The sequence below is a fragment of the Diadema antillarum genome, unplaced genomic scaffold (genome assembly GCF_040938485.1).
Source record: "Diadema antillarum isolate AM-2024a unplaced genomic scaffold, OU_Dant_1.0 scf00000170, whole genome shotgun sequence".
In the NCBI taxonomy this organism is placed as follows: Eukaryota; Metazoa; Echinodermata; class Echinoidea; order Diadematoida; family Diadematidae; genus Diadema; species Diadema antillarum.
In genome coordinates this window covers 1933585-2005673 of record NW_027271059.1, presented here as the reverse complement: position 1 = coordinate 2005673, position 72089 = coordinate 1933585, and the positions used below count along the sequence as shown (strand labels likewise).

Genomic DNA, 72089 nt, shown 5'->3' with positions numbered 1-72089 from the left:
AACATCTTTATGGTGACATCATCTTAATTTTTTAAAATGAGCCCCATCCCCCCCCCCCCCACAACGCCGAAGGGGGGGGGGGGATTGAAGCCTCAGAGTCCCTAATCTCTAGATTTTTTTTCAATCTTCTTCTGTCAAAGTGAAAAAGATAGGACGAAGTTAGTGCTATGAAGACAATAATTACTGAAATTCCATGTTTGATTATGGCGGATCCAGGGGTGCCCTGATCGCGCGGGGGGGGGGGGGGGGGGGGTGTTTAGGGGAGCATGTGAGGGGCGTTTTCCACATACTCAGCATTTTCTTGAAAAATCGTTTTCCCCAAACTTGGCAAATATGATCTTTATGGTGATGTGATCTTAATTTGTTAAAATGAGCCCTATTCAACTCCCTCTCCACCCCCCAGTTGAAGCCTCAGAGTCCATAAACTCATGAATTGTTTTAATCTTTAAATGAGCCCCATGACCCCCCCCCCCCCCCGCGGGTATCCCCTACCCCTTACCGCCGAAGGGGGGGGGGGAGGGAGTTACAGCCTCAGAGTCCCTAAACTCTAGATTTTCTTCTTCTTCTTCTGTCAAACCGAAAAAAAGAGTTGAGCTAAATTAATGCTATGAAGAAATTAATTACTGAAGATTGCGTTTCCTTTTATCGGATCCAGGGATGCCCCAATCGTGGGGCGGGGGGGGGGGGGGGGCGGGGAGGGAGGGCAAGATTTTTCCACGGATTTTCCATGGGTTTTCACCAAACGTTTGAGGAATCATCCCTAGATATAGAATCCCATTTGTTCGAAGGGACAACAAGTCCAATTTGTTCCCCTTTCCCAAAGTGGGGGCTAAAAGGAGGGCACCCCCCCCCCCCGTTTTAAGCTGACCTGAAATCTCTACCTTCTAAAATAGATAAAATTAATGTGTTTTATCACTGCTGGTTGCACAGAAAATTTCTTTAACTTTCCCTCTGTCATGTATTCATGTATAACAACGAATTTTTAATGCAGAAACTGATGATTTGACCCGAATTCCGTTTATATTATGTCGTTTTGATTAGATAGAAATTTCCATTTTTAATGTAGCTTATTGCACATTATTAATAAGTAGCATTTTTACAGATATTCGTTTTAAAGGTTGCTGGAGATTTAATTTCAATGCAGACTCTGATGTTATTTTACCAAAATTCCGTTTTGATTGAGCAGGGGTGGTATTCTGAGACCGTTTTATCTCTGTTGTAAGTCTGTTGTAACAAATCGGTATTCTGAACACCGTTTTATCTCTGTTGTAACTTCTGTTGTAACTTCTGTTGTAACTTGTGTTTTATCTTGCGCACTCTTTGCCTGCGCATACCATTGTCTTAGGGTATGCGCACGCGCGTAACAGTGGGCGCAAACCTGAAAACCCATTAGATTACACGGTATTCTGAAAACTGTTTTATCTTCTGTTGTAAGTCACGCCCCGTGCAAATTTATGCTTCTGAGATAAAACAGGGTGGAAGGTGTTTTAACTCCGTTGTAACTGTCGTTTTAACTTAGGTTAGATAATGAGATAATTCATCAAGTCAATATTGTGGTATGCGAGTTCAAAATAAAAAGATATACAAAAAATAAAAGCAATGTATGTACAGAAAGGCAAAAGATATAGCAGTTTGACAAAATATAAACTCATTCCACAATACAAAATTTGGTAACAGTAACACTGCAAGTATACATACGCGTTGTATAAATGAACACAAAGGTTACCGGCACCGTCGGCAATTTATTTTAAGCACTATTCATTTCAAAAATGTGTTTCCAAATATTAAACATTTTTTGATATGATTTCACTATCTTCACCAATTCGAATTCATTATCAGTACCTTTGGGTGTTTCAAAAATATTTATTGCTGGGAATGGCGCGAATCCTGAGAAAAGTATTAGAAGTCCAAGGTTCCATGATGGAACTTGACGTGATATTGATCTCCAAGAGATATCTTGTGAAGATAGTGACAACAACAACAACAACAACAATGATGATGATAATGATGATAATAACATGGCATTGCAAGGGCTTAACTTAATTTAGAAGCGTCTAGTTCCCCATAAACCATGAAATTTGGGTTCCTCTTATGAACGCCAGATATCTTTTTATTTTTTTAGACAAAATTTCAAATAAAAAGACTCAATCTGAGATAGCTTTGCGAATCCCCTTCCGCACCAACTATACGTCAAAACCGGTAAGAAGGCATAAATGATCAAGCTTCTGTTGTAACTTTATTCTATCTCTGGCTCTCTTTACCTGCGCATGCCATTGTCCTATTTGTGCGCACGCCAGAGAATGAGCGCTTGTTAAAACGCGCAGAGTTAAGCAAGGCGCAGAGTTAAGCAAGGCGCATTTGCCCAAGGGAGCAATCTTATTGGTTGAAATGTCTTAGATGCTACTTCTAACAATATTTCCTATTAGATATGATTATTGCGATGGGCGGGGTTATCATGACTTACAACACCGTTAAAACAGTTTTCAGAATACCGATTTACAACTGTTTTAGCGGTGTTGTAACTCACAGACTTACAACACAAGTTACAACACAAGTTACAACAGAGATAAAACGGTGTTCAGAATACCACCCCAGGCCTATAATTGTTTTCTTGCCGACACGGCGCATTTCAGTCTGAGCACATCAAATATGTCAACGTACGTAATCACACTGTTAAAAAATAAACTGTATTATTACAGGAACAGAAAGAAATGTGTGTAAGTGTTAATGTGTGCTTGTGTATTTGTGTGTGTGAGGGGATGTAGGTGTGCGTTTGTGTGTATGTGTGTGCTTGTGTGTGTAAGCATTATTATTTAGAAATTGAATTTAGAAGAACTGGGAAATATGAATTTGAAAGTTATTTATACAGGTATATCCGGAACTCATTAAAAATCAAGGGATGGAATATAATCATATTGATGATTAAATATATCTTATATTTCGCGAGATAAGAAGGGGATGTCTCAAAGTTTAATGATGTTATGAAGTATTTTAGGTTGGGCAAAAAGAAGAAAAAAAAAAGATAGCGATAACAGTTGGAATGCATTCGTTAATGTAGAAATATTATGATGCATGCCGAAGATGAATGTGATTTTCTTTTTCTGTCTTGATTTTGCCGTATCTCCTGGTTACTATCACATCGTTGTCGGATTGTTTTTCCCTCTCTTTTGCTCCTACCACTTCGACATGATTTCCATATTATAAGTAAGATGTGTTTTATTGTATGAGAAAAAATGGCAATTTACACGTCAGTCAGAGTTATTCAAGTGTGAATAAAACCTGAGGGCTGCATGTTGGTCATGCTTGCGTGTGTGGTGGGTGGATGTGCATGTGCGTGTGTGTTTCTCGCTATAGCCTCAATTTACTCGATTTTTTTCCTTTTGAGAAGCAATGGAATATGCCCCGTTTACTTTGATCGAACTATAGATCTATCATGTCCCCGTTTTGCGGGCATGTTGCGAGAATATATATGTGTGTGTGTGTGTGTGTTTTTAAGCGTATTTCGTTTCTTTGGTAAAAGAGTTACAATTCAAGTTTGACATTATTTTGCACAATGTTTGTGTCACTGCATTTTGTCTTTATAGAGTGTAAGATTGACATTATTTCGTACTGTTTTGTGTATTAGTACGGGCTACTATGTCGAAATATTGGATCCCGTGAGATTTTCGTGTCAAAATTGATTTTTTTAGCTAACTTGGTCAATTTGGGGGTGCTGAATCCAAAAACTTTGGTTCCATTTTTTTCGACCACATCTTCAGCCGCCATTTGAATTTCAAAATGGCCGCCACAGCAGTCTGTATTTTGACCCAGTTCTCATAATGTGAGCATCATAGAAGGTTCAAATTTAATGCAAAAAGCATGTTTATGATGTCAGACATTCTGATACCCCATTTTTTGATATTGCAGATTGTTTTAATACAAATTGAGGGCTGCCATCTTGAAATTCAAAATGGCCGCCATAGCTTAATGTATTTTTACCTGTATCTCAGGTTGTAAGCATTATGGAAAGTATAAATTTGGGGCAAACAGCATGCTTATGATATGAGACATGCTAATATATACATTTTTGCTTTAAATGATGGATCATTTTGGTTGGCGGCCATCTTGAAATTCAAAATGGCCACCATAGCAAATATAATTGGGCCCATATTTTATATCGCATGCAGTGTGTAAGGTTCTAACTTGGGGCAAAGAGCATGCGTATGCTATCAGACTTTCTGAACCATCTTTTTCTGAAATGGTCCATTTTGATATTATAGGTAGCCATCTTGAAATTCAAAATGGCCACCATACCAGAATGTATATTTTGACCCATATTTCACGTTGTAAACAATGCAGAAAGTTCACATTTCAGGCATAAACTGGGCTCATGATGTTGAACATTCAGATGCACTTTGAACTCCTCCCTAAAATTGCAGATCATTTTTGAGGCTGCCATTTTATCATTCGAAATGGCTGCATTTCAGCTAATATCTGTGGTTACAAGCAACTTTCAGGTATATAAATGTTTATGGTGGTGTACATTGTACATTCTTTTACAAACACATACACTTAATTATATACATTCTGTAATAATGGATTATTCGCATAGGCTGCCACTCTTGAAATTCAAGATGGACTTCGACCCATATTTGGTGCTGTAGAATCTTTACCCTGCAAACTCGAGCATGCTGGAGAACTTTCATGTAGGACCTATATATACATTTATATGTAAGTCAATTACTTAAATAAATAGTGTTTTTATTGTATAGGCGAGACTGCTTCCTGTAGGTACACTGCCAAGTTGAAATGTAAAATGGGTACCATGGGAAACATTCCTTTAAGAGCATTGCATTTGGGTAAAACTTGTGAATGGGAAATCATGTGATTCTGGTGTCAAAGCAAATGACTTTCAAAAGTGCCTCAATAACTGTGTCTGAGTGAACTAGATGCCCCCATTTAGACGACTTGGTTGTAGAGTTTGAATAATAAAACAATATTAGCCGTGTACTAGAAAATTTATCGGAAATTTACTTAGTTAATTCTTCTAGGCTCATTCCCTCCGAGAACAAAGCGGGGGATTGTCCAGGTTGAAGTCATCCACGCCCAACTTCTAGAAGGCATGGACTGTGTCATTGCACATTCTGCATGATTCAAGGCTTAGATAATTCTTCATCCATCTGCTCTTTGAGACATCCTCAAATTGTCAACTTCAGCCTGCGCCATAAAAGGCATGACCAAGCAGACCTTTGTTTTTCGCAACAACTTGCAGAACATGATCTCTCAACAATATCGATTGTACTTTATCATCTCTGTTTCCAGTGATGGAGCAGACAACAAGCGATGCAGTATCAAAAGTAAAGCAAAGATCCATTAGGAGAATGAAAATGTCAGTGTCTACACGTAATAATCATCCATATCTCTGAAATTCCCTGTTGCTCTTGAAGTAGCATCCAATACATGCAATGGAATGAGGATATCTGCTTCCTCGTTGTGGCGGGTGACAGCTCCCATGGCATCTTTGATGAACCCTTTGTTTCGTTTTTTTCCCCCGTTTTTGTGTCAGATGGAATTGACTAATTAGTATTTCAACTTTCAGGCTGATTATTTGGCTCAGTTTTGTAGGTTTCTAAGGCATGGGCATGAAACATAAACCTGTTTGAGAGAATGAGGAGAAGACCATAAAAAATTGAGATGAAGAGTGATTGTGGAATTACTTAGAACAGTAGAACTTATAACTTCCTATCATTGTATCGTCCAGTAATGACAGGATAATGACAGGTCTATCAGACTGTTGTACCGGTAGAAGTGTTATAAGAAGGTAGTAGTCCTCTTAAGCTTAATGACTTTTGATCCAATCTTACACGGTGTATTTCAATTGAAAGAGCTGAATGTCTGGCCTTTCTCATGTTATCATAGACAGATTTTTTTTTTTAATATATATTTTGAAATTCTTTCTGATACAATGTCTTAGTACAGAACATGAAAACTTACATTTTCATCTCTTTCTAGAATATCCTCCTTGAATGTGTCCGATACCTGATTGCCAAACACCACATTCACCAGTGACAATTGCAGTGAAAATTTTTGAGATTACCCTCGTGTGATGGTGTTCTAAATTGTTGAGGAATTCTGATGCATCCAAAGTGCCACAGAACTGAGCTATTATTGTTCCTTTGTAGTTTTAGAATCATTGGCGGTACAACAGTAAGCATCTTGGAAGTCTCGATAATTGAGGATGACCCACACAAGGGCAATTAGAAGAAAACTTACTCATTGGCATTCCTTATTCATTCTGTGTTATTCCAGAAATACATCCAGCAATTATGAGCTCCCTGATGAGTTGTTTCATTTTGTGGTCAACAAACAAGCTTGAATGGGATGCCTGGTAGGGGGACCATGGCATTTCTTGCAATTGCGAGACTTTTCCTTGTTTGTTTTCATTCTCTCGAGGCAGCATCAAGTTTTTGAGATCACCTTTAATCGCATCAATGCTTGCTTTTGTACATGTACATAATATTCAAACACTGGGATTAAATAGAACTATTAACGAAGTTCCGCGACAGCAAATAATGTTTTTGCCTGAGAGGCAAAAACAAATCACATGTAGGCGAACCACATACCCGCTTGGCTATTATACGATGTGGGATGTAACACTTACACGCTTACCCACACTTATGGGAAGTGGTATGGGACCCCTCCCCCCACACAGTTTTTGCCCCCGGGATGGCTTGATGACGTCATTGGAACCTCGTCCTTACAGTCTGAATTTATGGCGGCCATTTTGAATTAAGAGATGGCTGTTCTGAATGACATGAACATGAATTCGGTCTAACTAGGACAATTTTGGCAAATTCATCTAAGGCGCTTACCAAAGTATTATATGTTTTTCTATGGCCACCATCTTGAATTTCAAGATGGTGGCCTGTCTAATGGTCCACAATTGGAAACAGCTGACTGGAACGTTGAAAACCACAAGCATGTGCATTACTGAAAATGTGATGCTCCTACAATAATTCCAACATGAGATATGGGTAAAAACGCTTTGGCGGCCATTTTGAATTTCAAGATGGCAGCCTATAAATTGTGTCAGAACAATCCACAATATCAGAAAAAGATAAACCAGTATGTCTCACATCACAACCATGCATTTTGCACCAAATTTGAAGCTTCTACAATGCTCACTTAATGAGATATGGATAGAAATACAGTTTGCTATGGTGGCCATTTTGAAATTCAAAATGGCGGCTGAAGACGTGGTCGGAAAAAATGGAACCAAAGTTTTTTGGATTCAGCACGCAAAAATTGACAAAGTTAGACAAAAAAAAATCAATTTTGGCACAAAAATCTCACGGGATTACATAGTAGCCTCTACTATATAGTGCAGTTTGTCTTTGAATAATGTTTTGTTTTTGTTTCTGTGAAAGTGAATTTTGTGATATGAAATTGAACAAAATTCGAATAAAGAATTAAACTAGAAATGTCGCTATGGCGACTGATGCCTCCGTCATAATGCATGATTCTCCCAATAGGTGTATGGTACAATGTCTTCACAATGTGTTATGACAATTTCACAAAACTGACAAAATATTCAAATGACAGGTTTGTCCGAAATATCTTGAATGTTCACTTTCCTTGAACTAGGTTTGCTATAATTGTCTATAGAGTGCAGGTACCTGTATTTGGGGAATTGAGAATTTTTACTTGACTTCTGACCGACCCTTTGATAAGTTTATGCATTGAGTAATTTTTAAGGTATGAAGAAAGAGTGTACATCTCTTTTTGCATTTGGACCTGACCTTCGACCTTTGACCTTCTGGCTGGAAATTTCCCAGAGAATCTTCATTGGGGAATACATGTGTATATCAAGTTTTAGTTTTAAAGATAATAATGCAAGCATTGCATATAATAGTATATGAGGGAATTAGTAAAATTTTGAAGAGTTACCCTTGATCTTTCACCCCTGACTATTGGCCCATGACCCCTACATTCCCTAGAAAATCCCTGCCAGTCAGTACATGCGTATGTACCAAGTTCCATGAAGATACATTGAACCATTTGCGAGAAAAGTGAAATTGTGACATATTCACGTAACCTTTGACCTTTTGACCTTTGACCTTGTGACATGCAACTCTCTCTGGAGAGTCTTTATGCAGTAGTACATGTCTACACTAAGTTTCAAGAAAATACCTTCGGGCATTGCATGGATATGGGGAAATAGCAACGTTTTTAGCATTTGACCTTGACCTTTTGACCTTTGACCTCTTGCTAATGTCACTAAAATCTACTCAACTAATTGCCCCATCATATATCATACCTTGGACCAAGTTTGGTGAAAGCTGCTTCATCCACTTTTGAGTTATCACGTAAACAGATAAATTTTAGGATTTGACCTTGAACTTTGACATTTGACCTCTGTCCAATTTCATTCAAAGTAATTGTCCCATCATACATCATCATTAGACAAAGTTCGGTGAAATTTGCTGAATCCAGTCTTGAGTTATCGCGTAAACAGATACAATTTAATGATTTGACCTTGACCTTTGACCTTTGACCTTCTGTCGATTTCACTCAAAATCTAATCAAGTAATTGCTCTATCATAATTTATACTTGGACCAAGTTTGGTAAAATTCCAGTCAATATTACTCAAGTTGTCGCGTTTAAAAACGAATGGACGTACGTGCAGACATACGGACATACGTACGGACGGACGGACGGACGGACGTACGGACGGACGGACGGACAACCCGAAAACATAGTGCCTCCGGCACCACTTCGTGGCGGAGGCATAAAAAAAAATGGTTTCTACTTAAGCCCACAGACCTATTATTAAACAAACATGAAAAATTGACACATGTTAATTCCTGTAGGGACTTAATACGCCCCACATAGGGCCAATAAGAGCATCATGATTATTTATGTATAATTATTGATATTCAGTTTTATTTATCGATATACGATGAGGAAATCTAAAATTTGACCAAAAAAATAGTAAAAGCAGATACAACACATGGAAGTCTAAAGTGTTTAGGCTTGGCTCAAACGTTTAAACGGTCTCTTTAAAAATGTACTTTGTTGTGCAGGTATTCACAGTAGTATTGTGTTATGAAGAGGTATTTTCATAAAGGCTTAATTAAGGTATGTGTGATCTAATTTTAGTAAGCATGTCTGCACGCATTACAACATTTTTGCCGGTATAGAAAAGAATGTGATACAAACACATCAGACAGGAGTAAGATGCAGTAGGTACAGGTGGTAAGGGCATTAGGAACAGGTTAGATAGGATCAGAATCGATTAGAATCAGGATGGGGATGAGGGCCTGTTAAATCCCACAGTGGGTGATTCCAAGTTCGGTGCTCGTGCTATTGCTAGTGCTAGCCCCCAAGTAACAGCCCCAAATCGCCCTCCAACACCGACGGGTCAGATTAACGAAAAGATACCGATTAAAATTATCAGATCCAACACTATGTGCTAGCATCACACCATCGCGAAGTCCGCGGGAATTGTGCGACGAAAAAAAAAGTGATAGCGCATAGTTAAAGTCAAATATTAAAAGATGTAGCCATGAATGCTTAGTTTTAGAGTTTAATGAGGAAGATGGACTAAATTGCCAACATTTCATTTGTTTTTCAAAACACAATTATCTTGATTTTGCCCCCAGACTCAGATTTATATAGCCATGTCTGGAGTATTCGTGTACGTTACGTAGGCGACCATTGCGTTAGCATAGACCAGGGAGGTGGAAGCCTCCCTGCATAGACTTTGCACGTGAAACGTGCTTCTATTATGGAAGTGAATGTGGGTCTCGCACGACAACGCTACCACCAGCACCGAACGTGAAGTGACGAAAATGATAATCCCTGACGGGGGATAGTGTTAGTCAATGGGGAAAACTCACATAAACCGCCAACACAAACGGCGGAGCTCGGTTCAGCAGACAACTTTCAACACCGAGCCTAGCACCAACAACTGGAAATACGTTACAATTTTGAGGTCAACCTCCCAACACCGACGTGATTTCAAGTTCGGTTTTATCGCCGGTGATAATGCTGAGACATCACTAGCACCAGCACTATCACCGAACTTGAAATCACCCATTGTGGCTGTACATACCTACATAACTATATTTAATGCGTCCGTTTCTTTTTTTTTTCTTTTTTTTTTTGCTGAAAACCATACAGTCTGTTTTTTCAAATCAAGTTTTCTGGCAACTCTGCTGCTGTCAGATTTGATGTAATTTTACATGATCTTTTTCCATGTATGAATTACTAATCATGTAATTATGACCAAAGCACTGGAAAGATCTCCCCGCATAAGTTATACGTAAATTAAGACAGCACTAATATTGCAAAGTTCGCTTAGATTTTTTTTTTTTTTTTTAGTTTATAAATGAAGTAGGCGTAATGTGCAGTAAGTGTTGTACTGTACTTCGCGATTGTAGCTTGGAGAACAAACATGAGCCTACAACAAGTCACCAGCCTACACGTCAAAAATACTCTCATTCCACATATTTATTTTCTCTTTTTTTCACATCGGTCACTTGTTGGAAGCAATGTTTGTTGCAACCGGCCACCACCGAAGTGTGTCTGATCGCAGTCCGATTAATCCATCTTGTGTTGCTCGACTATCAGGTCAGTGTCAGATACGCCGGCTGTGATCCCATGAGGCTCGATCGTCTAGTAAGGATGACATGTCCGTCACTGACCTGAAAGTCGACCAACGCACGTCGGATTCATCAAACTGCGATCCGATACACTTCGATGGGTGGCCGGAAGCATCAAACTTTGCCTCCGACGAGTGACCGATGAGAAGGAATTTCTATGGAATTGGGTATTAGGATCAAATTCTGTTGCAGCAGTATAATGATACATAATTCATGCAAAATAGACATTCTCACCCACCAAGCAGTTGCTTGGAATTCCAGCAGCCGTTGAAAACCAGGCACGACTACTGCTTTTGAGGGAAGATCGACCATAAAAAGTGCAGCCTATCAAAGTTCCCTGATAGTCATCTTGTGCGTGATCAAAGAAAACATTTAGATCTATGTGACACCACGTGTGAAAGAATTATCCAATTACTCCAATCCTGGTCAATTACATAGAAGACTCCATTTATTGTAATAAAGAATGAAAAGCTGCAACAGACTTATTTTTCACACAGATAGGCTTTCATGCACTTTCACAAACATTATGATAGGCAACCGAGAAAACAAACTTGAGGGAACGATAAATGAGTCTATACATGTATGTTATTCTGCTTACCATGCCTTCCTAATGAATCCATCAATTCGAAACTCTAACACTCTAAAAAATATTTAGATGGATACCATTGTACACTTTCAGGACTTACCGGAAAATCAACCCAGTAGAGTCTTTGTGAGATAGAGATAAGGGGTAATAGCTTCATTTGTGCATAGGTGTGTAGTTTACCTTTGCTTGTCACTTTTCGTTTTGACAGTTTTCATTATTTGTACTGCAATCCTGTTGTCTAATAGTTTTATAACTTTTTATAACACGTATGTTGACATGTGATTTTCCCTGCGAATAATTCCAAGTAAGCGTAATAAATGATCCCAATATTGTTGATACCAATAGATGAAGAAAAAATAATAATTGCCAAATAAAAAAGAGAGCCATTATGCATATGCCCTTGGCCATGAATAAAGGAATACGCCCTTTCAATACAGCAAAGAATGCCGTGAGCACAGGAACAACATTCAAATAATGTACACCAAATTAAAAACAACAGTGACCTGCAAACGGAAATTGTCTACGGATGAAAACGATGTATCTTTTTGTTTGCATATCACCAAAGAAGGTTTATAAATTTGCTGAGGATAATTCCAATACATTTACAAGCAAGAACAAACAACAAAAGTCAGCAAAACACTTACAGCATACATGTTTTTTCAAACATTTCTTCACCTCACCAGAATAAATACAATTGATACCTATCAAAAGCATGAGGTGGAGTACCCCTCTCCTATTTTTCCTCTCAATTTCTCCTTCTTCCCCTTTCCTTCTGTAATCTTACACATACTAAACATGTACGATACATGTGTGTGTGTGCGTGTGTGTGTAACTTGTGTAATGTTTATGGATGCAGGTGTCTATAGTTATATCTACTGAACGTCCCATTCAACTTTAGATCAACTGCTTATGACGATCCACTCATAAATGTATGTGACATATAGAAACAATTCCGCCGTGTACAAACCAGTTACATGCATAATATATATATATATATATATATATATATATATATATATATATAATGTACGTTATGCAGTTTTTGAACAATCAAATAAAATCAAATCAAAGAACAGAAAATCAATGTTTGAAAATAATAATGAACAGGTTAGCAAAACGACTTCCTCCCCATACACGAATACTAAAAAAAAAAAAAAAATCACCCAATCAAACTGCAAGCTGGTGATATCCTATTTAATGAAGGACGTGGACGGGCATGTTTTACCGGCTGATAATGACCTTAACTACGATATCACATGTGCAAGTGGATTCCTTTGTATTCAATCTCAAAGTACGTGCTGTTTGCAGTTCTACGCTGATTTATGTAAAGTAATGTTTTATGAGTATTCATGTTGATAATTAATGTTTTCACCCTGACGATTTCATGAATATAAATAATACGTGAGTAAAGTTTGAGGAAAATCTGATCATCCGTTCAAATGTTAACAAGTTTTACAATTGTGGTATCTATAACAGTTCATGACGGCACAGTAGCAGAAAGATGTGTACAAAAATAAGATAATTCCTTCCCCCCCCCCCCCGACACACACACAAAGAAGAAAATCTCATGAAAAATATGCATTCCTTCCCTTGTTACTGGCATAAATACGTTGAGTGTAATATTATACAACTTGCCTTCTGAAAGAGGTACGTCAAGTAAGATTTCTTTCATGATGCTAGAAATGTGAAAATATGTCGAACTCTTTTTTACATGCTTTTTTATATCGTTGCCCTATACTGCAGCACCAGTCTTTTTGTCTCCTTGCTGGTGGTTGGTTAGCGAAACTTTATAAATTCATAGTTTTTGTGCCGTTTGTAAATATTATTTATAGAACTGAACGGAATGTCACTGTAAATAGATGTGAATTAATAAATAAATACATTAAGTTAGTAATTGCTGAATGAATGAATGAATAAATAGATAAATATTTGTTTATTTTCAGGTCCCTGCTCAATGATCCCCACACAAGACCATATTCTAGGAATCATCGTTTAAGATGGTTTTAGAACCTCTTCTTATTTGCACATTTTACTGGGACGATGAAAGGCTTTCTACCATTCATTTAAAAGATGTGAAAGTTTCAATTTGTTTCTTACGGTTGGATGCGATTTTAGAGATATAACATCTACCGAGTTACTTGTCGGATCTTTATGATATCAATTGTTTTTATCATATCCAACAAGAACAGAAAACATCTAACAAAACAAAATAAGAATCTGTATACAGCATTACATTGACCAGGACCAGATTTTAACGATCAGGTGAATATTTAATTGATCACTTTGAGTCTTGGTGCACGTTTATTATCGAAGGGGAGACGCTTGTCGTTATTTAAAGGTAGCTCACACTGAACGCCTCTTCAAACTACAAAGCTCTCTCGATCAGGTTTTCTTCATACACGGCCTTCCGTTACAGCTCTCCCAGTGTCTTAGATTGTCTCGAACTTCCCTGAAGACACAGATGTAGAAACACCGAAACATAGAATCAATAAAACAATGACACTCACATCGCAAAATCACGACAGAGTAGACAGAAGACAAATTTTACATAAGAGTGAGTACCATTCATTTTAGAGAAAGTACTGTAATGTCTTGCCCAACAATTAGAATAAACAATGAAAAGCGACCCTGTTGGAAGGATACCTTTGAGAGAGGGCTTGATAGGTTCACTTGTTCACTTTAAAATTACATTTTAATGCACTCATCAATTACTGTAGGCCATGTAGAACAACAGCAACAACAACAAAGAGAAACTTCATGAAAACCATTGTGAAGGAATATCCAGACTACATAAACGTTAAAAAAAAATGATGTACTTATTATCGGTTATTTCCCTGCATTTACTTCAAGGGTGTAGATAAAATACCAACATCAACAAAAAAGTTGTAAAGATGACATATATGGAAAACAGTTTGTGCGAACAGGTATATTCGTTACCTTCACTGGGTTACAGCACTTCATCGTCTTGGGAGATTCGTTGCATTTGGCAGAGTCGCAGACGCAGTAACCCATTTCCGCGCTATCAGCCAGTGCCTCTAGACCACGTGGCAGATAGTTGAGCACATCCTTACGCATATCCCGGGACTCCCAATATTTGCAGTTGAGTTCGTCCGCTGTTTCCAGACTACAGTCGTGCAGCTTCATGTGCATAGTTACATCCCCATCTGTATAGCATACATATAAAACAGGTTACAAGAATGGGTCAACTCTTTTCTAGTCTAACCCTGCAAACTTATTGAAACCTTCTATTCTTTCAGTACTTTCTTCGGGTAATAAAACTAAAGTAAAAATCGAAGGTTTTAACTGCAACCTAATATGAATTAAAGATCTCGCGTGTCATACAGCCCATGAGTTCGACACTACCCAAATAAAGCCCATGAGCTCGACACCACGCAAAAGAAAAAGTGCTCACGGGACCGACAATTCGCAAACAAAGGCCCCGATCGATACCAATGTTACGAGAAAGAAACGGGGTCCAGGAGACCCACAGGCAGTGTAAGGATAAACAGCTTCACCTATATGTCAACAAGTATACACCTGTACAGGGTGTTGCATTGATGACATAAAAAGGGAAAACAACATACTGCCTGGTGCACCTTCATCGCACTATCGAGCTTGAGGTTGGAAGTAATTGAACAGGGTCATCTATAAATCGACAATTAAGTATTTTTAGAGGCTTGGTATAAAGGGCAGTTTTGTCACCCTATCAGGAGCGACGTTGTTGATGTTTTGTTTTCCATGATAACATTGTACTCTTCATGGACCCCCCCCCCCAGCAAAAACAAACAAACAAACAAACAAACAAACAAAAAACAAACAGAACGCTGGCTTCATCGTGGTAATACGCTTTCCCCGTTTCTAGCTAGAAAAGGATGTAAGATTTTTCCAGTTTCTCTTTAGCTCTACAAGTTAAGTATTTAGATATCCTATCCGACTGCTTAGACGTTGTGGAGAACCAATTTGTCTCTTTAACTGTTGTTACGACGAAATCCCACTGCGAATAATCACAAGGAGGAATCATTAAACCAATGTTCAAGAGGTTCATTGACAATGATATTCTGTGTATGGATCCGTCAATCAAGACGATTACTGGACAATTACATACATTTCAACAAGATCATAAAGTCATTTACACGGGTGTGTCAGTCCAAAGTAAAATCATCATGTCCGTGTAATCCCTTGAAATGTCCAAGGATATTGTTCGATGTACAGATGGGTGGTCCTTGAATGATCACTCTGACGTAAATCATTGGGCGCAAGTTACGGTAGTCCGAGATATAAATCAGAGGTATAAATCGAAAGCGACACGTGCAGAATCAAGCCGTTATGACGACCCCTTCCAGTCGATGCGTAAATGATAATCCAGCAAAATAAAAATGTCTAGCTAGGAATCCAGCCCGTCACAGCTTCCATGTAGCAATTATTGTCCATTGACATGAGAATGGAGTTAGTCACCAATGTAGAAGAATCAATTCTCCATCGGTAGTATGTGTCCAAGGCAATATGTCTCCAAGGCCTTATCTCCGCGACACAGGACTGACTGTAATAAGTCTCTTCAGAGCTAAAAGTGACGTAACTCTCCAGAGCAGAGGTGTTGGGTACTCTGTCTGCTTCAGACTTTCTGAGGCATATATAGATCGATTCACCCATCTTGAGTGTTCTGTAATTTGCTCCAACCTGGGGTTACATATTTGTACATACTTGTGACTTCAAGAGCCTTCCAGAACCCTACCCTGACTTCCTGTCTACCTGAAAAGCCAAATCACATTGGGCTACAAGGACAGAGTGTATATTGCATGACATCATACCAAATATTGCAACCAATCATGTTTGGCTACAAGTACAGTGTCTGTTTTGCATCACTCAGCAAAATATATCGGCAAGTCCTAGAACATTCAAGATTCGGTGGGCTACAATGTATTTCTTTTCATATGAGTGTACTGTAGCTATAAAAAAAAATAATAATTAAAACTTCTCCTCTAATCTGATCAACCTGTAAACATGCACACATTGAAACAACCATACAATGCATAATATATATACCCGAATGTACATTCATGATTAATTACGGATATCTAATTGATTGAAACGTTTTATCTTTCAGCGATGCATCCTCGATTCGTGGTTTGTGTTTTTGATAATGTTCTCCTTAAACAGGAACCAAAAATGAGGAACATAAAGCATTCATGGATGTATCTTCTTTTTCTACATCATTTTTCCTAAATACCTTGATGGACAATTACGTTGTTTGCTGAATTCATACTAAGTCAATACCTTCGCTGATGATCCCCCCCCCCCCAGATCATAAAAACTGGTGCGCGCTGCGATATTGACCATTCTGTGAAATATTTCGTTGTTACCTTCATTTCCATTTCAAGATTTTTACCTTTTATTAGACAAACCAAAGGACGCACAAAACCGAAGGAATCAACAAGCAGTGACAAGTATTTACAGGCTTTGCTGTAGTTGCTTCCGTCATTTTATATATGGTGCTGTTCTTCTTTCCGTAGTGTCGGTCTCGTGGGCCTTCTTTGCCTATACACTGTTGGTCAAGTGAACCTTTATTGCGTAGTGTCGTGTCTCGTGGACTTTAATTTGCGTAGAGTCGGTCTCGTGAGCTTTTTTTTTTTTTTTTTGCGTAGCGTCGAACTCATGGGCTCTATGACTCTTCAGCCGTATAACTCGTTGGCTGTATTACTCGTGTGTGTCGGTCTCGTGGGATGACCCCTACACCAAATACATATTATAAACTACATATTGCTCAATCAGTTAGCCAAATTAAACATCATTATACATTTATGTTGTTTTAGGAGGTGGATGAAACTGACTAAAGTCGAAATGAATTGTACAAATCAAGCATAGCCGAGACTGACAGACAAACAAGATACACCACGGGTACATTCTAATGAGCCACTATGGATTTTATATATCCACTTTTGTCTCACATTTACACTGTATATTCGCATTGACGCGAACACGGACATCCAACTTTGAAAAGCCTAAATAATGCCACATTCAATCAAATAGACTTGAAATAATATCAGTTCAGTTCAATTCAGTTCAGTTTTATTTTCTGCATTTCAAAATCAATACAAATCAACAAATCAACAAAACACTTACATAGTCATTTACACAACTAATATTCGTAACGTTTGGATCTTACATACATTTTCTTTTTTTCAAGAACGTATATCATGAAAATATGATGACAATATGATGAAAATACTCTCGATGAAATTCGAAATCGATTCACAAAAAAATAAATATATAAAAAATGTTTGCTTTATGGACCCTCAAATTTGCGACGATAAACTTAAAATACTCAAAAGGGTGTGGAATATTTCCAAAGTTATATCGTACTCAATGTGCGGAATTTAGTATTCTGGCGCAAGCTTTGGCATTAGGGAGCATTTTCATGTTGAAAGTATAGAACATTAAATGATATATTATTCAACAAATCTTCATTGCTAAATTTTACATTGTAGTATATTTGTCACTTTCTTCATAAAACCTTTCCCAAGCAGAGAAAGAAAACTATTAGCTTCGTCGACCTAACAGAGGTGACAAAGGACACAGTCTAACAAACATAAAACACTTAATTTTTACAGAGATTACTTGCTTGGCATTGTGTGATTTATCTGGGAAGCCTAAAAAATGTTTTACAAGTGGTAACTAAAAAGAAAAACCCGGCTCAAACTGACTAGATGCATTTGCCTCTTGACAAAGTAAACAAAACAAAAACCGACTTACCCATTGGATAAGATAGCGTCATGTTTATGTCATGCAAGGCACATGCTGGTTTCCATTCATCCGTGTCACATTCCTTTGTAACAAGACGTCTCCCGTTCTGAGGGAACATCATGTTAATAATATCTTTGAATTCCTCAGGAAAGCCTGGTTCATAGCTCATCGTAATGTCGGACCCACTCCAGCAGGTTATGGCTTCACCTGTGACAGTATAGAAAGCAGGACTGGTGTCAATATGAAAAAAAAAAAAAAAGAATAGCAAGACCTTTCTTCGTTTGGTTGTGATTCTTATTTCTGTATTTTCTTTTCATATTACATTTTTATCGTAAACGACAGCATACGAAGAGATGGGAAGCAATTAAGTGCACAACCATAAAAGGCAAAGCTTGACTTGATTGCATTGCTAACGGATTAATGACAAATTGTATATTCTTTCCAATGTTAACAGTGTGTGCATGTGTGGGTGTGTGTACATGTAAGTGTCTGTAATTGTGTGCCCATGCACGGGAACGTCGTGCAGGCACATGCTGGGATATGTGGACTTAATAGACAGAAACTTTAAGTTCTTTGAGTCTTTAACAGCTTGTAATTGAATTGAATTCCCCACTACGGTGTTACCACCGTCCAGTTGTGGCAAAACAGAAAAGGATTTGTTTTTTCTTTGTTTTTTTCTTTTATTAGGGGGGTGCTGTCTCAGTCCTCGAAATTGGTGTTTTGCATAATAGTTCCTCACACAAGACGGGAAATCCCGTTATAGTGGATGGCGCAAGAGACTTTTTGGTTCAAATTATTCAGCATGCACCAAAATCCAATATGGGCACCATATAGGATTAAAGGTCACTTTGTAAAAAATAAGAGAAATTACATTCATGAATAGTACAAAGTCAATTATAGAAGTTTTCTGGCTCAAGTAGTGTTTTCAATATCGTCTGAAGTCAACTTTTTCTTATAAGTGTGTAGTGGCTCGATTAGCCGCTCATTATTTTGTGTGTCGCAGCCCTGTGTTTTGGCTAGTTTAATTTGTCACTGTTTATTATAAATGTCAGTAAGATTTCCCCAGCCTAACATAGCTAGTGGAAATTTCCATGCATGTAGCTCCTTGACCTTCCAATCTGGTTCAGACCGGTTCACTGTCATGTCGTGTCGCAATAATGTAGCACACGTTACGTAGATTTAATATTCATGATATAGTGTTAATCCAATCACTGTAGATTTTAGTGCGTATTAAGTGCGTAATTAGTATTATTAACGCTACTTTTGACCAATCGCGACCTCTATTCGCGCGTCACCCATCGCACGTGCGAGATGTCACACGATCCTTCGCATCATCGAAACACTCCCGCTTCAACCGCCGTTGAGGAACGACCTCCGGACCTGTCCTGCGGTAGAGTCACCCTTCACCTTTTTCGTTTGATAGAACTGTGTTTTATAGGCCCGCTGGCTGTTTAAAGTTTCTACCCGGCCGCCGTCCTCTCTGCGCACCGTACCAGAGATTCGGGGATGGAGCTTCGCAGTTGTGTTGCCTCCGACACAGAACTTTCATTATTCGTCCTCCGACACGTTTCATTGATATTGTCGTCGTGTGACCGCACACCAGATATCGCTCCCGCCATGGACGACCCGCTGTCCGGCTGAGCACCACCATTTATGTCTACCATCGTTCCAGGCGACTCACCGTCCTGTCGAACTGTTTTTTTTTTAGCCTCCTGCCGACGCCCGACTCACCGCGCTGGTAGAGAGCTGCCATTCCATCTCAACCTCCGTTGGCTCTTCAGCCCCGTACGACGGAGTGTCGCATCAAGTCTCCGAACGATCTCCGCATCGAGCTCTTCATCGCATCGCGTCCGCTCAGCTCCGCAGGATCCCGTTCGTCGAGCCCCTTTTTCTGTCACCTTTTCAGTTCTTCATTTTGGTCTCCTGCTACAGCGATTCGCTCACCTTAACCAGTCGGCACGTTTAAATCGCTCAGTTAAATGGACCGTGGACTGTGGACTCTCACCGCCATACACTTGTTTTTATCTGGACTTCATGTACGCTGACTTTCATTTAGTTGGTATGTCCTCATTTTTATATTGATTGTGTATTGTACTCAGTAGCGCTACATTCTTGTTACATGTCGTACGTGTGAACTCCCACATTTCTTGATTTTGAGTGTCTTACGATGTCAAATTACACTCTCCTGACTTGTGCAATATTTTGCTTTGAACATACCTACCAGATTTATATTTTATAATAATAAAAACAGAAAAGGGAATACTTGACTTATTTCAATCATTTGTGTGAACTGCTCTCCAGGTGGATCATAAAGTTAAAAAAGGGAGATTGGTTGAGCACGCCTTTTGTTTGTGTGATTGAAGCTGTAATGTTATGTTAACCTTTTGATTTTTCACTAAGTTACAACACGAACTCCATTACATAAAACCCTTAATCTTATAATCAATTTTTCCCACAAGTGTTTAGCAAAAAAGCTGCTGAAAACTGTTTATCCAATATGTGGCAAGCCAATTGAGTAAAATGGATTCAATAGGGGCCTGAGCTTTCGATCCTAGCAGAATCTTCGTCAGAAGCAGAATGACCACATCTTGCCTCTGATGAAGATTCTGCTAGGATCGGAAGCTCAGACCCTTTTGACCGTATTTTTCTTAAAAGGTAACCCTATAGGTCATTTGGCGGTCAAAGCATTGTATTTGTAACAGGTAATTTATAAGTGGTTTGCCATGGCCAACATAGAAGGTATGAGAGCCTAATTCTTGTTTATAGAATTGCAGTTGCTGAGGGCTGAGAAAATGAAGATATATGGTCAAGGGCATCCTCTGGCAATTAAAAACATAGAATGGTCACAATCAGTAACAAATTCATTTTTAGTTGCTTTCTGGGTCAAAGAGTTCGATTTTGAAGTTGTTGTTATGGTCTGAAGTCAACTTCTCCTTAAAAGTATACTACCCTAAAAGTTATTTGGGGTTCAAACTCGCAAACAAAATCTAACTGGACTAGGCATTGCTTCTAGAGGACCAATGATGCTCAGGCAATGCAATCTTAATCAGTTCATGTCAATATGGCAAAGACTAAAGAATTTTATGAAGATCGCCGATTGTGCATTGTACTTGCTCACAATGATGGGATGGGTTGTAGAGCCATATCCAAGCATTTCACAGTGCCTATTGCAACGGCAAAAAGCAATGTAAAGAAACACTAGAAGTTCCAAACTCTAAAGACCGATGGGAAGAGCGATCGGAAGCCCAAGATCTTCCCTTGTCTTGCTCAAAAAGTACGACATGAAGTCCTGTACAACCCTCGGAGTATACACCATCTTAGGCTGTCCGGGACAACCTTGGCAAAATTATTGTCACGGTGTCAGGTCAGTCAATCCAACGTTTATTCCGCATTAAAATAGTAATAATAATGATAATCAATGGATAAGAGCCAGTAGGCCCTTATATATCTTTACCAAAAAAAGAAGAAGAAAGAAATCATAACCAAGGACATTTTTGGGGGGAATGCTATAGAATTTGTTTTTGTTTTTGTTTTTCAGAACAGGCATGATATTTTTTCTTATGCCACATTATCTTTATTGTATCTATTGTTTTATACCTTTGTCACATAAAAACAAAGGAAATAAAAAGAAAAACTTTCCAAGACCATAATTACTTCATATTTTGCTCCTTCAACAAATTTCAGCCAGGACACATCCATTTCATACAATGTAATGCTATTAAATGAAATGGGAACAGAAAAAAAGGTGCAAAATCTAACTGACATTGTTGTCAGTTTATGGTTGCCATGGCAACAAGCAACAAATAATATAGCTAAATTATATACAACAATGTTTGCAATAAGATTTTAGGAAAATTCATCAAATTTGGTTGAAATCGGATAAAGGGCGAAGGAGTGGCAAAGGAAAATCTGGTAGGGGCACAATGTACCCCCCCCCCCTTTGGGCTTTATAGGGTTAAAGGACCAACACCTACTATCACCTGTGCTACCTCTTGGTTCTTTTAGCAACCTCATTGTGTACAATATTGCCATATTGTAGCTCTTTTTTGATAAATAGTTTTACATTACATAATCATGTATCCATTATATAAAGTTATATTCGATATGTTTTTAGATCGTTAAGACAGTTATAGTCCAGGAGCCAGCGGGGGTCAGCCTGGCTGAAAAGGTTACCAATTTTTATGTGTATAGCAATTTAGTACATATGCCCCTGAGTATTTTTCCAGCTAGGCTAGCCTAGCTGAAAAAGTAACCTAATGAAACCCACTGGAACTTGTTCGTTACACTTACAGGATAAATGAATGACCATTGCCAGACGTTTTAAGTGGTGGGGAGTAGCCGCCAGACGCCCTTAAAGACCAAACTTTTTCCAGCTAGGCTTGCCTATAGCTGAACAAGTAACCTAGTGAAACCCACTGGAACTTGTTCTTTACACTTACAGGATATATGCATGACCGTTGCCAGACGTTTTAAGTGGTGGTGGTGGGGGGGGGGGGGGGGGGGGGTAGCCGCCAGACGCCCTCAAAGACCCAATTTTACCAGCTAGACTAGCCCAGTGCCGTATATTAAGAGAGTCTGGCCAACTCGGTTTTTGGCTTACGTGTTTTGAAGCCTGTGATTGGTCAAAAGCTGGTCCCGTGATCTACAGGCGCCATGTCGTTACTGAAGTGCGCTCATACGCAATGCCCATTGTTAACTGCCCCTTATTTGGCTTGGTTATTTTTGTTACGTCTGAGCGTACACGCTAATCCTGTGACGCGTAATACGCGCGGTAACGACATGGCGTCCAAATTAGCAGTTGGCCAGACTCTCTTAATATACGGCACTGGACTAGCCTATAGCTGGAAAAATAACATCCTTAAACCCACTGGAACTTGTTCTTTTGATACACTCAAAGGATAATTGAATGATTGTTGCCAGACAATAGCCGCCAGACGCCCCAAAGACCAAACTCTTACCAGCTAGGCTAGCCTAGCTGAAAATTAAAGTAACCCCATGAAACCCACTGGAACTTGTTCTTACACTTACAGAATAAATGCATGACCGTTGCCAGACGCTTTAAGTGGTGGGGCGTAGCCCCCAGACGCTCTCAAAGACCCAATTTTACCAGCTATAAGGTTCACATATTTCAGAAATGATAGCAGTGTAATTCCATAACAATACCGCTTGCTTGCGAGTTCACCTGTCTATAATCTATGCATGCCTTATTCTTTTGTTCTGCTTCCTTGAGCCCCAACTCATGCATTCTTATGGTGACTCTCCCATGTCACCATCCTTGTTCATTGCAATTTGTTCTATCTTTTGAAAATATTTTTATTCTTCATCCCAATTATCACAAATTCTGAAACTCTGTCTTCAGTATAACTAATTCATAGTTGTACAAATGTAAAACTCTGAGAATCACCCGGAGGTCTCCTTTAATGGGGGAGTTTCTTGAGCGCACAGGGAAACATGCTTTGAAATATCAATAGGGCAAGTGTTGAGACGAAATACTGCAGAAATATGAGAATATACAGTGCTGTGGTTTTGGTAGAAGAAATAGGGTATTTGTATTTGTCCTCAGTGATAACCAAAAAAAAAAAAAAAAACTTATTTGGAAAGAATAATAGACAGCAAAAAAGAATTGCCCAATCAAACATGTCGGGATTTTTCTCAAACATCAGTGTTCTCATTTTCTTTGCCGTGTAAAAAAAAAAAAAAAAAAAAAAAAAAAAAAAAAACAGAAAACAGGGCCGGGTACAGTATCCGGATGGAAATTGGTGGGATGGGCGTAAACCCGCGGGTATTATAACATACGTGAAAAAAACAAACAAAAACTACTTTAGATACACTTGGTTTGCGGTTCACCATGTATGTATAGTCCTTAGAAGGACTGTTGAAATGACAGGAGAAAGATAGAAAGAAAGGTTGGATGAGAGGTGAGAAATTGAGTAAGAGTATTCTTTCTGGAGTGAGTGTAGTCCTGAAAAGGACTGTGAACCAAGGAAGTATAGAAGAGTTAGAAGAGACTCAACGTTTCGGACAGTTGACTGTCCGTCCTCAGGAGTACTACTTTCTTTCTGTGCCCTGAGGAGAAATATTCATCATTTGTATTTTGGAAATGTTGAAAATCACAACTTTTGATGAAATTGTGTCCTACAGTATCTCTTCTTGAAGGCTTTTTTATAATTAAGTTTCTTTCCTCTAAAAAGGGGAAGTAAAGCTCAACACCTTTGGCCTATGACTTTTTAGGTACCGTATCACCTTACGGTTGAGGATATGGGTAAAGAAAAATTATTAACGTAATAAAACTTCTAGGAACATGCTTCACATGACCTCACCGTTTTCTTCTCTTAAGAAAGAAACGAAATCTGAAAATTGTTCAAGAGTTTTTTTGAACATATTACATTGCAAAAGCAGAAAAATTCAGTGTTTTTAGGAAACATAACTCATAACAACAAGGAATTCCTGTCGTGTCTAGTATTGCACGTTTTTGGTTTGGAGGGTTTTGGATGCTCATATTTCAAGATAAGTTTATGCTCCGGCACTTCAATGAACTTAAATGTAAAGTAATGATCAACCTCTCTGGCCAATAAACTCAACATTTGCTGTTCTTCAGTAAAGCATATGACAGAAACATATGAGAAACATGTCTAAAATTCATATGAATAAGCTCATAGCAACAACAAAAATATGTTATCTATAAACTAATACTGCATGTACTTAGTTTCGAGGGATTAAGATTCGACATGTTATGACAAAAGCCCCTACGTGGCTACCAGCAATTAAACATCCTTCAACTTCTTTAGCAAATGAGCTCATGTGTATCATCTTCTTGTTGAGAAGACGAAGATGAGTAATGATAAAATAACCAAACTATCAACTTTCCTTAACATATGTTTTACATGTAATAATTTTTGCCTTCTCGTAAGGAAATTGAAAAAAAAAACAGGACACCTGAAATTGTTCAAAATCGCTTCTTGCATGATAACGATGAAAGCAAAGGAAACTTAGTGTTTGTAACCACTATGACACGTGTCTACAGATCTGTCATGCTCGTAAGAAACGTAACTCACAGGAATATAATTTTATACAGTAAGTACTTGGTTTGGAGGACTTTTAGATGCCAACTTTTCAAGAATAATACTCCAGCACTGACATTAACTGATGAAAAAAAAAAGAATGCTCAGCTTCTTTATCCAATTAGCTCATAGGTAATTCCTTGTAATTGAAAAAACGAGTACACATAAAAATATAGACTTCCCGTAACATGTATCACAGGTCATGATCTCCACATTTGCTCCTCTTAACTTAAAAGAAATAAATATATATCAATTTTTTAATGACCTTTAAACAATATGAAGAAAAAAATTCTGTGTCTGCAAAGGCTCGACACGTGTCTGATACTGGGTCACGCTCATATTATTAAATGTAGCTCACAGGAACAAGGAATTCACGTGTGTATAAAATAATACTGCAGAGAGGGTACAAAGTTAAACCCTTTATTGAGGGTGCGAAAATGTTCCCTTGGGTACATCTTTCCACCCACACTAAGTGGTGCTAGATTGCACCTCTTCTTGAGGGTGCATCTTTCCACCCACACTAAGTGGTGCTAAGTTGCACCTTTCTTGAGGGTGCGATCTTGCACCCTTTACCTTTCGGCGCACCTTTGCACCCCGTGTAGCCTTTACATCTTGGTGCAACTTTACATTCTTTCGTAAGGGTGCAAAGAAACACCCAAAGTTCCAAGATTGTGCCTTGTTTTGAGGGTGCAATCTTGGAACTTTAGGTGCTGCTTTGTACCCGCAAGAAAGGATGAAAGTTACACACTCGGGAGCAACTTTGCCCCCTTGAAAAAGGCGCAACCTCGTACCTTAATAGGTGCAACTTTATACCCGAAGGATGCAAGAATGTACCCTCTCTTGAGGGTGCAATCTTGTGCCTTATTGGTATGATGTTGCACCTATGTGGTGCTTATTTGCTCCATGACTGCTGCAAAATTGCTCTTTTAAAGGAGCAAGTCAGTGTCACTGCCTGCTCCTTTATAGGGGCAATATTGCCCATCATCTCAAGGTGCAACTTAGCATCACATAATCGGGTACGAATTAGTTCCTTAACTAATACTCTAAACCTTGAAAGGTGCGAACTGATATAAGCCTATTTGCTCAGTATATAACTTACGTTGTTGGATTAGTGTAAAGGGCCGTTCACACTGGAGCGGTTTTGCGGCAGCGGCAGCGGCGTGCCGCAAAAATCCCTCGCGTGTTGTTCATGTACAACCGTTCACACTGGAGCGGTAGCGGTGACTTTTCAGAGCGGCAACCGCAAGCGGTTTTCTCGAATCGCTCCGCTGAGCGATTTTTCTAGTCTGCCGCTGCGGCGAGGTTGCTATTGACCAATCATAATTGAGTACAGTTCGTGACGTTATTATGTGGGTGGGGTCATAAACTTTAGCTTGAAAAAGAGTCTCGCGAAGGTGCAACACGTCGGTCGAAGAGCGGAACGAAGACGTCCAGAAAAGACAACTTTTGTACAATAAACTCAATTATGTTCACAAAAACACTCCTGAGGAAAATATTGAATTGGAGACCATTGGTGATGAAATCGGGCTAAATGATAAGTTGCTCCTTTGATTTTCTCAAGGTTTTGCCATTTGTTTCGACCCTTGACAGCGGTCACTCTCTTGCAGAGGCTACATTGCAGATTGTAATTTCCACGTATTTTGCCATAGACGCAGACTCGCCAGCGAAAGAAAGCAGTCTATCAATATCACAGTCCCATATACGCCTATCTATGTCTGATAGTATTCTGCCGTGGTACTGAAGCCTTGAAGTCTAGAGTAGATCTAGAACTACTAGCCGTCCAGTAGGAGCACTCCTACTATCCGACTAGTCCCACACCTACTAATGACCAGTAACGTATGAGTCCATGTCCCTCCCACCATGACCTATGAATCAAAGTTGAGTGTTGCTCTACCAGGGCTGATCAACGTACATACCATCAAGATCAAGATCAAGATGGGAAGGGCTTCTCATATGATAAATGGACCACAATATGGTCGATTGTATACCGGTAGGCAGGCGGTAGGGCCTGGCTGTAACATCCTCATAAAAAAAGAAAAAAAAGAAAAAAAAAAAGGTTACGTAGGCCGCAAGCGTATACAACATATTAAACGTTACAATATGCTTCTTAGTCTCTCCCTAAATAAATTAGTAGACTAGTCTAGACACTCTAACTTACTAGAGTCTAACGTGAGATATATTTGATATAGAGTATTTTTGAATTATTTCTAATAAAATTAAAATAATGTAGGCCCTGCCTAGGGTAATTTTTTTTTTTTAATTAGAAAGTAATTCATTTGTAAAAATTTGACGTTAATTAGAGCTAATACGGGGAAAAATGGTCAATAGATGGCAAATAAATTCAAATAAAAACAACAACAGAAACACCTAGCCTCTAGGCCTGATACTCTGATAGTACTGTTATTGTTAACGTTAGACATAGTTCTAGACTCTAGTCCAAAGACTTTAGACTAGAGTCTAGAACTATGTCTATAAACGTTAACAAAGTTTCTAGACCTAATGTGCATTTAGGCCCTAAAAAAGGTATGTTCTGGGTATTGACTCTGCCTCTATACAGGCCTAGATCTAGGTCACGTACCCATGTACTACGTAGGTGTTTTTGTACTGCCATACTGCCACTGCAGTGGTATAAATGCATACACATAACCACAACTTTGTCCATTGGCATTGGTATGACAAAGACAATCTAGATTCTACTTGAATTTACTTGCGTTCAGTCTCGCATCATCAGACAGGCAGTGAAGTAGGACTGATTTGTCTGCTTAGAAAGTGAATCAAATCCTCTCAGGCTGAGTCTGACCAAGTTAAGGGTAATGTTTTAAAATCATTTTAACTGTAACTGTACTGTAGCTGGTAAGCATGCGTGTGCATTATCTTGTCTTTCCTTTCCAAAGATGCCCACATTTCCCACAATCAATAGACTTGGACGGTTTCTTCAATGTGTGGTAAGGGTATACCAGCTATCGGCAGGGTACATCGACACCCTGCGTATCATGGCTGTTTGCGTATAGAACAAAAAGGTACGCGTGGGATTAAGTGCCATTTTATAGCTATGAAAACAGTAACAAAGAATCGAAAATCAAGCCAACAAAACAAACTAAACACGTTTCAATTACACATCCACACAGTAACAACGCATGACTATGAAATTCACATGTATTACCTATGGAGGGAAGGGGTGCAGATCGTGAGGTACCCTTTTTCAGCCACGCAAAGAAAATGCATCGCACGCACTAAAATTGCATAATTTTACAACAGAGATTCGGAATCAACAGAACGGTCACAAGATTTGAAACTGCAGTATTTACAGCTTATTTGAGGAAAAACTTTGGTGAATTTGTTTTATACTTTTGGAATAAACGAGCTGCAAATTCATAGGGTGCCGATAGGTGGTACCCTCATTCATACAGTTTAAATGCCAGTGATGCAGTGGTTGGTTAATTGCTGACCGTTGACATATTGTATCAAGGGTTGAAGCAGCCACTACTTCTTCTGGGAGGCTGTGCCAGTCCTTTGTGTTCCTCGGTAGGAAAGATGACCCTCTGTATTGTGTTCTGCACGTAATTCAGTGCGTTAATTCATGTTGGTAGCAATACCAAATGTATATTTTCATGAATAGTTTCATTGATATACAAACTTTTAGTAGCACTTACACTGTACTGCAAAATGAGCAATTTAAGAGCAAAAATCAGATATCAAAAGTTCAGGCAATCAATTCCTGCATGTGGTGTTGGTTATTTATGGGAGTGAAGGGCTAAGGTGCTTTTTAAAAGAGACCTGTTTATATTACATTTTCTTTGTGCTGAGTAAAAAGTTCCCCCTATTCATGTAAGGAAATAACGTTATAATGCATTGTACATGTATGTATAACACATCATTTGTATAACACCTCACTTGTATGAATATTATTTACCCTCAGGTAAACAGTGATTGAATCTGCTTCCCTCCTATTCAGCGAATGCGGAAAGACCATGCAGAGGAGGCTTCATCCCTGACCAGGCTTTGATGCAAGCTCACTCACTGACTGGAAAGCTGTGAGTTTCAGCTTTCAGGATTTACTTAAAGTGCATTATTCAAAAGATTGACATTCTAGGTACATTTTTACCATGGTAAACCATTGTTCAGAACTTGACCTTATTCCTGTGGGAGGAAAAAAACAACAACTTTATTTTGGAAGTGATGGTACATGTATTGTACCGTACCTGATAATTCTAATGACAACACAGGTACATTATTTTGTATGTCACCTAGAACTAAAGAACTAACTTAACTTTTCTGTGAAGGCACATCTTTTAATCTTTACCCTGCCCCTTCATTCAAGGAAATGTACATGTATGTAGATTCTTCTCTTTCTAAATATAATGTATATGGCAACATCCCATACATTTGACAGGTATGACAATATGCAACGTGGACCAATCAATCATTTTAATAGTGTACATTTAGTGTACCATAGGTGCCTAGGTCTAGTAATTGGCCCATACCAATTTAATCAGTTTTGGAGGACATGAAAATGCAAGTCAAATATAACTTTGAATGTAAAATTGTCTGTCACTTTTACTTTATTTTTTTTTTTTTTGGGGGGGGGTGGTCCGAAAAAAATTTTGACTTAAGACAAAGTTACACTTCTTTGCAAAGATAGTTCTGGTTAGTAATTAAGCTAGACATGGAAAAAAAACAAACAAACAAACAAATAGCACCATGAAGGCCAGAATTGTGTGAATTGTTCTGTTGTGATCTGTAGCTTTCTTACAGGCCTGTACTACCTCCCCATTCCCTTCTGAAATAATTTTGCCCCCCTGTTTCCAGATATCATGTTTGACTCACTCCTGCATGTGCATAGTAGATCTTCAGCTTTAAAGAATGACCTTCTGATCTTGGTCACTCTTGCTCCGAGTTTGCTGGAGTTGCTAGTAAATATATGATACAAACTTACTGGAAATACCATGTGTATAAAGGTATAAGAAAATAGTGCACATCATGTCTTCAAAATTTTTACACTGTTTCCATAATATGCCTGCCTTTTTCATTCTTCCAGGAAGGACTGTTTTAACTACTCATATGTGGTCGACACAGAACATCCGCAGTCACAGCCCTTCATTCTTCTTATTGGAGAAAGCAAATTATACCCTCTTCAGGTACATGTATCTGCAGTTGTGGAGCACAGGGCACAGTCCTCAAGGCATTGTGGGTGCAGCTGATCTTGTCTTCAAGTTGGTCTTTGTTCTAAATCGCAACTACTGGCCACATTGCATGGCGGTGAGACCATTTTAAAAGGGACTCCTGTACAAACAAGGAGGATTTGAAACTTTGGCATCCATCCCTTATTTTCTAAATTTGCCGAGTCAACCATAATGCTACCATTTATTTATCATCTCCACCCTTCCCGTATCAAGTCTGCATAATAAAACAGCATTTGCTTGAGAAGTACATACAATGTTATAGGGAAATAGGTACTGACCCATTAATTGTGATCTCCTCATAAACAGTGACCATGTTATTTCACAAGCCATTTGCCATTTGGATATTGTTGTATTTTGACTATACACCTGTACCATGTATGAATGATAAGGTACCTTTATATTGATATTATTAGTGGTCAATGCTTCTTTGAAACATGTATTCACTTTTCAAGGAGTTAGTTTTACTTATGATAATGTAGACAAGTATCGAATATGTGAAAATCTGCTAATTCCATTATTACACACCATGCCCACACATAGTGTGTACAAGTTGACAACGGATGTATAGAGCACCAAACTGTGACATTGCCATGGAGACTAGTTCTAAATGACCTCACCTGGCCTAAATATCTGTCAACAGTATTGTTGCTAACCATGCTTGCACCTGGTTCCAACCCAAGTTACAACAACTCTCTTGCTTTTTTAGGAGTTGACCTAGAACTTGGCATATGTGGCCACTATTACAGGTAAATGTGGTATGTAATTAATTGTTGCCATGGTAATGAAAAAAAAAATCTATAGAAAATTTAACCAAGATATTGTGGATCAAACTACTTTCAGTCTTTATAATGTGAATGGTAATTTGAAAACACAATATATAATTGTCTTCAACTGGCATCCTTCATGTATCACTTGAGTAGTGAAGATGTACCCCAAGCAATTTCATCTATGTTCGTAAGAAGTTATCAAGTTCTTCATGATTATCATACAAGGCAGGCTATTGTGTATCACTTCGCAGTTAGAACTCGACTCAGGAGAAATGTGATAGCATAATACATGTACAGGTCCACAACACAAGAATTCTTTGCATTGCTCCCAGGTAGGCCAGTAGCCAACATACTATTCAAAAATGTGATGAAATTCCACCTTTTCACTATGTACCTACATAGTACAATTGTACCTGTCACATGTGTGTATTTGACTTTGGAGTATGGATGCAATATTGTATTATGCTGCATGGCAATGAGTAAAATAATTAGCAGTAGACCAAGCACTTTATAGTGTACCTGAAGCATGTTACTACAGATTTTTGAAAGCTTCAAGTTCATCTTGAAACCCAAATCTATAAATGTTGACATGGCATTAAATATCATTTTCATTACATGTATAATCTTGAATACTCAGTTTGTATTTTCCTTGCATTAAATTAGTATTTGATGTCAGATAACTCATAACAGGTCATCGCATTATATGCGTAATATGTTGCTATTCTGTTTGCTACTTGATTTTGTTATCTGACTAGCTAAATTGAACCATGTAAGCACCTAGGTGCCCATTTTTGTTGTATTCCTTTGCTTATCCTGATTTTTGTGTGTGTTTGTGTTTGTAACTTCAATACATGTCCATATCATTGTAAATCTCAAGCCTCATCCACCCCTATGTATCCGCTCTTTCTTGCTCACTTCATTTCATGAACACTGTACTGCTCTTTTCTCTCAATCCTATTCTCTCCTATATTTTTCCTGTCCTACATGTATGTACATGCGTATCCGAGCAATTGCCCCAGAGGGCAATTACCCCCTGGCTAAATACTGGTTAGTGGTAAGTTTAGAGTAGAGATTAGGGTTAGGATTAGGTCAAGGGTTAGGAGTTTGGGTTAGGGTTAGGATTAGGATTAGGTTCAGGATTAGGATTAGAACCAGGGGAAGGGTCCAGGGTAATTGCCCAGGGGGTAATTGCCCTAGACCCATGTACATGTGATACAAGTACTTTTTGTCCCCGCCGAACGAGTTCGAGCAGGGGACTATGAAACGGGCTCCGTACGTGTGTGTGTCCGTCCGTCTGTCCGTCCGTCTGTCCGTCCGTCTGTGCGTCCGTGTGTGATCAAAATGTTCAATTTGCTACTTCTCTGTCATTTATGAGCCAATTTTGATTCTGTTTGCTTTATATGATAGCACTACATGGGAGCTTTGAAACTCCTACACAGAATTTCAGTTGTGACCTTTGACCTTGACCTTTGACCTATATTGTACATTTTGCTTCAAAGTGCTACTCCTTCGCCATTTCTAACCCGATTTCGATTCCGTTTGCTTTATGTGATGGCACTAGGTGAGGGCTTCAAAACTTCTGCACAGAATTTTGACCTTTGACTTCTTTGACCTTTGACCTTGATTTTTGACCTATATTGTACATTGGCTACAAAATGCTACTCCTTCGCCATTTCTAACCCGATTTCGATTCCGTTTGCTTTATATGATGGCACTAGGTGAGGGCTTCAAAACTTCTACACAGAATTTTGACCTTTGACTTCTTTGACCTTTGACCTTGATTTTTGACCTATATTGTACATTTTTAAAATTGCTACTCCTTTGCCATTTCTAACCCGATTTCAATTCTGTTTGCTTTATGTGATGGCACTAGGTGAGGGCTTCAAAACTTCTACACAGAATTTTGACCTTTGACTTCTTTGACCTTTGATCTTGATTTTTGACCTATATTGTACATTTTGCTACTAAATGCTACTTCCGGTGGGGACATATGTGACCATGCACCTCAAAACGAACATAAAGTCGCACACACTGATTTTGCGTGAGGACTGAAAATAAGTGAAATGGGTCAACCTAGCCGAACTTGACTTTTTCATATTTTCTAAAAGAACGGGTCTTCTTCTACATTATGCCAAAATTTGGTATCATAAAACGGGCAGGAAAGTGTTTTTTTAGCAGTTTATCACGAACATTTTTGGTAGAATAGTGTGATTAGGTGTGTCTTCAGAATCCCCTTTTCATTTCTAAGAAACCCTGTCCATACTCTTCACTTTCAACTCTAATAACTTTTGAAATGATGGTGCTACTGCTTTGAAAGTTGGCATTAATTATGGACAGAATGTGTTAATGAGGCATATTTAATTTCAGTTTAATCTGATAATACCTTCATTGTTGTTACTCTGGTGGTTTACTTCCTGTTTTTGTCCCATTCATCGCACAGCCAGCACGGTTTGGTAAAGATTAAGCGCTTGAATAGACACTGTACTTCAGAGCCTCTTTTCTCAGTTCGCACTTTTCCTGAGTTTGTGCTTTCTTTCCAATATTTAGATAGGTTAGGAGAGTCCATTTGATTTGAGTTATACATCATTTTAAAGCTTAAAGTCTGCTCTTTTAGAATATGGTCTTAACTAAAAATTCATGTCTGGCGACTTTTTGTTTATTTTGAGGTGCAGGGTCACATATATTACGCACCGCGTAATTTCTACTTTTTTTCAGATGTAGGAGATGAGAATAATATGCTTATAGAAAATTGGTCCAAGATACAAATTACATTGGTGTTAATTATCATACATGTACTTCAATCATTCATAAAATCCAGTACCATACTACCATTACTGTATTGTTTTGACAACTCATGTCTATCCATTCAGATTTACAAAGTTGCTTATACAGTGTCAGATCTTGTGAATTTTCATTTTACATGTGAATGTGCTACATTACTTCCCTTCGCAAATGTTAACAGTATATGTATACACTGTACTTTATTTCTGCAACAGACTGCCATATTAGATCACATCAAATGAGATTGTATGTTGCAACAATTGTCCTGAATTAGTGTCTCAAGTGCTAAATTTGACATGTGTGGTTTGTATTAATAGTGTATGTACATTGTTTGAAGTGTATTTCGAGTGATGTTTGTCATTTACCGACATAAGTTGGTTAAAATTCCTGTTAACTAATGTTTTCATTGGTTAAATTTCGAAGAAAAGATTTAGTGCAATTCCACAAAACTTGCTTAAGATAAAAACCGACCTCAGTTGGCTTTTGGTAATCACTTTACCCAACAGTTGTGTGGTTCACTTGGAAATCGACTGTCTGTTAAAATGCTATCCAGATTTCTGAAAGCGTAGATTTGATGGTGTAATACAGGTGTATGAATTTGAAATCCAAACTGAGATCGTTTGTGTGTGTGTAGTTTTTGTTTCTGTTCGTTTGTTTGTTTTTTCTAAGAGGATGCAAATCTGCCATTAATTTCTTCCCCATGCATAATATAAAACACATGTTGTGGAGAGTGAAAATGCTACTCTTGTTTTTCCATAGCTGGGAGTACAGTATGTGGGTGAGTTTATGATGGGCCGTTTGTGGATTACATTATACTCTACATTGTACATACGTAGATCTAGTAGGTTTGAGTAGGAGAGTGAATGGTAGGCATATTCCCTAAAACATCCCCTCACCTTTGTGACTACACTTCCAGAAAGAGCATGAACTGTGACAGAAATCATATCAAACATTAACATTTCATCCATATAGAGTTCATCGGTAATAATGACAATAATGATACAGTATACATTTAATGTGCCAATTCCACATGACTAACGTGCTCAAGGCGCAGTAGGAAAAGTGAGTTATGAAGTACAAAAATCATTACACAAACATGCACATGAAAATGAATGACACAATCATGATGATCTAAAAAATATATGTATATATGTCATAATACCGGTATACTATTCTATGGTAAAAGATTGGAATGACAAATAAAGAAGTATGTTGCTGTTTTTTTTTTTGTTTTTTGTTTTTGTTTTTGTTTGTTTTTTTTTTTTTTAAAGAGCTCATCTTTCATACAGTTGACTACTTTGCCGACACCAGAAAAAAAAATAGTCATTTTCTCGTTAAAATGAAACAAGACAAGATATCATTACTTTGGATGCTGACTAATTTTGTAAAAAACAAAAAACAAAAAAAACAATAAAACTAAAACAAGGAAAATGTGGCATTCGCAGATCATATTTGAGATATTGAGGTGTTAGATGTACACATTTTATGTACCGCCTTCTCGGTATATATGGCAGTGATCCGATGCAATCATTTCTGCTGGCATACCAATATCAGTAACACAAGGAATATTTTGCAGTTTCATTGAACAGTCTGTGTTGAAAGTGGGTTTTTTTTTTTTTAAGCAAAAAGTTGAAGAACTGAGATTCCAGTACTGATTGTCCAATAGTCTTCTTGCATGTTACGCATCCTTGATTTCCTTTATTGTTTGTTTCGTTTTGGAAAGGTGATTTTGTAAATTCTCAGATCCATGGGGAATGTATTCACGGTATACATGTGCATGATAATTATGTAATTGATAACTAGTAAACTGCAGGTGCCCAAGGGCAACAATCTAATTTGCATATTACGCGCGGCAAACCGCTCCAGTGTGCACAGCGTGCCGCTGCGGCAGAGTTTAGCGGCAAACCGCCGCCGCTGCCGCTGCCGCAAAACCGCTCCAATGTGAACGGCCCTTTACTTGGATCTTGTGAATCATGAAATGTGTGTGCGTGTGGAATTTGTGAGTTGTGAAAATGTTAATGTAAAAGTTAACTTAGTTGTGTTTGAATGATATACTGAAACCAAAAATTTACCCAGTTACCTTTTCAATAAGGTGAGCACTATATCTATCAAACAAACCTCCTCGGCAAGAGTATACATCTGCATGAAGGAAGAGGTGAAAATATGATATGCAGTTGTCTGGATACGTTTTATTCAAAACGTTCTTGAATGCGTACTTATTCACATAATCTATCAGAATAACATATGCTTCTTACCAGTACTCAAAGCCTCTAAAACAAGAGCATGCTTCTTACACTTCTAAAGTATACACCATATCTTAAAAACAAAATGTAAGAAGATTTAAGAAGCTGTTTGTATGCATTCAAACGAATCCATATTTCTATCTAAAATCTGAAACGTGTCTTGTAAAAGGGGAATTCGTTTTATAATGACGATGCCAATTGTCTTAAAGTCCTTATCACGACATGTCTTGGAGTTCACGCTTATTGAAAACATGAGATTCTTGGCACGTAGATTACAACTATGGTTTAAAGAGTTAACTGAGATACGCATACCGTATACGGGCATTTCGATGAAAACATTTAAATACAAGGTACTGTAAATAATATGAAAATCAAACTTGATACCAGCCCTTATCGGCAACCAATAGAGACTATGGGGGACTGCAGTTATGTGTTCAGATATTGTTTTGGGTGATACACGCATGCCGACTGATTTGGGATCAATTCGAGTCCCTCGAGCTGAGATTCCGGAACTGCAATGAGCAAACCATCATTATGAATAACAAAGTGACTGAGAATAATGCATGCACCAGTTTCTGTTTCGTTGTTCTATACACAGAAAGTTGTTTCGTTTTCCAATCCTGTGCAGGCACACAGGGATTTACAGAATTCAATCATCTTTGGCTATAACGCCATGGTCGCGTGCAAAATGAATGCAGTTTATCTAACTTAACCTGTAGTTACTGAATAGGGGACTACTGTATATTCAATTTATACATTATCAATCGGATGATAGAACCTGTCAAAGAGTAAATTGCGGATATCATATACCATCGCCAAATTCACTTTCTGTTCTATACATAGTATCAATGGAATGTTATGAACCACTTCAGCATTACCAAATCATGAACTAATATATCATAATTATTTCCCTGAAATGGCTGCATTTGTATGAGCGGGAAGAGTTTGGCATCATACATAGCAAGAGTCGTGACTACAAAACTAAATACATGTATTATACAAGGTTTTAGGACACTTTGAATCATGCCCCCCCCCCAAAAAAAAAGCAACAACAACAACAACAACCAACAACTTAGTGAAATGTTGTATACCCTACTTCCATAACCTATGATCTTTGACCTTTGAATACATGGCCTGCATTTTTTCAACGAATAGGCATTTGGATGCAACGTAGGTATATATATAAAAGAACAAATGTTTTAGGGAAATACAGTTAACCACTTCAAAAATAATTATGGAACAAATATCAAAATATTGACACGTTCACTTCTTCCGTAATGACATGACAGAAAACTTTCCTCAACGAATTGTTCTGCCGTAATTCATGAGCAAGTCATGGATATATACTTAGTTCGATTAAAAGTATACATTGAGTCATTGCAAAAGTATCTAATGAAGAGTATGCTTCAGAACTACATCATTGTCATTTATTCTAAAACACTAATAATATAGAGCTATTGGTTCGCCATATTGCCTAACAGGTCGTTGTCCTCCTACGACGTTTGTTCAGCAAATAAGGCACAGAATTTAATTTTGCACTTGTTTGCCAAAGACTCTAATCTTCTTTACCGCTATTCTCAGACATGTATGCTGGTGCTGTATGAATAAGAAACGGAAGCTTACACATATTCGCCATCTAAAAAGGCAAAAGCGAAGTGATGTCTCGTCCACTTATCGACTTTGTGATTACAGAGATTTTCAAATGGTATAGTTCATTGACATTTTGACTGTTGACGTAGTCGGACTTCACCAATATTAGCACTTGACAGCAATCATTAGCATTAGATGATCTGAGGAGTGAATTTGGTGGTCATATATGGCTCAAAAGTGTGGAAAGTTATTGAAAGAACACCAGAATACTATGTCGACAGTGTTTATCAGGTGAGATACAAACATAGAACAAGTTCCAGTGGGTTTCAGGAGGTTACTTTTCCAGCCAGGGCTATAGTCTAGCTGGTAAAATTGGGTCTATGAGGGCATCTGGCGGCTACCCCCCCCCCCCCCCCCCACATCTTAAAACTTCTGGCAACGGCCATGCATATATCCTGTAAGTGTAAAGAACAAGTTCCAGTGGGGTTCATTAGGTTATTTTTTCAGCTAGGCTAGCCTAGCTGGAAAAATTTGGGTCTTTAAGGGCGTCTGGCGGCTACCCCCCACCACTTAAAACGTCTGGCAATGGTCATGCATTTATCTTGTAAGTGTAACGAACAAGTTCCAGTGGGGTTCATTAGGTTATTTTTTCAGCTAGGCTAGCCTAGCTGGAAAAATTTGGGTCTTTAAGGGCGTCTGGCGGCTACCCCCCACCACTTAAAACGTCTGGCAATGGTCATGCATTTATCTTGTAAGTGTAACGAACAAGTTCCAGTGGGTTTCATTAGGTTACTTTGTCAGCTAGGCTAGCCTAGCTGGAAAAATTTGGGTCTTTAAGGGCGTCTTGCGGCTACCCCCCACCACTTAAAACGTCTGGCAATGGTCATTCATTTATCCTGTAAGTGTAACGAACAAGTTCCAGTAGGTTTCATTAGGTTACTTTTTCAGCTAGGCTAGCCTAGCTGGAAAAATTTGGGTCTTTAAGGGCGTCTGTAGTCTACCCCCCACCACTTAAAATGTCTGTCAATGGACATTCACTTATCCTGTAAGTGTAACGAACAAGTTCCAGTGGTTTTCATGGGGTTACTTTTTCAGCTAGGCTAGCCTAGCTGGAGTTGGGTCTTTAAGAGCGTCTGGCGGCTACCCCCCCCCCCCCACCACTTAAAACGTCTGGCAATGGTCATTCATTTATCCTGTAAGTGTAACGAACAAGTTCCAGTTGTTTTCATGGGGTTACTTTTCCAGCTAGGCTAGCCTAATTTTGGGGGGTCCTTTTTGTGGCCCTCCTGGCCACACCCACCACCGATGACCAGCCAGACGTGCATTTCCATACTCAGGGGCATATGTACTAAATTGCTATATACATAAAAATTGGAAACCTATTCAGCTAGGCTGACCCCCGCTGGCTCCCGGACTATTACGTGTGCTATGTATTAATGTTAATGTATAAACCTGTATTCAAACTTTCTTGTACATGTTGTTTTTATAAATAAACTCAAACTCAAACTCAAACTCATTAAATATATGTATATATGTAAAGATGGGGCGTTATCGCGTTACCTGTCTAAAGTCGGAGATCATAAATGAAACAAAAATGCATGTAAAGCCGACTTTGACAATAAAACCCTTACAGTTTTTTTTTTCTTTTTAAACATATTATTGTTCTTATAATGGAAATTAGGAAAATTATTCATCAATATAACATTTTCCATCTCTCTAATTGATATCTGCTAGGAAACAAAACAGAAATCATTTTCCTCACATTTTCATATCACCTTCAAATTAATCACTTACCCGCATGTTCACATAGATAGATGATATTGTTATTGTGATTACCACATAACGATATGATAACGATTTGTTTAGTAGGAAATACTAGGTACTCAGTGTTTGATTCCTACCTTGAACATGTCGAAGGAAAATACTGCAGGTAGCCAGGAATATGAACGTTGCAGTTGCCGCCATTCTGAGTTGACAGAAAGAAAATGAGGAGACAAATGTTTTTTTTTTATTGTTTTTTTTTAATCTGGTTTTGTAATCCAGTTTCTTTCATTCTTTCCACATGTACTTTTCATGTGCGTTTAAGGCATGGTGGGTGGCTACGAATAATATCATGGATATATCTGACTACGTGGAAGATGAACTATCATCAAAATTCTGAAATCACTATATTTAACAATTCATTCAAATGTGTTATAAAAGTAAAGCAAAGTAAGCAAAGATTACATTAAGAAATAGTCTTGCTATACTCCTATCAAGAAATACACAGGTAGAGAGTGCTCATGTTTATATTGGTACCCTTTTGTCATTGGTATTGTCTGCATTATCTTCCACAAAGCTCTTTATTTTATGATATCACTTTATAAAATAATAAAGAGTCCACGACGCCCCCCCCCCCTTTTTCGGAAAGAAAAAATGAAACAGAAATAAGTACTCACTCGCAGTCTAACTATGCTGATGAATTCCTACTGAAGGTGATTCCGCAGAAAAGTTTAATCATTTCAATGTCTCTTATTCCAGCATTCTACAATGGCACAATGTAAGAAAATTATATTTGCCCTATCAAATACCAGACGAAATGGACTCACCTAATTTCTGTTAGTTTCCTTTTGTTGTACTGGATGCAGGCAGCCCTAAATGCGAACGAAAAGTTTGACATAAAGCTGCAAAACAGGAACGCCTCTGAAGATTTCATTAACAACACCGAACTCTATCTCACAGTTTGTGTGTTTTTAAAAAATAAATGTACCACGAGAATAATTTTCATTGTGCCACAAAAGAATGATGCGCAGTTTGTGGAAAATCTTCATTTTGAGTGGAGTGAGTCTAGATCACGCCCACATGACTGGAGTCGATCCCTCCTCATTTTTTCTTACATTCCCATTCCGAATATCAGTCCATAATAATACACGCAAAGAAGCTTCATGCAGCTGCATTAAAATTTGCCCCAATACTTTTTGTATTCGGTTTTTTTTTTTTCCAGAAAGAGAATTTTTTTCGTGCGGTTGCATTCTGTTTTATTCTTTTAAATTCTCTATCTCGCACTCTACCCCCCCCCCCCTCTCTCTCTTTATCTCTCTTCATTTTTTTTCTATAATTTTGCGGAGAGTCAAGAAGCGAATTACTGTTGAATGTACTTGAAGACCGCAACAATCGGATCTTGTGTGGAACTCTTGTGACTGGGATTCCCCGCCAGTTTATCGTTGCGCAAGCTACATTCTCTCAGCATGAAACGAAAGTTGGGACAATGCTAGGTAAGCGTTGACGCAGTGCGTGTTGGATCTTGTTAAACCAACGTCGTTTTCTAACGATGTGCTCAATCTATATTGGTCCGACGCTGGGAAGTGACTAAAGGAGTTACTGCGGCAGATGTACCTCCTTCGAACTGGATAAATGTCTCAAATAAAATAATTATTTTTTTTTAAGTTCGAAGAATATGGATCCCTCATTCTTTCCAAGCTGGATTGTGTGTGTGTGTGTATGTGTGTGTGTGTGCCGTGTGGGTGTGTGTGTGCGTGTGAGTGTGTGTGGTTGTGTGTGTGTGTTTGCATCATCTTCGAAAGATCTTCCACCGACATCACTTAGCATTGTTTGATCAACGTTAAGTTGGCATGATGAAAAAGAAACACACTGACAACTTCAATGTTCAAGAGATGTTGGTATTAAAACATTACCCCAACATATTTGAAATCCCCGTCTAACTTTCAGTCATGAAAATTAAACACTCATCCAGCAAACAAATCTAACAAATTTCCAGTGCACACCCGGCACAATTTAAACACTAATTGTTGATCCAGCAAGTATTTAACATAGCTCCAGTAGGCCTATACAGTGCACCGTCTGCCGTTAAAACGGGCATGGTTATAACTCTCTCCCCGGCCTTTAACCCAACGACAGCTCTCCAAGCTCCAACGCCTCCAAAACTCTACAGCTCGACTTGTCACCCTCACTAAGAAATCCTGTCACATAACTCCCGTTCTTCAGTCCCTTCACTGGTTAAAAGTCGAAAGGCGCATCATCTTCAAAGTTCTCTTACTGCTCTTCCACAAAGTCCATGGACCTCGCCACTCTACCAGAGCTCCATACATTCATATCAACCCCCTCGTAGACTCCGTTCAGCTGGTACTTCATTTCTCCAGGTCCCTCGATCCTCTTAAACTTGGGGGACCACGTCTTTTCCCATGCTGGTCCTTCTCTCTGAAACAATCTTCCCCTTTTTCTTCGCCAGGTTTCCTCAACCAAAATCCTTTAAGCAACTCCTTAAAACATATCTGTTTGATTCTTAGTGTGAATGAAGTATGATTGCTATAATTTGAATTGTTTTGTACGCATTACTGCATATTTCGTACATGATGGGTTTGTACTATGTTCTGAGATTAATTTCGTTATTTACAGCAAAGCATTTTGTTTTTGTTTGTATTTCATTTGCTCTGATAAGTTATCGTACCTAAATATTGTATGGTGGTATTATGGGGGTCATCCCACTAGACCGACACCCACGAGTCATACAGCCCACAAGTTCGACATTGAAAACAGGTCCATGAATCATACAGCTCACGAGTCCTACGGCCCGTGAGCTCGACATTAGGCAAATAAAGCCCATGAGACCGACACTAAGTGAAAACAGCCCACGAGTTCGACAGATACAACACAGCGCTTAATGTGTCGGTCTCGTGGGCCTTGTTAGCTTAGTGTCGAACTCATGGGCTGTATGACTCGTGAGCTGTATAACTCATGGGCTGTATGACTTGTGAGCTGTATGACTCGTGGGCTGTATGACTCGTGGGTGTCGGTCACGTGACGTGCACCCGTATTATGTACTGTTCATGCTGGTTATGTACGAGCGCCATGAGCATCATTCTTGATGGACTTCAGTGCATTACGAGAGGCTATTACAATTAATATTAGTATATGTATAGACACTCATGTAATAGGTTTTTTTATATATAATATAATTATCATAATTATATCAACCACATTGCGGCGATATATTGTAAACGATTCACTAATTCCCCTGAAACAACAAATATCTTTTATGAACATTCCATCAGAAAGACAATAGATAATAGATAATTGATGATTGCTTCTTCCACTCTATCATGTTCACTTAACATTTATTTCTCTTTATTTCTTTCCTTCTCTCTTCCTGTCTCTCCCTTTCTCATAGCTACCTCCACCGACCCCATCTCTCTCCCTCTCTCTCTCCCTCTCTCTCCCTCCCTCTCTCTCTCCCCCACCCCCCCCCCCTCTCTCTCTCTCTCTCTCTCCCTGCCCACATACCGTTTTTGATCAACCATAAAAGAATCAACAAAGACTGCGATCTTGCTTCCATCATGTCGCAATCCTATGAAGTGGGAATTCCCATCAGCACATGACACACTGACTTGTCATCTGGGTGCAAAAGTTCAGGAATTCATAGAATATTTGCGTAGGAAATGGTCCTGCACTATGAATTAGCAAGATTTCAATAAACAAAGCAAAATCAAAAACCGTTTCAGAAGATACAGCTTTGTAATTATTTTTCTCGTATGAAAATTGTCCATTTCAGAAACAAGTTTCCGGCTTGGAGTACACCAGTGCTTGTAAATAAAATTACGCTATGATTTCTTTCTCTCTCTCTCTCTCTCTCTATCTCTTTTTTTTTTGTACTTCATTCCCGCGATATAAAGGAACTTACTTTGCGAAAAAAAAATGAGACAGACAGAAAGGCAACGTCTGATGAGACTTAACATCTATCAGTAACAATAATTTCAAACGTTTTAAGTGGAAAATTGTTTACGATCATCCTCACGTCAGTTATAAGCTATAATGAACATCTGCTGTCATCTTTGGCTCTCAGTAGCAGTTTGTTTATCTAATATCATTTCAACCTTATGCATTCAAGATAAAACAAGACAAATTTGTTAACACTTATCCTATAACAAAACATCAGTCTGTAACTGATTAAACTATAAGTGTGAAACCAGAACGTGAGAAGGTAATTATTCTAAAAACAACCAAGCAAACAAGAGGCACCATTCCGACTATTGCAGCGTTGGGGTTTGTACAATGACATGTGAACAACAGCAGTTATATAAATGATGCACAGGACAGAGTGGATCGGTGAGAATTGGATGCGCGAGTTTAACTATTTAAACCCACGAGCGCAGCGATTGGGTTTGTGGCTGTTCCAGAATTAAACAAGAGCATCCAATTCTCACTGATCCACGAAAATGGCCTGTGCATCATTTGTGTTATAACATGGGCCCACAACCATTTTCCCCATCATGTGCTCGGTGCACTTACAACACTGTACAAGACTTGAGCCATGCGTTCGGATTTCACCGGACGCATGGCTCAGTGTGGATCAGTAAAAATCAATGCATGACAATTGACCAATCAGATTGCATAGATTCTGAAACCCATTTTATAACGGATAATAGGGTTGCCAGAGAACGAGTACATGTAATATGTTTTCCTCGCAGAGACCGGCATCAGGTCCGCCAGTACCGCAAGGGTAGCGATTGGTGATAACTGCTATACTGTGATGATGTATGTAGGTCCATTGTGGAAAGTCGAATGGTTTTTAGCGCTAAAATCATGACGCATCTGGCTTCCTAGTCCTAAAACAAGTATTCTTTTCAAACTTCTTTTTAAGTATATAGAACAGGAACCCGACTAACTTATGGAGAGGCAGTGAAATTAAGGCAGGTTATGAAACGGGAAATTGGAAAAGAACTGATCGTGCTTTATCACCAGCTAAAACAGTGCAGTGTGATTACACAGTGTTGGATCTTAATTAAAAGTTTTCAAAGTTGTTAAAAAGGAGAATTCGATATAGGGCCTACATTGATCCCCTACTACTTTCTTAGTTATGTATTTGAGTTACCTAGTTCAGTCCAACATAGCTCTAATTTTAGTAAATTATTACATGTCCTGCGATTTTGATTGTCTGGTGTTTCTGTGTAAAGCTGTTTTGTTGTTTCTTTGGTTTGTCACGTTTCGTATTGATAGTACAGCTGCATCATACGTGTAGTATTGCTAACAACTCGCAGTCCTGTTTGTATTACTCCATGTTTATTGCGTGCATTCTTAAACACCCTTAGGCCTATGTACAATACAAAAAAAAAGATTTTTTTCTTTCTTTCTTTCTTTCAAGAAACGTGTGGTAAAATGTGCCTAATTGCCTTAAGAAAACTATCGTGTCCAGTTTTGGGCACTTGTCGAGAATAATTTGTGTTTAAAAGAAAGCTGCTTTCGTTTTTGCTCTGAAGAGTCATAATGTCAGATCTGTACGATTGACATATCTCTGTACAAAGTTTGTGTATTATCTTGTTTGTCTTCGTACAATGTTTTGTTTTGATTTTGTGGCACTGAACGAAATTCGAATGAAGAAAAAAAAATAATTTATCGCAACGTTCTTCATATCAATGCATTCAAGCATGTCAAGTGAAATACACTGTAAATTGCCCAGTACAATAACCTCCAGATACTGCATGGTTGTTGGACATCGTAAAGGAAATTCAGCCTTTTAATAAACAGAATGACATGAGCACAGGAACAACAGTATACATTCTAAGTAAAATTTGCATGACTTAACAGCACGTGGAAAGATCTCTTAACATCATAATACAAGAGTGAACATCTGGGTCTGCTAGAAATCATGTACAAATGATGTGTGCTTTGTGCTGACAAAACTACAAACGGCGAATCCAGGGGAAGGGCACCGGACGCGCCCTTCCCCTTTAATTTTTTTTTTAAAACAAAAGAAATAAAAAGAAAAAAATTCTACAGTACACTAACGTGTCGTACTCAGGGACTGAAGTCCATACCTATCACAGCTGTATAAGTAATCTAACAGTATTCCAATCTAGGTGGTATTTCATTGTGATCAAAGGGAGTACCACTTCCAGAACGGTCATATAACATTGATAACCAACGAAACAATGCTAACACAATATTCCTGCGGTAGTTTGCTTACATACATTTCGTATATCACACACGTTCACGCAAAAGCACGCAGTACTATTATTTTCGTGAATGTATTACGTAAGTTATATCAAACCATATTGGCCAATGGACAGTAACCAAGGAAGCAATGCTTGTAACACAGCACATCTAATCTTGATGTAGCACGACTTGACTATATAACAGGTGAGAAGAAAAAAAAAACAAAAAGAAAGTTTCGTGAAAGTTACACGCATTTAGGATTTTGCGAGCCCATAATTATAGAGACCGTTGTAAACGAGAAAGACCTTATAAGACTTAGCATTGGAGATACAATTCAAACAAGGTAGATCGTATTTTTGACAAGAAAATTAAGAATTAGCCAATCTAAGACATATACTCTCTTGATCAAAATTATATCTTGGCGTTTAAGATTGTAAATATAAGTCTGATATCAGCTCAACGATCTTAACATGCATAATACAGCGCATTCATGCTTGTACTTGCAAAAATAATATTCCAATCTCCCGTTAGAATTCCCTTTTTCTTGCCCCAAAGCTCAAATTTTATATCAACGTTAGTGATTCTCAGAACTTGACGTCACGCAATAAAACAAATTGAGTTTGCTACAATAAGACATAACGGCACCTGTGCATTTTTTTTCGTACATTATAAGTACATAATGTAATCATATATGATAATCACTTGTATAAAAGATGAAATATCAAATATACCACTTTTGGCAGAAAAGTATGTACATAATCACCGTAATATGTTACAAAATCGATAGTACTGTTTGATTAAGATTACATATCTACAAAATTACCTCCCAAAAGAATCAATCTTCGGCGGCCCAAAAAATATACATACAAACAAACTAACAAACAAACAAACGCAAATCCAACAAGGGACAAATTGAAGCAATGAATAGAAATATTTCTACAGTATTCCTACCAGTGCCGTATATTAAGAGAGTCTGGCCAACTCATGAATTGGACGCCATGTCGTTACCCAGCGGACAGTGCGCTTAAGGTTTTAGCGCGTGCGCTTGGGGAACTAGCGTGTACGCGCAGGCGTCCCAAAGGCGCAAGGGACATACTGTCTGCAATGCTTAACTTTTTTTTTTCTTAGAGAGGGAGAGAGAGAAAGGGGGGGGGGGTAGGTTGGGGGAGGGACATTCTTTCATTCCAACCATGTTGAACAAAGCCAACTGTCATGGCAATCATTCTTACACATTCATATAGACACAAACACAAAGGTACATAAACTTGATGAATGATAGGCATAATTCCTTTATAGGAATATCATGATAAATTGCTGTAAAAAAAAAAGGAAGTTACAATGGCGGGGTCATTATCTGTCACCAGACTGTATGCTATAAATATATTGTATTTAGCAAGTTGTCCAGGTAACAAGATTGTTGTATAACAAAATGATATATAAAATTACAATTCTAGCTGTGCACAGACGATAGACGAATTCCACAATTGTTAATGATTCGCACGTACATAACCATCAATTACCATCCTATTTACTCCCATATGTATGAAACTGGCATGAAGGCCTACTAGTACACATTAGTATGTAATTCAAAAGGAATACACTTATGTACAATGTACAACATGGCAACGTCATCGATAAATGCGTATTAAGGTATGTAAAATGATCTCAAATTGTTTAAAAATAATTTAAAGAGAAAGATCTGAAATTGAACTAAGCACAAGACAGTACCTGGATTACGTTATGAGGGATATCCTCGGTGGCATCCGCACCAAATTAGAACTACACTGCCATGATCATTGAATAGATATGTAGTAAGTAAAAAAACAAATGAAAATGCTCTATACAAGATAACGGCGACTGGTAGACCTCCGCCATATTGTTCTCTTAACAGGTCTGGAGTACGTCTTTCCAATGTTACACGAAAGTTTCACATACCTGGTAGAAAAAAAAAATGGCGTGTTTGTCACAAAATTTAATGCGTCGAGTGTTTACTTTCCTTAAACTAGGTGTGAATGGATGGAATTTTATTGTTAAAGACTCGCAGACTGAGCAAGTATTAAGGAATTTGAGCATTTTTACTTTGACTAATCTATCTTTATGACAATTCAAATACTTTGAGCGGTCATTTTAAAAATATAGGGAAAATCCTGTCATGTTAGTATTTCACTTGACCTTTGACCATCATAGCCAAAACCTTTCCGTACGTGTCAATTTGGAGTGATGGTGGCATGCCAATACTGTTTTTTTTTTTTATATACATTGGGTAATCCCCAAGGTATGGAGGAACTATGTACTAATATTTCAACAATAGATCACACCTGTAGATAGTAGAATTTCAACATTTTCCTAACTTTGATCCTTTGACCTGTAAAATGAATCTCACCTGGAACAGAAACGAGTTGCTACTCGATGACCAGATTTCTGGTCGCACTCTCATTTCCCACTTTTTCCTTCCTTTTGTGTTTGGATCTGCTTTCTCGTCGCACTCCGATTTCCCACTTTTTCCTTCCTTTTAGATCTGTCGGAAAGCGGTGTGCAATTACACTTGTGCCAGGTTCTTTCATGCAACGCCATGCTGCGCAGGAAGGCATGACGAATCTTCAGTTTATCCAGGGAGTCACCTCCCTAGTTTATCGCGGTAAGATAATAATATCAAAATATCTTTCGTGCATACCTTCTACTTCGATAAAGTAGACAACGGCAATGACAATTATTATACCCACTGCACCGTGACCAATATTGGGGACGTCCTAAAGGTAAGCAACATTAGCGCGTAGCTGCGCGAAATGAACAATGGGCACTGCGTGTGAGCTATGCTCGCGCCCGCGTAATTGACTTTGGTAACGACATGGCGCCTGTAGATCATGGGACCAGCTTTTGACCAATCACAGGCTTCAAATCTCATATGCCGAAAACCGAGTTGGCCAGACTCTCTTTATATACGGCACTGATTCCTACCATACAGGCTGTTGTCTGTTTGTTGCAGGAATTTTTGCACAATAAGGAATGTGATTTTCGTAGTCTAATGATGAATCCTGGTCCATTTTCGACAGCAAAACATAATTCCATGCGAAATTTTAATTTTATACCATGATGTAATTAAAGTGAAAAAAAAATATCAGTCATTGACTTTTACGGTAACTTACACACTTTTTTTTCTTATTCTCTTTATCTCTCCCTCCAGGTGGGATGAAAGCTGTGATGATAATTAGAGTGGAGGGAATATATGAAGGGTTTGTTTGCAAAAACCGATAAGTCCATTTTTGAAGATTTTGAAGTACGATCTCTGTCATTAAGTACAAAATAATACCTTTTAAATGATATATTGGTCACTACATATAAAGGTATATTTTTGAAGTTATGGTCAAAAGAAGCAAACATTTTCTTATTATTCTCTTTATTTTCTTGACCTTTCATCGCAAATATCTCCATTTGGCAAATATGGACTTATCGGTTTTTGCAAACAAACTCTTCATATAGTTAACGTCGCCTATGAGTTAAATCCAAAGCAGTGGCAGATCCAAAGTGGGAGCACCGGGTGCGCGCCCCCTTTATTTTTGTTAAGACAAAAGAAATAGAAAGAAAAAAAGTGAAATGAAATCCGGAAGTAGCACCAGATTTTTTTTTCTTGCGCCCCTCCCTCTTTTTTTAAGGGAATCCCTGGATTTCCCCCTGCAAATGGTCCCTTAAAAATCCTCAGACTCATGGGCTGTATGAGTCAGGAGCTGTATGACTCATGGGCCTGTTTTCAATGTCAAACTCGTGGGCTGTATGACTCGTGGGTGTCGGTCTCGTACGTGGCCCGACCCCGTCACCCCGATCTGTTCTGGACCTGCTTAATTCGTCCATTCCCGTCTTCGTTGGTCATAACAAGGTTCTCAAGATCGGAAACTTTCTTTGTCTTTTAATAGATTTTCATTGCAACCGAGCGAGACAGTATGAAGATATAATTTTTGGACCAGTTAATCGTAACTTCCTGGTAACCACGTAACAGGAGTTGCAGTACAACCACGTTGGTTACAACGGGAGACAGTGTGCTGTGTACTGGAATCATGTTAGATACTTGCTGTATGCTCTACCCAAAAAAGAGGTTGTATAAAAACTCAGCGTCCTCGCTAGAAAATGAAGTACGTTAAAAGTACCGTCAGGTTGTTTGAAATATATATGCGTGGTGGCACAAACTGAACACGTGGTCGGGTCATCGGGGGAAGAAATATATATATATATATATATATATATATATATATATATATATGTATATATATATATATATATATATATATATATATATATATCAATAATAATCATAATACATACAATTTTTATAGCGCCGTTCTCCATTTTGATTAAATGCCCAAGGCGCTTTACAATTGTACATCAAAGCAAACAGACTGAAGATACAAGTACATCACCGCAATAGAAGAAGATGAAGAAGCAGAAAAAAAAAAGACATGAAAGTCTGTCTTCAAAAGACACTGGTCTTCAAAATACACTGCTAAACAAATAGGATTTTAAATTACTCCTGAAAGATGTTATAGAGCTTGAGTCTTTCAGCTCACGAGGAAGTGAATTCCACAGTGTTGGTCCAGCGTGAGCGAAAGCTTCGTCCCCCCCCCCCCCCCCCAGATTTCCTAGAAAACGGAATATGTAAGAGACCTGAAGTTGAGGATCGCAGAGTTCGTGAAGGTTTGTATTGACGAAACAAACAAACATTGTAATCAGGAGCTGTTCCCTCAATAACGTGATAAAGCAAAAGAAGTATCTTAAACCGAATACGCTCCTGTACAGGCAACCAATGAAGACTCTTCAGGATAGCTAGGGGTGATATGACTGCGTTTACTTGACAACGAAACAATACGTGCAGCGGCATTTTGTAGCTTTTGTAATTGGGCAATTTGTGAGTTTGGTAGATTGAAAAACAAACCATTACCGAAATCAAGGCGTGAAGAAATAAGTGCATGAACAAGTGCATGAATATATGTATACATATATATATATATATATATATATATATATATATATATATATATATATATATATATATATATATATAATATATATATATATATATATATATACATATAAATATATATACATATATATATATATATATATATATATATATATATATATATATATATATATATCCGTTTGGTATATATCCGTCGGGAATATGTGGTTTGTTGAGGATTGATGTGCATATTTATAAAGACACTGATGTAATAGGTCTTTTTATGCATACAAATCATATCAGCCACATTGAGGCGATATAGAGTAAACAATTCACTGGTTCCCCGAAGACAACAATTAATATCTTTTATGAACATTCCATCAGAAAGACAATAAATAAATGATGATTACTTCTTCCACATCTATCATCCTTCTCTCTTCCTGTCTCTCCCTCTCTCATAGCGACCTCCCACTGACCCCCTCTCCATCTTTCTCTCTCTCTCTCACACATACCTTTTTAGATCAACCATAAAAGAATCAATACAGACTGCGATCTTGCTTCCATCATGTTGCAATCCTATGAAGTGGGAATTCCCATCAGCACATGACACACTGACTTGTCATCTGGGTGCAAAAGTTCAGGAATTCATAGAATATTTGCGTAGGAAATGGTCCTGCACTATGAATTAGCAAGATTTCAATAAACAAAGCAAAATCAAAAACCGTTTCAGAAGATACAGCTTTGTAATTATTTTTCTCGTATGAAAATTGTCCATTTCAGAAGCAAGTTTCCGGCTTGGAGTACACCAGTGCTTGTAAATAAAATTACGCTATGATTTCTTTCTCTCTCTCTCTCTCTATCTCTTTTTTTTTTTTTTGGACTTCATTCGCGCGATATAAAGGAACTTACTTTGCGAAAAAAAAATGAGACAGACAGAAAGGCAACTTCTGATGAGACTTAACATCTATCAGTAACAATAATTTCAAACGTTTTAAGTGGAAAATTGTTTACGATCATCCTCACGTCAGTTATAAGATATAATGAACATCTGCTGTCATCTTTGGCTCTCAGTAGCAGTTTGTTTATCTAATATCATTTCAACCTTATGCATTCAAGATAAAACAAGACAAATTTGTTAACACTTATCCTATAACAAAACATCAGTCTGTAACTGATTAAACTATAAGTGTGAAACCAGAACGTGAGAAGGTAATTATTCTAAAAACAACCAAGCAAACAAGAGGCACCATTCCGACTATTGCAGCGTTGGGGTTTGTACAATGACATGTGAACAACAGCAGTTATATAAATGATGCACAGGACAGAGTGGATCGGTGAGAATTGGATGCGCGAGTTTAACTATTTAAACCCACGAGCGCAGCGATTGGGTTTGTGGCTGTTCCAGAATTAAACAAGAGCATCCAATTCTCACTGATCCACGAAAATGGCCTGTGCATCATTTGTGTTATAACATGGGCCCACAACCATTTTCCCCATCATGTGCTCGGTGCACTTACAACACTGTACAAGACTTGAGCCATGCGTTCGGATTTCACCGGACGCATGGCTCAGTGTGGATCAGTAAAAATCAATGCATGACAATTGACCAATCAGATTGCATAGATTCTGAAACCCATTTTATAACGGATAATAGGGTTGCCAGAGAACGAGTACATGTAATATGTTTTCCTCGCAGAGACCGGCATCAGGTCCGCCAGTACCGCAGGGGTAGCGATTGGTGATAACTGCTATACTGTGATGATGTATGTAGGTCCATTGTGGAAAATCGAATGGTTTTTAGCGCTAAAATCATGACGCATCTGGCCTCCTAGTCCTAAAACAAGTATTCTTTTCAAACTTCTTTTTAAGTATATAGAACAGGAACCCGACTAACTTATGGAGAGGCAGTGAAATTAAGGCAGGTTATGAAACGGGAAATTGGAAAAGAACTGATCGTGCTTTATCACCAGCTAAAACAGTGCAGTGTGATTACACAGTGTTGGATCTTAATTAAAAGTTTTCAAAGTTGTTAAAAAGGAGAATTCGATATAGGGCCTACATTGATCCCCTACTACTTTCTTAGTTATGTATTTGAGTTACCTAGTTCAGTCCAACATAGCTCTAATTTTAGTAAATTATTACATGTCCTGCGATTTTGATTGTCTGGTGTTTCTGTGTAAAGCTGTTTTGTTGTTTCTTTGGTTTGTCACGTTTCGTATTGATAGTACAGCTGCATCATACGTGTAGTATTGCTAACAACTCGCAGTCCTGTTTGTATTACTCCATGTTTATTGCGTGCATTCTTAAACACCCTTAGGCCTATGTACAATACAAAAAAAAAAGATTTTTTTCTTTCTTTCTTTCTTTCAAGAAACGTGTGGTAAAATGTGCCTAATTGCCTTAAGAAAACTATCGTGTCCAGTTTTGGGCACTTGTCGAGAATAATTTGTGTTTAAAAGAAAGCTGCTTTCGTTTTTGCTCTGAAGAGTCATAATGTCAGATCTGTACGATTGACATATCTCTGTACAAAGTTTGTGTATTATCTTGTTTGTCTTCGTACAATGTTTTGTTTTGATTTTGTGGCACTGAACGAAATTCGAATGAAGAAAAAAAAAATAATTTATCGCAACGTTCTTCATATCAATGCATTCAAGCATGTCAAGTGAAATACACTGTAAATTGCCCAGTACAATAACCTCCAGATACTGCATGGTTGTTGGACATCGTAAAGGAAATTCAGCCTTTTAATAAACAGAATGACATGAGCACAGGAACAACAGTATACATTCTCAGTAAAATTTGCATGACTTGACAGCACGTGGAAAGATCTCTTAACATCATAATACAAGAGTGAACATCTGGGTCTGCTAGAAATCATGTACAAATGCTGTGTGCTTTGTGCTGACAAAACTACAAACGGCGAATCCAGGGGAAGGGCACCGGACGCGCCCTTCCCCTTTAATTTTTTTTTTTAAACAAAAGAAATAAAAAGAAAAAAATTCTACAGTACACTAACGTGTCGTACTCAGGGACTGAAGTCCATAACTATCACAGCTGTATAAGTAATCTAACAGTATTCCATTACTGTTGACTGTACTTGAAGACCGTGACGATCGGATCTAGTGTGGAAATATTGTGACTGGGATTCCCCACCAGTTTATCGTTGCGCAAGCTACACTCTCTCAAGGGGTGGAGGAAACGAACGTTGAGCCGAGGTCGGGTAAACTTTGACACAGTACGTGTTGGATCTTGTTAAACCAACGTCATTTTCCAACGATGTACTCAATCTGTGTTGGTCCGAAGCCGGGAAGTGACTATGGAGTTACTGCGGCAGATGTAGCTCCTTCGAATTGGATAAACTTTTTAAATATATTTTGTTTAAGTTAGATGTATATGGAATCCCTCATTCTTTCCAAGATGGATTGTGTGTGTGAGTGTGTGAGTATGTGTGTGCATCATCTTCGAAAGATCTTCAACCGACATCACTTCTTGCATCAACGTTAAGTTGGCATAATGAAAAAGAAACACACAATTTCAACGGGCAAGAGATGTTGGTATCAACACATCACCCAACATATCATTTGAAATTCCCGTCTAATTTTCATCCATAAAATTTAAACATTAATCTAGCAAATGTTTTACTACAAATCGAATAAATTTCTTGTGCACATTCGGCACAATTTAAACACTTATCGTTGATACAGCAAGTCTCTAACATAATTCCAGTGTACGGTGTTAAAACGAACATTTTATTTCTTTATTAAATTTTATTTATATATCTATTCATTCATGTTTTCTTTAACAAAATACAGGGTAGGCACATTCAGTTTGCTAACTGCTTTACAATGGCGCCCTGTATATACATAACATGGTTATAATGCAACTCGCGTTAAGTGGTTGTCAGAAAGTTACAACTCACTGGGCAGGTCCAAACAAGTATCTTCATAATGTCTCTCACGGTTGCAACGATTCCCTAATTCCCCTAAAATAACAAGTAACGTTTATGAACATTCCATCAGAATGACAAATAGACAACACATTATTACTTCTTCCACTCTATCATGCTAGCTTTCTTTCTCTTTCTTTATTTCTTCTATCTGTCTCCCTCTCTCTCCCTCTCTCATAGCGAATTCCAACTGACCCTCCCTCTCTATCTCTCTCTCTCTCTCTCTCTCTCTCTCTCTCTCCCTGCCCACATACAATTTTTTATCAACCATAAAAGCATCAATAAAGACTGCAATGCTGCTTCCATCATGTCGCAATCCTATGAAGTGGGAATTCCCATCAGCACATGACACACTGACTTGCCATCTGGTTGTAAAAGTTCTGGAATGTATGGAATATTTGCGTAGGAAACGGTCAAAAACTATGAATTAGCAAGATTTAAAGGGTAAGTCCACCTTCATATATATGTGTATTGAGTAAAGGCAACAATATTAGTAGAACACATCCGTGAAAGTTTTTGGAAAATCGGACAATCCGTTCAAAAGTTATGAATTTTTTAAGTATCTGCTAAGTCACTGCTTGATGAGAAGACTACTACAGTGTATAATGTCACATGCGTAGTACAACGAAATGAGGAAAATAAAAAGAGAAAACTTTAATTTTTGAAGAAAAAAAGTACACATTTCTTTGACGTGTTACTGGGGTATGTAAAGGGCAATATTATTCCCCCTGCTTTCTGAAAGAGAGAAGTCAAGTGTTCTTGTGTTATTCAAGAAAACTGAAAATGTGTTGAATTTTCTTTATTCTTTCTTTATGTCGTTGTACACATGTGACATCACAAGCTGTAGTAGTCTTCTCATCCAGACGTGACTGAGCATAAACTTCAAAAACTTCATAACTTTTGAACACATTGTCCGATTTTCCTCAAAATTTCATTGACGTGTTCTACAAATATTGCTGCATTCACAAAACTCAAAATAATGCCTATGAAGGTGAATTTATCCTTTAACAATAAATAAAGCAGATTTCAAAATCAGAAGGTATACCTTTGAAATTATTCTTTTCGTATGAATAAGGTCCATTTCAAAAACAAGTTTCAGGCTTGGAGTACTAAAATGCGTGTAAACATATTGATATTTGATACTTGATACGAGCGATAATACATGATGAGACAGACAGAAAGGCAACTTCGGATGAGATTGAACATGTATCAGAAACAATAATTCTAATGTTTTGAGTGGAAATTGTGAACGTTCATGCCCACATCAATTATACGCTGTTATATCCTCTGCTGTCATCTTTGGCTCTCAGTAGCAGTTCGTTTAGCTAATATCATTTTAACCTCAGCATTTAAGATAAAACACACAAAAAAAAAAAATAAAAACACGTTAGAAGTTACAATCATTCTAAAAACAAACAAGCAAACAAAAGGCAACATTCCGACTATTGCAACTTTGGGGTTTGTTCAATGACATTCGAAAAACAACAGCGGAAAATAGCGCAGCAAGAGAGAGAGAGAGAGAGAGAGAGAGAGAGAGAGAGAGAGAGAGAGAGAGAGAGAGTAATGTGTTTTCCTCGCAGAGACCGGCATCAGGTCCGCCAGTAACGAAAGGGTAGCGATTGGTGATAACTGCTTTAAGTGGCGCTTGAATATGCGATGTAAACAGGTCCATTGTTGAAAGTCGAATGGTTTCTAAAATCATGACGCATCTGGCTTCCTAGGCTTAAAACAAGTATGCTTTTCATTTTTTTTTTTTTTTTTGTTATAAGTTGAACAGGAGCCCGACTCGCTCATGTCGAGGCAGTGAAATCAAGGCAGGTCATAATATAAAATTAGAAATTGAATAAGAACTGATCGTGCATTAAACACCAGCAAGTAATGTGATTACACAGAGTTGGATCTTAATCAAAATGTAAGTCTTCAAAGCTGTTCAAAAAGAGTTGTAGGGCTTATATTGCTCCCCTACCACATTCTTAGTTATATTTGAGTTGAGTGGTTCAGTCCGCCATAACTCTAAGTTTAGTAAATTATTGCAAAGACTGCGATTTTGATAGTCTGTTTACTTGTGGTCATTTGTTTTGTTATTTTTCGTTTTGATATTTTACATGTAGTAAACCCGTAGTCCTGTTTGTATTACTCTATGTTTATTGCGTGCATTCTTAAACACCTTTAGGCCTATATGTACATTATTCTTTTCCTTCCTTTCTTTCAAGAAACAAGTGGTTAGCTGTGCCCAATTGCCTTGAGCAAACAACGGTGTCCTTAGTATGGGAGAACTTGGCAAGAATGTGTGTTTAAATAAAAGAGAATCACGGTTTTCGGTTTTGCTCAAATGCATCATAATAATATGACATTGTATCTCTGTGCAATGTTTGTGTACAATGTAGTTTGTCTATGTACAATGTTTTGTTTTGATTTTGTGAACTTACATTTTGTGGCACTGAACAAAATTCGAATACAGAAAAAAAGCATTAATCGCAACGTTCTTCCTATATAATTAAATTCAAGTGAAATGAATTGCCCGGTTTAATAACCTCCAGATACTGGTTCTTTTACATCAAAAAGGGAATTCAGCCTTTTAATAAACAGAACGACATGAGCACTGTATACATTCCAAGTAAATTTTGTATTACTTAACATCTGAGATCACTTAACAAAATAACATCACTTTAAACACAAGAATGAACATTTGGACTGCTTGAAATCATGTACACATAAATGAAATCAGATTCGTATTTTCATAATCATGCTCGTGAAAGAAGCCACCGGACAAGTGACATTACCGTGGATCAAAATCTAACAAGGCAATGTCTGGTATGTACGTCGTTATACTGACAAAACTAAAAACGGCGGATCCAGGGGGAAGCGCACCGGGTGCGCCCTTCCCCCTCTAATTTTCGTTAAAACGAAAGAAATTAAAAGAAAAAATGCGGATGGGTGCGTGTGCCCCCCCCCCCCCCTTTAATTTTGCAAAGGCGTCCATCGTTTCGGAATTCCTGGTTCCGCCCCTGAAGTGCTCACAAGAAAATAAACAATTGTTTATCTAGAAGAGTGTGATGTGCCCTCTCCACAAACAAACGCACAAAAACAATCGCACAAGTCATAGATAGGCCCTATATACACTACGATTTGGCAAACACCCTACGTGAAATGTCTGAACGTGTTGCTCTTGCCGTCAGACAATAGGCCTAATCATAACTCGTGAACAAGGTCAGTACTGCATGAATGCGTATAACGTGTATTCACCTGAATGCCATCCAAAGGTACATTGTACATTGTACAATGAGAAAGCGCAATGTTTGTAATTTTACACTAATGTGTCGTGTTCAGGGACTGAAGTCTACTATGGTAATCTAATAGTACAGTGTATTCCAATCTGTATGATATTCGTTATGATCAAAGGGAGTACCACTTCCAGAACGGTCATAAAACATTAATGACCAACGAACAGTGCAAACACAATATTTCTGCGGCAGTTTACTGACATTATTATATCATACACGTTCACGCACAAGCACGCAATGCCATTTTTTCAGTGAATGTATATTACGTAAGTTATGCCACACCATATTGGCCAATGAATGAGTAACCAAAGAAGCAAAGCATGTGATACAGCACGTCTAGATGTAGCGTGACTTGACTATAATACAGTTTAGAAGGGGGAAAAGGAATTTTTTTTTTAAGTTACACGCATGTAGGATTTTGCGAGCCTTTCATATAGAGACCTTTGTAAACGAGAGAGATCTTATAAGACTCAGCATTGGAGAGATCCAATCGTCTAAGATTGTAGACATGAGCGTGATATCAGCTCGACGGATCTTAACAAACATAATACAGCGCATTCTTGCGTGTACTTACAAAACTAATATTAGGATACATACTCCCCTTTAAAGTCAATTTTTCTTGCCCCAAACCTCATATTTTATATCAAAGTTAGTGATTCTCAAAACTTGACGTCACGTGATAAAACAAATTGAGTTTGCTACAATAAGACATCACTGCACGTGTAGATTTCTCGTACATAAGTACATACATGTAATATGATTACAATGTACATCACAATGACTTGTATAAAAGATGAAATATCAAATATACCACTTTTGGCAGAAAAGTATGTACATAATCACCGTAATATGTTACAAAATCGATAGTACTGTTTGATTATGATTACATATTTACAAAAGTACCTCACAAAGGAATCAATCTTCGGCGGAAGAAACATTGTGTCCAAAAACATACATACAAACGAACAAACAAACAATCAAACGAACAAACGCAAATCCAATAAGGGACAAACTGAAGAAATGACTTGAAATATGTCTAAAGTATTCCTACATACAGAGTGTTCATCATTCTAGAACGTGCTTGAAAGTCTCTGTTTGTTGCAGGAATTTTCGCACGATCGCAATTTTCGTAGTACGTCGTATCATTATGAATCGTGGTTCATTTTTGACAAGAAAACATCACTCCATGCGAAATTTTATTTTCACACACTGATTTCATTTGAATGAGAAAAAAAAAAGACTTTTCACAGCAACTTGCACTCTTTTTTTCTTATTCTTTCTCTCTCCCTTCAAGTGGGATGAAAGTTGTAATGATGAATTATAGTGGAGGGAATTATACAGTTAACGTCGCCTGGGAGTTAATCCAAGCAGTGGCGGATCCAAAGGGGGGGGGGGGCACCGTGTGTGAGCCCCCATTATTTTTATTTTTTTTTTGTTAAAACAAAAGAAATAAAAAGGAAAAGTGAAATGAAACCCGGAAGTAGCACCAGAAATATTTTTGCGTCCCCCTCCCCCCCCCCCCCCCCTCCTTTTTTTTCAATGAAATTCCTGAATTTGTCCCTGCAAAGGGTCCGGAGAAAATTCTCAGACTTTATGTGAATTTTGTCTTACACAACAGAAGACAAAGCACATGTTTACAGTATAACCATCCAGATGAAAATGATCCGACAAAGCAAAATTTTCGACCTGTACGATGTCGACTTAGGCAATGTAGACTGTACTTGCTAAGTTTTCAACAACATACAATCTTGATTTTGCATTTTTTGTTGTTGGTGTTGTTTCCTTTTATTGGCGATCACATTACAGACATTACTACTCTGCACATGTCATCGCAAGCTATATTAATGAAGGCTAACCTTCGGGTTTAGTATTTCAACCATGTGACAGTCACATATTTCACTGTTAGTGTTTTTATGTTGTTTCATGTCTTTCATGTGTTTCATTTACTTCAGGTATGATGTGAGGAAACTACCACCACTACGTATGTTTGAGCTTCCTCTTAAAATTTTTAATGCACCTGCACCTAGACACAGAGGAAAGTTAGTTGTCATGGTAATTGCTCACAGTCGGTGCTTTGAGAACGAAAGGAGATTTAATGAGTATAAATGATGGACAGAGGTCTTGACCTCCTGCGACCATTCATAAAGAGATCCTCTCGGTGTCCTCTCCACTACTCGCTCCTTTATATTCACAGTAAATAGTTTTCTGGTTTTGGTCTCAAGTTTTAATCGTTCACGGCCTTCCGTCAAAACTCTCCCAGTCCTTTAGATCGTCTTGGACAGTGCTGGGGATATAAAGTATAGCGGGAAATGTCATAAAACACATGCATTGTTTATAAACATAAATTAATGAACATGCCCTTTCATTAACAAAAAAGAACGCATAACAAACCACCAGATACAATGTTTTAAAGAATATCAGATTAAAGAAGCGGGGATTACCAGCTTAACATTTTACACAATTCTCGACAAAAATAGATTTCTGTGTGGTTGTAGAACTGTGGCATGATTTTACCCTCATCCCACTAGATATGCACTCTGTCATTGCAAAGAGGAATAAAATTTCTTGAGACGCATTTTCATTTCATCGACAGGAATGACAATAATGATCAGATGGTAACAGATACAATACTAATCATCGTTAACGTTATCATCATTATCGTCATCAATTATGTGTATTATCATTTTCGTTATCAATAACGTAACATCATTAAAAACATCTTCGTCAATATCATTACCGTTTACATCGTCAACATCAACATAATCATTAAGCATTCTCCTTAACATCATCGTCTTCAACATCATCATCATCTCCGACTCCAGTAGGATTAGAAGGCTCCTCCTCCTACTGCCGATGATGATGTTGATGTTCCAAAATCTATGTTTGTTTGTTTCTTTGTTTGTTTTTAGAACAAAGACATCTGTTTCCCTTTACCTGAATTCGTTCTCCATCTCTATCTGTTCTTTCGTCGATGGGGGCGTCTTTCCACAGCAGGTTACACAGATGAACATGAGCAAGCCGCAGTCGTTGATGCAGAAACAGCAAAGGTCGACCATGATCATGAACACCAAGAGGACGACGAATATGATAGCGATGATGATGCGATTTGAGAAGACAAACCTGTCACCAAAGGGACCCTCCGGCCGAGCTAAATATTTATATCGAAATAGTGGGAAGAATACAGCGGAACATGATTATTTGAATACTAACTAGTATTATGAATCGCATTGACTGAAACGTAAAAAGGGTTTATCTAAATACCAGTTTCTCATGACAAAAACCGGGCATGTAACCTACATTTTGTTGTTGTTGTTGATGATGATGATGATGATGTAAAATTTGATGGAATGCAATTATCACTGTAATGAGTGTGCAGACATGAACTGCAAGAAGTGGAAATTTTGGTCAAATCCATCTTAACCTGAAACGTTATCATGCCTTAGAATAACTATTACGTATTAGTCAATTTGGAATAGCAGGGGAAGTGTAGTTGGAGACAAGACGGAGGCGGTATCTTAGAATCATGGCACGCGTGAAAATAGGGGTGGAAGGGGGAACAATACGGATGGACGTGTAGAGCAGGTGGGAAAGGGGGCATCTTATTGTTGGGTGGAGTCACATCATGGTGGAAGGGAAGGAGGACCTTACTCTTGGGTGTGGTCAGGAAGACAAAGTTTCCAGCCGTTTCCATGGTAATCACTGCCGGGTCACTTTCATCAATGTCATTCTCCGCCCTCAACTCGATGCGGTAGAACATCCCAGGGTTGAGGTTGTCAAGCACCTGGCTGCGACTGTTACCCTTAGCTGTCATTCGTACCGGCCGCGGCCCGAGAGAATCTACTGACGGCCCGTCCACCTGGAGAGTTGATTTTGGTATAAAAAAATTCAATTCTCCACCAGCCAAAAGATAGCATTTTTTACATTACATTGAATCTCTAGCTCCTTCTAATAGAAGATCGTTTCCTCCACATAGTGTTGTTATCATGTTATTGCATTGTATCCAGGATCTGCAAGTACAGCGTTATAGCTAAACGGGTGGAAGGCACAACAAAAAACATGAAGATGTCAAAAGGAATAGATCGAAAGAAAGAAAGTAGAGGAAGAAAAAAAATATCTGCAATGAGGAGTAAATGACGCTCAGGATGAACACTGAGTTAGGGAAGGGTGAATATGAGAAGTTGAACAGTCGAAGCCCAGTAAGAGTAGGAGAAGACGTTAATACATACAATAGGGTCTCTATTTCGAACACAAATAACTGACGAAAAGAGAAGAGAACAAAGCCAGAAACAGATGGCCGATGAGGGCGTACGTCCCATTTAACTGACATTACATTGGTCATTAGTGATGAGTGATGGAGTGTCTGCTTAGTGATTGAGAAATAAAAGTGACATGATAACCACCCCCTTCTCCAAACCCTTCAAAACAACAAACAAATAACTGAATATGACTGAGTCTCACACTGCCACTCCCTAGTTCGTCCATGATATACCTGAGAATATGCTATGAGGTATCGATCGATATCCAACCCTCCATCGTTGATCGGTGGTTCCCATCTCAATGTATACTCGTCACCTTTGTCCGACTCCGGGCGGGAAATTATCGTCGGCATATCGGGTTTACCTATCGAGAGGATAGCGGCAATAAAATCAATAATCTTTTGCTTTTCAGTGTATCAAAAATGCATTTACAAATGAGGTAATAAATTGACTAAACAAACTTAATAATTACGTGAATGAACTGTTGCTGGGCAAGTAAATAAACAAACATAATAACTCAAGAATAAATAGGTTGAGGAATGAAATAATGACGGATTTCATACAAATATACATACGTACCAAGATAAACATATCCATACATGTCTAAAACAATACAAATTAATGGAATAGCTGATAGCAGTAAGACCTTTGTAAGTCTATGATCCCTCGCTTTACTCTAATCGTTTTCCGTCACAGGATTCGCTCTTGTTTCTGTACACGTGTCTTCAGATTCAAATGAGACTTATGAAAACGACAATAGAGTCGCTTGATAATGTATGTTCAATCATCACCGGTATGTTCTGTGAAATGTGGGTTCAATGCAAGTCACTGCACTCCAAATCAACTCCACTCAACTGACTAATCACTAATTGTTCGGGGTTTTTTTTTCCCCTCAAAGACTTTTACGATTATCAACATCTCCTTGAAGAAAGAACCTCCCTTAAAACGTTCCCGCCGGTACTCATGAGCTAGTTGATAATGACGTGAAAGGATGGCCAGGTAGTTGTGTTACTGTTTATTGACATGAATGCATGGCTACATGACAACATGACTTCATGATTACATGATCACTCACTGAAAACATCGGTGTTGACTGTTTTGTTCTCTGTCCACTCCCCAGTACCCAGGTCGTTCATGGCCGCTACACGGACGATATAAATACTCTGTGCGCTTAGTCCAACAAGTAGAATTTCGGTGTCTGAATAGAATGAAAAAATAGTCAGATTTTGTTTTTGATATAATATATAGACATTTAACATTGAAGAAAATGTATGAAAACAACATTATGAAAATGAAAGAAAAACAGAACCAGCCGTTCTCTATAATTGTAATTAATTAGCTTAACCTTCGTAGCGTACAACAGAGAGAGCGCTGTTACAATAAATGGTGGCTTGTTTTATCTCTATCGTCTGCCACTAAAGATTGTAGATGATTTAAAAAATTAGATGATGTAGGTGAAAAAGACCGCCCAAAACAAACAAACAAACAAACAAACAAACAAACAAACAAACAAAACAAAACAAATCAAATCAAATAAAAAAAAAAACATTAAAAAAAGGAAAAGAGATGTTTTGGACAGTGAAACTTCACATGGCCATTGGGGCCTGTTTGGGGCGAGTAAAGAAGTACATGTACTTCAGTTTTTATTAGGACAGAATAATCACGTTCTCCAGAAGCAAGGGTAGGGAAAAATACACGAAACGTTTGGCATGCAAGGACCAACGAAGAGGTGGCGTGCGCCTATTTCTGAGCTATGTACTGCCCTACTTACATTCCTGTGTGACGGGCCTATCCACACACAGTCTCCTTGTTCCAAACGGGCAGCAGATTTGCAGCGTGTTCTCACAGGAATCGAAACACTCTAGCTCGGCTCCGGCGCTAGGGGGCGCTAGTATATCTCGGCAAAGATCAACATCGGAATAGGCTGGAAACGTTGGTATACAAACAAGAAGGGGAGAGAGCATACTGTGATAGACACAACTTGTAACCACGGTGATACATTGAAATGCGTTTGACTGATATATAAAATACATACTTGTGTGAGGCTGTATCCGCATGACTGTGCTCTCCTTTCGATTTTCTAATTAGGTGGTGTCAATAAATTCGCAAGTGGGTGAACATCACAAGCAAATTGATGGTTGGTAGTGTCTATACAACACTATATGAGACTGGTTCCAAATATGCAACACCTTAGAGGTTACATAACAGGTAATATGATTTCCAAAATATGATTGGATGGTATGACAAGATGGAATACTTATTCAATGAATATATTACGAAAGGTATGCAAACAAATAAAGCCAACAGTAAAGAGTATACCACGCCAAGTTTAAGTTGTGTTTATCAAATAAAGTAAATACGATGTACAGGAAGAATGGCTGAAACATCATCAAATTCGGACATGTAATAAAGAATTAATTCCACTTATGTAACAAAAGTATTTAAGCTAATAAACAATTAAGTTTCAAATAGCGACATAGATGGTGACCTCATACAAAGTAAATCATGAGAGGCAAATAGGCTTGTTGAAAAGGATACCTTCACATTAATGATGCAATGATAATATTTGTGGTACAATATATTTTGAAATTAGGTTGACACAAGCCCAACAATGAGCAAAATAACATACAAGAAATATTGAATTCGGAATAATACTTTGCCAAAACGGAAAAAAAAGAGAAAAAATCTACGCCACATGAATTGAAATGAATTTAGATGTATTAAATTGAATTGAATTACAACGAACTGAACTGAATTGAAGCAAATTGATATCTTTTTCAGAACATTATCATTCTAGGTTGAACTTCTATGAAGCCACTATACTTTTCCAATCGCCTGCCCTTTGTCTCACTGATTTAACACAGCCACCATGTTAAAGGCGTAATCGAGTGAAGGACGGGTATCGATCAACATACGATTATCGTAGATGTAGTTCTCTGCCCGGACGTTGAATCGGATCCAGTAACTGACGACATATCCGGTAATCGGTAGATCGCCATCGTCGGTTGGTGGGTAAAATCTTATCTTGATGGTTGAAGCGCTAACGTCGCGAACCTCCAAAGCCAGCGGCCTGGAGGGCTTTGCTGCAGGGGGAAGAAATGTCGGCAGTCAGGGAACACTGTAATAGTTTAATATATCGATACACAGCTTGTCTACGACACTTTTTTGGGGGTGCACTTTATCTGATATATTTTGTATACATGTGACACTTGATAAATACTTTTCTTCCTGGGTTTTATCTGTGAATGTACAAAGACGGGTAAGGTCTGTGCCCAATTTAACTCACTGTTCTTTACATTGAAAGACGACGTAACTCTTCAAGATAAATTCATTAACAATCGGCATGACATTTAGCTTTCTCTGCTGCGTGTGATTTCTTCCCTCAGTTGAGAATAATTTGAGATATAAGATTTTCTAATCTTTATAAGTTTGTAAGTTAGGCGGCATAAACCTGAAAGTATGACTTCGAATCCCTTACTTGTATCTATCAGGATACCGTTGTGCCTTTACTGATGATAAGCCAATGATATCCACTTCATAACAGCAATACTTGTTCATTTTGAACAATAACTATTGGGTCACTATCTTTTTATCTTGCCTGGCAGGGGTTGCCGTGTGTGTGTTATTTTTTTCCCCTCCACTTTGAAATACACACTTAGATGTTTCCTAACAAAAATTGCTGAAGGGTCTTCTATCCGGAATATCCCTGCTCCTCAGCCTTATTGAAAAGACCAATCTGAGAGAGCATTCAGAGTACAAAATCTTACATTTCTTTTTCCTCTCAGGACCCAGCTACGAGCTGTACCATCCATGTACACATGCGATACTCATTGTATCTAAATACAATAATCTCTGGAAGCAATTTTGTTATTAGTTCTTGTGTTTATGCTCTCTGATCGTTAAGAACATTTCTGTCGTAAAAATGGAATGGATAGAATTTGAATCAATCATATTAGTCAGCAGGTCTACAGCAGCACGAAGCGAATCAACCATCGGAACCTCCGAGTCACCCTCCCGCCGATCTTACCCGCTTTGATCAGCTCCTGACGATATCTCAGGTATCCCTCGGAGTTTCTCGCCTCACAGAAGTAGGCTCCGAAGTCTTCCAGCTGAGGAACAATCTATCAGACATGTGACAAAGGTAAAGAAGAGACTAAGGATAACGACCTCTGCTGTGTACTCTTTCTAAATTGTTGTGTCTCCTCCTTTCGAAAAAGACGTAAATCACATACAGACATATTCATTACGAACCCTGGTACCTAGCTACTGAAAATAGATGTTATATATTTCCAAAGGGGTGCATGCTAGTGCATCTGCGTCAGGCCTTAGAAAGGAATTCTCTTAGTCTTTTCTTCTCAAAGAATAAACAACATGAGGAATTAGATTTGTGGGCAAGAAGTAAGGAACAATAGCGATCTAATATTTTATACAGACTAATGATTTATAAAGACAGCTTGACACTGATAACAGAGTTAGAAGGGAAGCAATCTGTCATTGGGAACGAGACTCTGTTGTCATCGGTTTGGTGCATGTTTTCTGATGCAATAAGTGAAGGAACAATTGTTAACTTAATAACAAAATCTAATTTTTCCTACATTTCTCCTTTTTTTTTCACATGGGCTTGCAAAACCTTGGAACATCTAATCACGCTTCCATTGATTCCTGCTATCCAGATGAATTTTGTTAAATGCAGGTGGATTTAAAATAGAATTAAACTACGTCCAGGGAGGATAGGAAAGATCCGTACACCGCCATGCACTTCTAATATAAAATCGTTTGCTGTTAGTACTCACGTGAACAATCGTCACGCCAGTGGGGAGATTCGACAGGAAATCAATGTGATCGGTTTCGTTCAACCGATAGTTGTTCCGGAACCATCTGAGCGTAGGATTAGGGTATCCAAGGAAAGCACACGTCAGGTTGGTCGGATTACCTTCCCATGATATCGTCCGATAGGGCGTTCTAGTCTGATCAATGATCGGTGCATCTGAAGTACATAGACATTCAACATGAAAATACGCATGAGTTAATTTTGTTGAAAGTCAAAAATCGATGATATTCAGAAGATATCCCAATATATTCTGTCATCAATTTCGTTAACAGCACAACTTGGTTACAACCTCAGCTATAAAATGTGAGTGCTATATTTTCTCATTTAGATTCAACAGACTCGAAATTTCATTTCGTGTCATTTGCCTTCTTTTTATTATCCCCTCCCTCCTCCTTCTCCTGGTCATCATCCAGTTTTCATCTTCCATTCTTCTTCTTGTTATCAGAACCATTATTCTGCATCCTCCGCCATTTTTCTTCGTAGACTGCTACTACTGTTATGACTTCTAGTTGTGATTGTCCTTGTTCTCTGATCGGGCTAAGTAGAATCAGGCTACAAATATGTGCCAAAGCTTTATGCCAAAACTACAAAGAGTGAACTCAGTAGATGCGCAAATACAATTTCTTAAGTGCAGTCTTTAATTCCAATCCCTTTCTGAGCTTGATTTACAGAGAGCCAAAATGATGTAATTTATTGGACATTTTATCGTTCATTCACCGGAATGCCTATAGGCTGCCAGCAGTGTGCGATTGGTAAATAGATTTTTTTAATTGGCTTAAACTGCTCTAATCACTTAAGAATTCGATTCCGAAAAAAAAGGAATTCACATAAGATAGTGACTGATTGACTGATCGACCAAATTAGTTGATATACCTTATTTTACTTATACCTCTATCTTTAGATTAAAGAAATAGGATCCTTGCTATCCTCACATTCTACTCTTAGGATGTGGTGTACATAGAACTCTCCAGCTCGGCTCTCCGCGAAGCAGCTCCATTGGCCCTCGTGGACTCTCTGGGCATTCTCGATGGTCAGCGTGAGGGCGCCAGTCTGGTCATCCCTTGTGACCACCACACGGGAATCGTCCGGCTGAAGCAGTACGAAAATCAACAAGACAATAATGATAATGACAACAATCATGTTGATACTTATAAAAGTATTTTTTTTTTTTTTTGGGGGGGGGGGTAATTTGTTAGCACTCTGAGCCTCATGAGGAGACAGGGGTGCTGTGGCATAGTGCAGGAGGAAACGAGTTCAAATCCCGCCAAGTGCTGACGTCCTTGGACAATATGTTTTTACTCACCATGTCCCTCTCGACCCAGGTGTATAAATGGCTACCTGGGTAATAATAATGGCAGGGCCCTCTGGTAAAGCAGTGGTACCACTGAAGAGGCTACCCAGGGTAAATAAGACCTTAACATTATCATTATAAGAGCACATCAAGCATTCATTGTATTGTATTGCAGTATAATAATCACAACCACGATGACATAAGGGACATGAAGTGACATAAGTTGAAATGGCTAGGTTTGAATGCCCGCTTGTGAGCAACTTGTCAGCTAGGTGAAGGTGAGTCATGAAGGCCGACTTGGACATAGACATTACATTAGTATGCACTTGCAAAATAATATGCGACAAATTAGACATTGCAGCCTCCTGCATTCCAAACGACGTACCTGTGACCCGAGGAAAAGTTCGTCCTCACGCTCCAGTCCATCTCGTCGCCATGACAACGTGGCCTCGGAGTTACTCTGTGTGTTGGCGCACTGGAAGCTGACCGTCTGGGGGCGCTCTTCAGACACGACAATGGTGACGGCTTGGTTGAGTGTGGGTGGGACGAGTACGGTTAAGAGAAATGACTTGCTGATTGATGTCCTGTGGTAGTTCGTAGGAGAGGAGAGAAAAAGTAAAAAAATCATGAAATTCAATTTCTTTAAAGCATTGTCATAAAAACGCAAGTCCAAAATCTTTTTTTTTTTAATTCTTAGTCCACGGTTTCTCATCGGAGACATAGGGACAAATGAACTGTTTCAAGCCTGAATGCATGGAAGAAAATGATACTACTGCAACAACACTTTCGTTTCTTAAAATCAAAGTCGATAAAAAGAACAAATAAACAATAACGATTCATACCTAAATTTCGAGCCCACTGGATCATTGTTGGCCGTACACTCAAAGACGAAGATATTGCCACTTTGCGGGAGTTCTACATTAATAATGGTGAGGAACTCTCCGTCGTCTGACAGCGAGTACCGCGGGTCGTCGTTTGTGATGTTGCGCTCCACCGCTCCCGTTCGGTCCGTCCAGGTGTAGGTCGGGGGTGGGTTCCCTCGAGCTCGACACTGAATGACCACCGTGGTGCCTACCACTTCTTCACGATTCCCTGGCGCGACTTCCCAGGTTGGGGGCACTGTGGCAGTGAGAATGTGGAGATTATTCCGTTATTAATGCATTCCTTTCCTGCTTGTTTTATGTAAAAAAATCAAATTAACCAAAAATAATCATCGTTGGTTGTTTGACTAGGATAATGAACGTTTCACTAGGATCATGAACGTTTCACTATACTTGGATAGGGTGGCAGGCACCCTTTATCACTTCAAACGACTGGCAGTCAGTGATATCTATTTATCAGTGACGGCTATCAACTCTTTGTATCTTTAGACTTTGCAAAATCCCCTTTTCTCCTTAGGGTTTCCTTTCAAGCTAATCTAGCTCCCCCCCCCCCCCCCCAAACTTCACTTTCCTTGGGACGTACAACAGACATAGCCACCTACCTTGGACCACGACGTTGATGTCGAGAACGGAGGTCGAGCCGCTGTTTGGGTAGTACGCACTACACGTGTAGATCCCTTGGTCTGCCTCGATGATGTTGTGTACCGTGAGTTGACCGAACACGATGGAATACTTGATGTCTGTCCAAAAATTCAGAGAGGTATTACAGCGAGTTGAAGGACAAGCGCGTCCGTGCTCTATGTTTGACTAACACAAATTCTTCAGAAACCAGTACATGCTCTTATAAGGTCACTGGATTAGAAGTATTATGCATCATGATTATATTCGTACAGATGTTTGGCAAGTATCCAAAATGAACAAGCATGGGACTTGAAGAGGGACACCTTACCGGTATATTAGAGAATGAGAAAAAATGATAATTGGTAAACTCTCTAAAACTACAAAATGTATAGCTACATTCAAGGACAAACACTATTCAAATTTCGTGCAACACAATTATCAAGGAGTCCTTAAAGGACAAGTTCACCTTCATAGACATGTGGGTTGAGTGAATGCAGCAATATTAGTAGAACACATCAGTGAGAGTTTGAGGAAGATCGCACAATCCGTTCAAAAGTTATGAATTTTTGAAGTTTCTGCTCAGTCACGGCTGGATGAGAAGACTACTATAGCTTGTGATGTCATATGAGTACAACTATATAAAGAAAGTATAAAGAAAATTCAAGATATTCTCACTTTTCTCACATAATAAAAGAACACTCGACTTCCCTCTTTCAGATGTCAGGGGAAATAATATTACCCCTAACATAAGTCAGTAACATGTCGAAAAAATGTGCACTTTATTCAAAAAGTCAAGTTTTGTGAAATTCTCTTTTTATTTTCCTTATATTGTTGTACGCATGTGACATCATACACTGTAGTAGTCTTCTCCTCCAGCAGTGATTGCACAGATACTTTAAAAATTCATAACTTTTGAACGGATTGTCGGATTTTCCCCAAACTTTCACTGATGTGTTCTACTAATATTGCTGCATTCACTCAATCCACATGTATATGAAGGTGAACTTGTCCTTTAAGCCCAGAGCACTCTATAAACCAGCCGCAGTACGTCTGCCAAGAGTTAAAATTATCTATTATATGTAAATGATATTACAAAGTTGATTTTCTTTTACAAAGTTACATGCGATCTAGCAGGCATTATTTTGATTCATAGTTGCTAGGGAATAGCGTGGCTGCTTGGAAACGCCTTTGCATAAAAGCTATTAGAAATGACAATAGAAATATAGCACGGCGCAATCGTACCTCTCGGATCGACGGAGTCGCGGTCCTTGGACCAGGCGATTTCCAGCGTGTCACGGGGCTCAGCGGTGCAGAACAACGTGCCCGTCGTGTTGAAGATTAGTCGTTGGTTTTGCTCCTCTTCTTGGCGCGTGAAACGAATTAGCTCTAGATCGGGTGAAAACAAGTAAAACAAGGCGTTTTGGTGAAAGTGGATTGGCACCTGTTTGACTGGTATGGTATGTGGGGTGGAGACTAGGGTACAGTATGATCCCTTATCCTTCGACCTGTGTATCAATGGGAAAGCTTGACTGTAGGATACAGGTATGGAGAGTGGGAGGTGAAGAATTAAAGATAAATAGGTGGTGGGACGTTAAGATAGATGGGAGATATGGAGAGATAGATAAAACAAATAGATAGATGGAAGGTGTAGATAGATAGATAGAGAGAGAGAGAGAGAGAGAGAGAGACAGACAGACAGATAGATATATAGACAGATAGATACACACAAAAAGATCGACATTTGCAGACATATAGACAGACAGGCAGATAGAAAGATAGATATATTGATAGATAGATAGATAGATAGATAGATAGATAGATAGATCGATAGATGGATAAATAGATCGACTGATAGATAGACACAGATATGACTGTAGATAGGTGGATGGAAAGGTAGGTCGACTGATGCTTTTTTGTGTAACACAGACACATTGAAGAAGAATAATGTATGAACCAAAATATAAAATGGTAAATTTTTAATAACGAACAAATATCCTGAATGAGACTGATTGATGATTTCATAGAAATATGAAGAGTTTGTTTGCAAAAACCGATAAGACCATATTTGCCAAATGGAGATAATTGCGATTAAAGGTCGAGAAAAACAAGGAGAATAATAAGAACATTTTTGCTTCTTTTGACCATAACTTCGAAAATGTACCTTTGTATGTAGTGACCAATATATCATTTAAAAGGTATTATTTTGCACTTTACGACAGAGACTGTACTTCAAAATCTTCAAAAATGGACTTATCGGTTTTTGCAAACAAACTCTTCATATGTTCTTCTTTCACAAACAAATATATTTACCATACGGCTGAAAAAAAAAATCCTATTTCAGGTTGCCGTGGTTACCGTCTCCTTATTAAAAACTGTTAAAACAATATGTTTAAACCTAAATCCTCCTGAAATCTCGTAATTCGGGTCTTTTGATACGACTGTTTTGGTAGACATCGCTAGAAGATGACGATAAAAGGAAAGATGATCTGAGCAATGTTGTTGT

At 38.4% G+C, this 72089-nt stretch overlaps 2 protein-coding genes across 2 annotated transcripts in view; both read right to left on the bottom strand.

The window, feature by feature from the left end:
• Nucleotides 1-12248: 12248 nt before the first annotated feature.
• LOC139722725 (uncharacterized) lies at nucleotides 12249-40299 on the bottom strand. The gene is made up of 5 exons (XM_071634014.1): nucleotides 40185-40299; nucleotides 39498-39562; nucleotides 17981-18178; nucleotides 14168-14394; nucleotides 12249-13679 (listed from the first exon to the last, which is right to left on the bottom strand). The coding sequence occupies exons 1-5, from the start codon at nucleotides 40289-40291 to the stop codon at nucleotides 13641-13643; spliced, it is 636 nt and encodes a 211-aa protein (XP_071490115.1). The 5' UTR covers nucleotides 40292-40299; the 3' UTR covers nucleotides 12249-13640.
• Nucleotides 40300-59925: 19626 nt separating this feature from the next.
• LOC139722693 (fasciclin-2-like) overlaps nucleotides 59926-72089 on the bottom strand; it is a 17663-nt gene continuing 5499 nt past the window's right edge. The window contains exons 4-17 of the mRNA XM_071633987.1: nucleotides 70829-70972; nucleotides 69568-69705; nucleotides 68927-69203; nucleotides 68470-68668; nucleotides 67726-67882; nucleotides 66756-66949; nucleotides 65990-66083; nucleotides 64878-65045; nucleotides 63734-63886; nucleotides 63038-63160; nucleotides 62196-62326; nucleotides 61355-61562; nucleotides 60641-60854; nucleotides 59926-59990 (exon numbers count right to left, since the gene is read on the bottom strand). Of these exons, the coding sequence (XP_071490088.1) occupies nucleotides 59939-59990; nucleotides 60641-60854; nucleotides 61355-61562; nucleotides 62196-62326; nucleotides 63038-63160; nucleotides 63734-63886; nucleotides 64878-65045; nucleotides 65990-66083; nucleotides 66756-66949; nucleotides 67726-67882; nucleotides 68470-68668; nucleotides 68927-69203; nucleotides 69568-69705; nucleotides 70829-70972 (2252 nt within the window). The 3' untranslated portion in view covers nucleotides 59926-59938. The remainder of the gene's footprint in view (nucleotides 59991-60640; nucleotides 60855-61354; nucleotides 61563-62195; nucleotides 62327-63037; nucleotides 63161-63733; nucleotides 63887-64877; nucleotides 65046-65989; nucleotides 66084-66755; nucleotides 66950-67725; nucleotides 67883-68469; nucleotides 68669-68926; nucleotides 69204-69567; nucleotides 69706-70828; nucleotides 70973-72089) is intronic.

Excerpts from the sequence above, each read along its gene's own strand:
- LOC139722725 (XM_071634014.1), bottom strand. The coding sequence starts at position 40,291 with ATGAAATCTTCAGAGGCGTTCCTGTTTTGCAGCTTTATGTCAAACTTT. Across the intron at positions 39,563-40,184 it reads AGGAAACTAACAGAAATTAG|AATGGCGGCAACTGCAACGT; the intron begins GTGAGTCCATTT and ends CTGTCAACTCAG. Across the intron at positions 14,395-17,980 it reads GACGCTATCTTATCCAATGG|ATGGGGATGTAACTATGCAC; the intron begins GTAAGTCGGTTT and ends TATGCTATACAG.